This window comes from Rhinopithecus roxellana, chromosome 3, assembly GCF_007565055.1.
Source record: "Rhinopithecus roxellana isolate Shanxi Qingling chromosome 3, ASM756505v1, whole genome shotgun sequence".
NCBI lineage: Eukaryota > Metazoa > Chordata > Mammalia > Primates > Cercopithecidae > Rhinopithecus > Rhinopithecus roxellana.
Window position 1 is genome coordinate 88,795,514 of NC_044551.1, and position 72,089 is coordinate 88,867,602.

The window sequence follows — 72,089 nt, forward strand, 5'->3', positions numbered from 1 at the left end:
AAATGTTCATTTATTTCCGTTCTTCTCCTCAGTGTAGATTTCGCCGGACTCACTCTTCAAAAACAATCAACCCAGTTTGATGATACTCCTCTCAGCTGAAGCCATCATAATTCAGTTGCCCTTGGTTTTGTAGACCTATTCTCCAACCTTCAATTATTTCCATTACTCTCATTTGAGTATTCTCAAATTTCCATCTTGTTACAAACATGATCATCCGTGGTAATGATTATTTTAGAAGCTACATTTGTCATTGTCAGTCTGATCGTTCTTACATGTATGTAAGCTTTTTTTTTTTTTTTTTTCAAATTATCTCAGTTAAATTAAATCATCCTTGGGGAAATAAAAACAAACTATTTTTTTTCCACTGACTCAATACTGTCTACTTGATTCCTTTATTCCTACCATCATCTTTCAAGAAGCTGGTCTCCTCCACCTGAGTTCCCCTGTGAGAAAGGGTTTCGGTAGAATATTGCACTGTCTGTGGGGTGGTTTGTAAGTTGAAAGAAATGTGATTTAGTGCATTTGGAAGTATATTGTCTGTCCCCATGATACTTATATATCTGTTATAAATAATTTCTTTTACTTTTCTTTTCAGAAAATGATTACTTCACCCGAAATGAGTCTGAATGTCCCAGGTCTATTGTTTCAGAACTGGAGCTGCAATCCATAGCCCTGTGAAGGTGGTTATTAACTTATTTTGGAAATGCAATCACAGACCACAGATTATTTCAGTGAAACCATGTCTATCCCATATGTTGCATTCCATTTTGTTAGTGAACTGGGTCTGTTGTTGGTGCCGCCTACTGTTAAGTTTATTGATGAGAACTTAAGCATTTGGTCTCTAAGGTAATACCCTGGGTCAGATACGTGCACCTGGTTTCGGTTGGGAAAAATTTCATCCTCCAACTATGTCTTTGTGGCTGGAAATTTTCAGCCACCACAACACAAAAGGTAAAATATATGTCATCTCATCTCTAGGCACTAACAAAATAGAAACAGAGAAGGTGTATGGTCTAAACAGAACCAGAGAACAGTTCAGGTCTCACGTGCAGAGCGGCATCCTATCATAAAACCTGGCCACATGCTGCTAAAATGGTGCAAAATGCAGGTTTCCCACTTTTCACATAAAAAAATAAATAAAAGTCAATAAAGAAATTTTGGTGTTTGTTTATGTGCATGCATTTTATCTAAGTTCAAGACATTCAGCTGATTCTATCCACTACCCCGTGGCTGTGTTTCCATGGTTCCTAAATAAACTTAACTGACTTCTCCATGGCTAACTCTTGGTTAAGATAATTTTCTTAAGATTCTTTCTGCTGGGCACAGTAGCTCATGCCTATAATTACAGCACTTTGGGAGGCAGAGGCAGGGATAACCTGAGGTCAGGAGTTCGAGACCAGCCTGGCCAAGATGGTAAAACCCCATCTCTACTAAGAATACGAAAACTAACCAGGCATGGTGGCAGGGGCCTGTTATCCCAGCTACTCAAGAGGCCGAGGCAGGAGAATCGCTTGAACCTGGGAGGTTGAGGTTGCAGTGAGCCAAGGTTGCGCCATTGCACTCCAGCCTGGGCAACAAGAGGAAAACTCCATCTGAAAAAGTAAAATAAAAAATAATATTTTAAAAAAGATTCTTTCCATGTCCCTACTTTGCAGAATAATATAAAGTCTCAAAGTGACGGGGATCACACTTTACGCAGGCCAGCAGCTGGTCAAGGAGGAGTCCGATTTCTTCTGTTTCTCCCTGGTCCTTCTGACTTCCCTGCCTGCAGGTGAGACAAGGGGGATAACCTCCTGTGAGTCAGCACCTGCCGTGGAGCCTCCCCACACGTGGGCCTTCTGCCAGGATGTGTCCTGCACAGCATGTGATATGGTTGCCCTGAACAGCCTCCAGCTTCAAAGAAGCTAGAAGATGGTCTAGCAGGAAATGCACTGGATGCTTTTGTCTGAAGTGGGCAGGCCTTATCTTCTCATGAAGTCCCTCCTGATACATTCATTGATGAATAGTCACATGTCCATTGAATGATGATTGAGACCCCTGCTTCAGAGGCCTGAGGCAGTTTCTGGGAACTGGAAGCCATTGATGGTGCAGTTCACAGAGCTTCAGCCCTTAGGGTGGCCTTGCAATGCGTTTGTGGACCACATGTGTGATAAAATTTGCCAGTCTAAGAATGTCACTGCAATTGAGATCAATTACATTCCATCTATCCCTTGCTCACCTTCTCTTCATGGCGGCTGGTATTGAACAGGCTATGAACAAGTTAGGGATCTCAGAAAGTGGAGTTGCTTTAGAGATACATTTAGATTGTAATTAACCTGATACAGTAAATGGATGTAACAGTAACTTACTTGTATAATCAAGTTACTGTTACCTGTCCCTCCTATAAGACACATAGGAAGGGGCTGGACAGAGGTCCTAGGATAGGAGTATGTCCTCAAGGTGTTGGCATGAAAGCCTGTGGGGCTGATGAGAAAAGTCTTCAAATATATGGCACTATGGTAGGGTGCAGTGACTCACGCCTATAATCTCAGCACTTTGGGAGGCCGAGGCAAGCGGATCACCCGAGGTCAGGAGTTCAAGACCAGCCTGGCCAACATGATGAAACCCCGTCTCAACGAAAAATACAAAAAAGTTAGCTGGGTGTGGTGGCATGGGCCTGTAATTCCAGTTACTTTGGGAGGCTAAGGCAGGAGAATCACTTGAACCCAGGAGGCAGAAGTTGCAGTGAGCCGAGATTGTGCCATTGCATTCCAGCCTGGGTGACAAGCACGAAACTCTGTCTCAAATAAATATATAAAATTTTTCATATATATGTATTTCATATATTTTTTTCACATATATATTTTCAGATATATATTTTTCATTATATATGTGTATATATATATGGCACTAGAAGCCAGTCCAATCCCCAGATGTGTAAAACTGTAAACAGATTTCCTCAGCAAAATGGATGCTCTCTCTTGTCAGAAACATATCCAGTTAGGCAGCACTAATATTTAGGAATATATTGATAGTTCTTTTCTTTGACTTTTGATGGAAATCTTATGAAATAGAATTTATCAAGATCCTTGTGTCTGTAAAGCACAAGCCCACATCAGTAGTGCAAATGCAAGAGTTCCTGCATGTCTTATGCTTTTCCATGTTTAATGATAAAAACAAATAAATGTTACACAAGCAACTTAAAGCAAGGACTAAACTATTTTTTCTAGTTTTCTGTAGAAAATATATAAAACTAAATACGTTTTAAACAAGCAAGTTAGAGCAGAGACTAAACTATTTTTTCTAGTTTTACTGTAGGAAATACATAAACATAAATAAATGTTAAACAAGCAAGTTAAAGCAAAGACTAAACAATTTTTCTAGTTTTACTATAAAAATATACTAGGAAATCACTGTCACTTAAAAGACAATCAAAGAATATGCAACAGAAAATTGTAGGCAAATATAATAGTAGACATCTAGCAGTTTATTATTTGTGTGTGTGTGTGTTTCCACTTGTTATAATCTGATGTGATTTATTTTCTCATTCCAGACAAATATTTTTATTTGTACCATGTTTAGCTGAGTGAGACAGGCAGGCTGCCCATAATTCCCTGCTTGGGCACCAAGCCTTCAACACACGGCTCCATCTGGCACCATCTGGCTCTGCTGTTTCTTGCTCCCCCAGTTGTGAAATGCAAGGCTCTGTTTGCCTACCGGGACTTTTTGTGACCTCGACTCTTTTTTCTTGTTTTCAGGACCTCACTGCTCAGGGGCATAACAGAATACCTGCTTCTTCTCCAGTCCCCTGGTTGGGATATCTGAGCCTTGCAAATGACCAGCTTATGCTCTTCTTGGACTTTTATCCAATGCCTTGTCCTTGATCTCTGGCAAGACTCACTTATGCCTTTATCCTCGTTCACTCCCTGCACACCAGTGACATCTTCCATATGCAAATTTGGCAAGCTCATCACCTCATATCATGGCCAAAGCTTCCCGAGGTCTGAAGCCAGTCGTTCCCACATCCCTCCACCCCATCAGGTCTCTGTCCTCTCTTGCAACTCCAAGCATGGCTGGTCCTGCCATCAGCGTATCCCTGGGTCCATCCCCAAGTGAAGTGTCCACGTGAGGTGTGGTTTGGAGACCCTAAAGACAGGGATGGGAAGTTTTCCTCAGCTGTTAGAATAGGTTGAATGAGTACATTTGTGCATGTATGCCAAAAAGTGACTATATGATTTGCAAACTTGATACTAAGACTTTCTTTTCTTGTATAATAATCTGGTAGCAAGGCTGTGGGGAGAGGAGGAGACATGTTCCCCCATGGAACACTGAGTGCTAGAGACTTTGTTTATCCAAAGAACTGACAATTGCTGGGAGGAGAAATTCACTTAGGTCAGTTTTCACGCTGCTTTACACACTTGGCTGGTGCCTCTGGGATCATTCCCCAAACCTCAGTTGTTATTTTTCTGCATACTTAGTTCTGCTCTAGTCTCATATCTCCTTCCAGGCCACTTGGACTCCCCACTTGGGATCCACTCTTCCCGGCTTTTCAATTTCCTGTCTCTGTAAATACAGTTCCTTGTAATTCTACAATGCAAGCCTTAATCATTCCACCTGGCACAGCTAGAATCCAGTCCCCTCACAGTGTACAAGAACCACTCTTCCTTTCCAGGGATTCCCAATTCACATCAGCCTGATAAACCCGATACTCATCCAGACCTCAAAAGTAACAATTGTCTTGCATTGGGACATCTATGTCACTCAATTTGCATTCTCAAATATCAACTGCTAACTCATATCTGGGCTTTATGCTCCACAGTTCCCCAGGGCAAACCTCCAAGAACTTATGAACTGCTCTTTCTTACAGAAAGATACAGTGGCTGGGACTGCACAGAGCAAGAAGATACTCCTGTAATCAAGCATGATTCCAGTGAGCATTTAGACACACGGGATGGAAAGATGTGGACCCTATTTGTCAATCATCAGATAGTGACATGGCAGTGCACAGAATGTAGGTTGTGGAAGATCCATCAGCTCAGGGTTTCAGATGCATCCTGAGAACAATGTGGTCTTGCTGTCTACACAGAATTGGATGAGGTTAGAATCCATTTGGAAGGGGCATTCTCTTCACTGTGGAAGGGAAAGGCACACACTTCTAATAGCTCTTGAATTATTTTCTGTTTTTTCACATAGAACATGAGTTTGAGACCACCCCAGCCAACATGGCGAAATCCTGTCTGTACTAAAAATGCAAAAATTAGCTGGGCATGGGGGCATGTACCTGTAGTCGCAGCTACTTAGAAGGCTGAGGCGGGAGTATTGCTTGAACCTAGGAGGCGGCAGTTGCAGTGAGCCAAGATTGGGACATTGCACTCCAGCCTGGGTGACTCTGTCTCAGAAAAAACAAACAAACAAAAACAAACAAAACCCTGAAAAACATGAGAAGGGGTTGCCTTAACTATTTTACAAAAACGTAAATATAGAGAGGAAAAATGTGGTTTGGCGCACCCTCAATGAGCACTTTGGCCCTTGTGTCAAAATATCACTAGCAGGAGAAATGGGGAAGTACATAAGATGAAAAACTCCAAGGGCAGCCCCAATGCAAGCTTTATGGAGAAAATAGTAGTGTTCTTTTTAATCATGGGAATGTGACAGGAAAACATCCTACTGTGTGTGAACATATTTATTATGATAGAAAACCGATAACCGAGAGATAACTACTTTTCAATTTTAGTTGTGCCATGGCAGACCCTCAGGTCAAATGGGTCTCCCAAGCAGGTAACAAACCAAGGGACAAATGAGTGTTTTGCAGAGTACACAAGGCTTCAGAGCTCAAGGTGGACACAGATGCAGTCTAACAGCAGTGAAATCAGCATTACAAAAAAGACAAATATAGATTTTCTTAAAATAGCATGCACTGAATTTCAAGGGTTTTAAAATTCATACTTATTTTACAAACTGTTCTGCAGGTTCAATGGACTGCACTATAATAAGTGGATAGATTCCTTAAAGCTGTATGCATTCAATTTATTATCCCTCCCAGATAGTAGAAAATCAAAATTGCAAATTAAAATCTTTAGTATGAATTAAAATTAATTGACTCTTTCCTGTGCTCAATACCTGCATACTGATTGCTTATTGTGTAACAAGCCTGGGGCAAATGGTGTGGCCACCTCATCTAATCAATAACTGAGTTTTGATTATTTTACCTCCCTGTCTCTCCCTTCAATGTATCTCCCACGTGGTCTGACAATTCATAGTTTTTGTAGTTTTGACCTTCATGATTTCTCTTCTTTATTGCCACAGTTACTTCCTACCTGCAAGTTCTGTATCATATGCTGGACCATGCCTCCCCAAGACATGCGCATACTCACGTACACACACATGTACCCACCCAGAAACACACACTTCTTCACACATGCACACACTCATTCACACTACATTCTCCCCGTGAAAATAAATGTGAAGCTGCTAAACATCTAAAATCAGAGCATTGTCTGAGCATTGGATTAGATCCCTTCATGGCCCATCTTGGATTCAGGACAGTTTCCTAGCTGGTCAAAGAACGAGCCTGCCTGTCTCTGGTTCTGCTTCCCACCTCTCCTGGCCGACCCCTCCCTGTGTCCTGCACTGTAGCATGTGCCCATGGCTCCTGCCTCACCTGTTCTCACTGCTTCCCCACCTGCATCACTTCCCTCATGGTTTCTCTCTCAGGCCAGGTTAGAACTGGCTGCAAAGACTGAGGCAAACAACAGTGGCTTAGACAATACGGAATCCACTATTCTCTCATCAAAAGGGAGATCTGCACCTTTCCTGTAGCTCTAGTTGGATTTTCAGAGGGAATAACCCTAGCTCCAGTTCACAGTTTTACCTGGAGACTGTCAGAACTTCCTTATTCTCATTCTCCCCCATCAGTCTTGGAAACAGTGAGGGCTGTGCTAGCACCCTAACTGTACTGCAGAGAGGAAGAAGCAGGCAGCCTCCAGATGCTTTCCTGTTTGCTGCCTGTTTCTTCTACTTAGAATTTCAAAAAGGGAAAAGGAAAGGCCCTTGATGAACAAGGCATGGAGAAGAATCCATGTTAGCAAAGAGAGGAGAGAGAAGGCAACGACTTCACGCCCATGTTAGGGTCCCCAGGCTGGGAGCCAGGCAGGAAGACACTAGCTGGGTGGGGTGGCCGGAGGAGGTGGGGTGCGCAGGGTGGCACCGCAGCAGGCAGCCTGTGTGATCACCTGTACGTGGGTATGTGAAAGCACCTTTCACTCTGCAGAGGAACGCAGCACCCCGCGCATGCCGAGTGATGTCCTCGCCCCTCAGAGGCAAGTACATTCCTGTACATCACTCAGCAGAGGATGCTCGCCCACCCGCACTGCCCCTGTGGCCAAAGAAAATGGTCCCAGAAAACCATGAGGGCAGATGTGCTTGTGAAGGTGGCCTTCCCATGGGGTTCCAGGGACCTGGGGTCTTCTCCTCTTGCGGCTGCCACACCTCATGGCCAACAGAGTCCTCTGCAGGAGCCTGCACATCCAGCTGATGGAGGAGAGTGTGCAGATGGCCACTCAGGAAGCTTCCAGGAGTCAGGCCCAGAGGCAGCCCAGGCCTCCACTGACCACACCCCGGTCCCCACCGCCACCGTGAGCTCCCCGGGAGTGGAAAGTGTCGACTAGCTCTGTGCCCTGCAGAAAAAGGAGATGGGCCAGACAACATCTCCCGTTTCTCTGCCATAAGAGAGAAACTCCCTTTCTCCTTCTCTTAGTTTGAACAGACAGGACCCTAGAAAATGAAGACAGCAAATGGAGATGTTCAAAGAAATGTGTAGAATGTAGTCACTGAAAAAACTGTAACCTCTGAATGAAAAGACATTTGGGAGAAAGAGAAGCTAGCAAAATAGCAGAGTAACAAAGAAAAGTGAACATCTTTAAATTAGAATCAAATCCATAGATCTTACTTTATTAAGAAAAATTATATTAAGATCAACAATTTTGCTGACCTATTTAAGTTATGCTTCACTAATTACCTTATTTGATAAAAAATTATTCAGAGCCAAATAAAGGCTCTAGATAGTTGTCAGTGGGTTCTCATGGTTATGGTTAGAACAGATGCATGAAAACATGGACTGGAATGACTCCTTCCTGGAATCGTTGTATTTTCACTTCTCTAGAATGCTGACAGAGCACTTCAGAATTGGGCAATTTAAAATGATACGTGGGTTTTGCCCATTTCTTAATGATGCTTAAAATGATGCAGAAAATAATGCGAAAGCACTGGAAAGGAATACACACGTGAGCCCAGGCTCAGGGAAGCATAAAGCCTCCTGGCAGCCCGCCCTGTGTTAGTCATTGTGACCCTGCCGCCTTTGTCCACGAGGTTGGCTTGGGTGGCTCGCGGCCACCAGGCCATGTGGTTTGAGTTGTCTCCCACTGGGAATGATGGATTTGAACCGGTCCGGCCACAGTCTCCCACCCAGTCCCCCTTGTGGCCAAAGGCATGTGTTTGTGAGAGAGCTGGATATTGTCAGGGGGTGAAAGGGGTGATCACGAAACAGAGCAAAAGAGAAAAACGGTCAGCACAGCAACGACTCCCAAGGCACTGGCCTTGTCTATGGCGTGTGCTAAACAACTGTGCTAGAGCCTCTCTTGCCTGGAGCCTGAGAAAAGAGGCCACCACATGGGCCACTGGCATGGTGACAGCTGCAGCCGCAAAAGCTTGACGTCGCTGTATGGAGACACCGCAAAACATGTTCTTAGGGAAATGAGGATTTCAGCATGATGAGAAAGAAAAGTCAGACTTTACTGTCGCATAACCCTGAAATTAATATTAAGTTAATGTAAACATTACTTTCTGAAATTTATTCAGCTTTTGCTGATTTCTCAGGGCACTAACAGGAAGGCAGAAAAAGATCAATATCTTTGTTTGAAATATATTCTATCCAAACATTTCCATACAAAGAAAATTGTCTTATTCTTGAAATAAAGGTGATATATCAGAAAGTAAATCCATAAAAATTGCCAACCAAGTGGAATCCAGAATCTGCATGAAGTGTATCTTTTTTTTAACTATGTCAAACAAAATTTTAAAACAGCTTAATGTTTCCTAAATATGTTTAAAGAAATCATAATTTCAGGGCAGAAGGGAGCAGATGGCTGCAAACACTGTAGGAACTTAGAGAGAATGAAGGAGGTTTAAAGCCATATTTGATAGAAAACTAAAGGAAGAAATCTTTCCTCCCCTTCTTCATCCTGGACTGTTTTCAAAATAGTGAATTATTTTATGAATATGCATTCCCCATTCAGAGCCATGGAAAAAGGCCAAGGAGGGACCTGCCAAGGCATGAGATTAGCAACACAACCCATGGAGATTTATTGCACATAAAAGATAGGGAAGTAAGACCACATATTCCAAAGGAACAGATATTCTCACATAAATTAAATGCTTTTAACATTTAAGGTGCTCTTTTGCTGATGTGTCCTAACATAATTTGGGCTAATTTAAAGACAAAACAACTTCGTCATCAAAAACAGCCAGAATAAAAAAAAAGTTTTATTGATAAACCATCTGCTGTTTACCAAGGCATGGTAAAACCTTTGTAGACATCTCACCTAGATAATTTTCAATAAACGTTGAGATCACTGTTATGGCTACATATGCTTATACTAGGCCTAATTCAGTATATTAATTGAAGTTATAGTTATCACTTGATAGTGTGTCAGCATCTATTGCTCAGGGACTGTCTGCATGCAAACAGAACTCTTGCTGGAGCCTGGGACCCAAAACCCCAGGAAAAAAAGCACTGAGGAGGGCAAGCTCAAAATATACATGACCATTTTCTTCTCATGTTAGTCTCTGGCAGAGTTCAGAGAAAAATCCTTGCATTTGTGAGGTCCACAAGCAAGGAATGAGTTTTAAAATGTTTTTCTAAAGAATCAAAAGAAAAATAATGTTTTGTGATACATAAATATTGTATGACATTCAAATTTCAGAGTCCATAAATATATTTTCTTGGAACACAGCCATGCCCATTCATTCACACATGGCTGCGGCTGCTTCCCTGCCACCTGCAGAGCTGCAGAGCTGCAGCAGAGACCACGCTGCCCTTGAAGTTGAAAATCTTGATCATCTGGCCCATTACAGGACAGTCCATTGATTGAGGCCTGGTGTCTATTCAAGGAGTGGAAGGCGAGCCGCTTGCAGTTCCTAACGACTGTCTGGTCCCAATGGAAGGCTTGGACTGTTTTGTCCTGCCCTGTCCTTCTGCCTGAGGGAGCACCTCAAGGGAAACTCAGCAGGTGGGTTAGAATGGGGTCCAATTAGAATGGAGAAGAAAGTCATGGTGTGGAGATTGTACTGCCTGTGACGTGTTCATGTTGTATAAACTACAATAGCACTTACCTACCAAAAGTCAAGGAAGGGACCCTTTCCTTATTTCCCCGGCATTTGACACAATTTCCAATAATAATATCAAACTTGCAAACCACAGCATTAGAATCTGTTGAGTCATGGAACCAAAAAAGAAGGTTTCTCATATACATCCTGTTAAGACATAGAATTGTCTTGATGAAGACCTGGGCTCTGAGGCTAAAATTGCAGGTGCCAGGAATCAGAAGATCTGGAGATTCTCAAAGCAATGCATGTTGGCACTGCTTCATGAAAAAAAAGGTACTTCTCCTTCCTAGAAAAGTAAATAGCAAAAATTAGGAGGTAAAAGCACAGGTCACAAATCCTAAACATGAATTAAATACTAAAAATCACAAGGACACTCTTGTAGAGGTTCATGCTGAATGGAAGGCAGGCACTGCATTTGCTCTCAGACGTGGTGGCTGCTTGCACTCCTCTTGGCATGGGAATCTCACTGGAGTCCCAGTGAGGTCTGACTGATGGGGCCCAGCCATAGAAGCCACTGTGAGGGGAGGCACAGTTTCTGGAATGTACCTTCTGCCCTCCCTGTAGGTATGGGTGAGAGAAAGGACTGCTCAGCCTGTCTGCTTCACTGACTCCCAACCCAGGTTGTCTTAAGCAAAGCCAGTAGATTACAGGCTCCAGGAGAGCAGCAGACCCTCCCTCCCTTCCTGCTGGCACATGTACTCCAAACATATCAAAACCGAGAAGCAATAAGACCATGGCAAAGACAGAAAGCACTCAGATCAGGCAGCTTTTGCTCTGGAACTCCTCACTGCACAGTCCCTTCCTGGGCTCAAGCAAGCCTTCTGCCTCAGCTTCCTGAGCAGCTGCAATTACAGGCATGCACAACCATGCCTGGCTATCTTTTTTCTTTTTGTAGAGATGAAGTCTGTTATGTTGCCCAGGCTGGTCTCAAGTTCCTGGCCTTAAGTGATCTTCCCACTTTGGCCTCCCAAAGCATTGGGATTACAGTCATGAGCTACTGTGCCCCACCAGCTTTTACTCATGAATAATTTTCTTTGGAGAGAAATAAGCAAGCGTGGGCCCCAGGTGTGCCATGTCAGTCAGTCTATCACAATGCTGAGTGGAGCTTGAAGAACCTGCTTATCCTACTTCAGGGTTTGGAGGAGCTGAATAGCCCCTCAGTGGAAATGATAAGGAAGCAAATGTAAGCAGATGACCTTATCACACATTGGGGTGAAGGGTCAAAGAACTACTGCTCCATGGAAGGGAGGTCGAGTCAGGAGATTTGTATTAGTTTATTCTCATGCTGCTCTAAAGAACTGCCTGAGACTGGGTAAGTTATACAGGAAGGAGGTTTAATTGACTCATAGTTCCGCAGGACTGGGGTGGCCTCAGGAAACTTATAATCATGGCAGAAGGTACCTCTTCACAGGGCGGCAGGAGAGAGAATGAGCACCAAACAAAGGAGAAAAGCCCCGTATGAAGCCATCAGATCTTGTGAGAACTCACTCACTATCATGAGAACAGCATGGGGGTAACTGCCCTCCTGATTCAATTACCTCCTACTGGGTCCCTCCCACAGCATGTGGGGATTATGGGAACTACAATTCAATATGAGATTTTAATGAGGACACATCCAAACAATATAATTCCACCCCGGCCCCTCCCAAACCTCATGTCCTCACATTTCAAAACACAATTATCCCTTTCCAATAGTCCCCCAAAGTCTTAGCTCATTCCAGCATTGATCCAAAAGTCCAAGTCCGAAGTCTCATCTGAGACAAGGCAAGTCCTTTCCACTTATGAGCCTGTAAAACTGAAAGCAAGTTAGTTACTACCTAGATACAATGAGGAGTACAGGCACTAAGTAAAGACACCCAGTCCACATGGGAGAAATTGGCCAAAACAAAGGGACTACGGGCCCTGTGCAAGTCTGAAATCTAACAGGACAGTCATTAAACCTCCAAGTTGCAAAGTGATCTCCTTTGACTCCATGTCTCACATCCAGGTCATGCTGATGCAAGAGGTGGGCTCCCAAGGCCTTGGGCAGCTCTGCTTCCATGGCTTCACAGGGTACAGCCCCCCTCCCGGCTGCTTTCATGGGCTGGCATTAAGTGTCTGTGGCTTCTCCAGAGGCATGGTGCAAACGATTGATGGATCTACTATTCTGGGGTCTGGAGGACAGTGGCCCTCTTCTCACAGCTCTACCAGGCATTTCCAAGTGGGGACTGTGCATGGGGCCTCCAGCCCCACATTTCCCTTCCATACTGCCCTAGCAGAGGTTCTCCATGACGACTCCACCCCTGCAGCAAACATCAGCCTGAACATCCAGGCATTTCTATACATTCTCTGAAATCTAGGCAGAGGTTCCCAAACCTCAATTCTTGACTTTTGTGTGTCCATAGGCTCAACACCATATGGAAGCCAGCAAAGATTGGGACTTGCATTCTTTTAAGCAATGGCCCAAGCTGTACCTTGACCCCTTTATAGCCACGCCTGGAACTGAAGCAGCTGGGATGCAGGGCACCATGTCCTGAGGCTGCACAGAGCAAGGGAGCCTTGGGCCCAGCCCGGGAAACCATTTTTCTCAACTATGCCTCTGTGATGGGAGGAGGTGCTCTGAAGATCTCTGACATGTGCTGGAAACATTTCCCCATTGTCTTGGCTATTAAAGTTTGGCTTGTGTTTACTTATGCAAATTTCTGCAAGGGCTTGAATTTCTCCCAAGGAAATGGGTTTTTCTTTTCTGTAGCAGCATCAGTCTGCAAACTTTTCAAACCTGTATGCTCTGCTTCTCTTTTAAACATAAGTTTCAGTTTCAGATCATCTCTCTCAAGTTCAAAGTTCCACACATCTTTAGGGCATGCGCCAAATGCTGCAAGTCTCTTTGCTAAAGCACATCAAGAGTCCACTTTTGTTCCAGCTCCCAGTAAGTTCCTCATCTCTGAGACCACTTCAGCCTGATTTTATTGCCCATATCACTATCAGCATTTTGGTCGAAACCACTCAACAAGTCTCTAGGAAGTTCCAAACGTTCCCACATCTTCCTGTCTTCTGAACCCTTTAAGTCTCTAAGAAGTTCCAAGCTTTCCCACATTTTTCTGTCTTCTTCTGAGGCCTCCAAACATTTCCAACCTCTGCTTGTTACCGAGTTCCAAAGTTGCTTCCACATTTTGGGTATCCTTGTAGCAGCACCGTACTTCCTCGGTACCAATTTACTGTATTAGTTCGTTCTCATGCTACTCTGAAGAAATACTCAAGACTGGGTAATTTGCAAAGAAAAGAGGTTTAATTGACTCACAGTTCCACAGGGATAAGGAAGTCTCAGGAAACTTACATTCATGGCAGGAGGCACTTCTTTACAGGGCGGCAGAAGACAGAATGAGTGCCGAATAAAGAGGGGAAAGCCCCTTATAAAACCAGTAGATCTCATGAGAACGCCCTCATTATCATGAGAACAGTATGGGGGTAAGTGCTCTCATGATTCAATTGCCTTTCACTGGGTCCCTCTTACACAACACATAAGAATTACGGTAACTATAAGTCAAGATGAGATTTGGATGGGGACACAGCCAAACCATATAAGTCAAGATGAGATTTGGGTGGGGACACAGCCAAACCATATCAAGGTCCTCATGGTTTTTCATGCAGGGTGAAGAAGGAAAGGGGCCTGTCCTGATTCTGTTCCCTTAGAGCCTGGGAGCTATGGTTCTAGGATTGGAGAAAGAAGTCAGGCATGGACCAGGAGAGAAAATAAGCCAGAGAATGGGCTCAGCCACCTCGGAGGTTCCACTCCCATTGGCTGTGGTGAGGGAGCCCTGGTCAGATTGCAGCCTCCTGACAGACTCCAGAGCATCTACCCTTGAGAAGAGAGCTGGGATCTGATTGCTTTGTGGTGACATTGTGTGCCAAATGTGAGGGAGATTTGGAGCTAAATATTTTATTTATATTTTTTCCTTGATTTAAAACATGTGGGGACAAAGAATGTGACCAGCTTGTATACAACAGAAACACAGGCCAAAAGATGACAGTTTTTATAACCCTGACACTTGTTCTTACCCCAGCAATCAGTATTTGGTGGGGACCAGACACTCTGTGCCTGTCACTTTCAATATCAGTTAGCTACTTAACATTATAAAGTCCCAAACTTAGCATGAGGTCACAATCCCCCGCTGTCAGTTACAGATGCTGAAGACCTGAGAGACATTCCTCTGTGGGGAGTCAGAATCATTGTTGGGCATTTCTCTCTCAATAGAAGATTGCATCTTCGTGATTTGTCATGGAGAAGGAGCACTGGGCTTCTTTGTTCTCCTGTCATCACCCTGACACATCTCCTCTCCAGTCAGCAGCCAGCCCACCCTGGGTTGCCACAGGTTCCAACCTCCTCCATGCCTACCAGCCAGCAGTTGCCGGTGGCACACAATGGGGACTTAGTCCCCTGGGCTCTATGCTGCGGGGCAGTCTCCATGAACCCGGCCCACAGAATTGCAGGCTTTTGCTGGGCACTGGGCCTGGGTCTCAGGTTCAGCCAGAGTTGGTTCATGACAGCTTTGAATTCAGATGCTGAGAGAAGCTGTGAGGATACTGCTGGTCAGCCAAGAGTTCTTCTTTGTTGGAGATTTGTGTTTTGGTCTGGAAGAGCATCCATATTCTGTTCCCTTTCTCCCCTGTGAAAAAAGAGAGAAAGAGAGAGAGTGAGAGAGAGGAAGATAGAAAGAAGAAGGAAAGGAAGGAAGGAAGGAGGAAGGAACAAAGGAAGGAAGGAAGGAAGGAAGGAAGGAAGGAAGGAAGGAAGGAAGGAAGGAAGGAAGGAAGGGAAGGAAGGGAAGGGAAGGGAAGGGAAGGGAAGGGAAGGGAAGGGAAGGGAAGAGAAGGGAAGGCAACATCAGTGTTTATTCTGGGTCCAGTCACTGAGTCGAGGGAGAAGGGAGGTTTGACATGGGGAAGGAAGACTCTGGAGCAAGCTAGTTCCACACCTTTGAATTCTTATTATGTTTGATTGTGATGGCTCCTCCCTTACCATTCCTTCCCAAATTCTTCCTCAGATTTTCTTTTAAAATACAGACAAATGCCATTGAATTTTTCAACTCTCTGCGGTATATCTTTTCCATGTTTTTGCAATACACCAAGGGAGGAGTAGTTCAACAATTAGAACTAATTAACATCCGTGGTTTTGTTAGAGTCATATTAATTTCTTCAGCTAAGTAAACAACCAGAAAGTGCCAAAGCACAAATAATGCTGAAACTACCGAATCTATGCCTTCCAGCCTATAAAGCACGAGGAGAATATGGAGTGAGTTAAGATCAGCATTTCAGCATTTCCTCACACAACTATGCAGCAATGAAAGCAAAATATTTAAGAACCCTGAATGGGACATGGTTATAATGTGTTTTCAATTTTCAAATTCTTAAAACTGAATCCTTTAATATTTCCATATTTAAACTCAATTATCAAGTTGAGTAAACTGATTTCATGATAATATAGACCAGTTTTTCATACTAAAAAACGTGACTTTACATGCAAGTAAGAATTGTGCTCTTGGTTGAGTCTCTTGAAAGCCTAACATAATATTAAGAAAAAAATTGTACTGTCATTAGGGGGACTTTTAATGTTGACAAGCATTTCTGTGTGAATCAGTTAGTAAGCTGTGAGTAGATCTTGACAAAAGGGCATAAACACAAGCTAAATGTATTAATAAAAAGACAAATCTGATTTAATTTAGTCTTGTGATTGATCATTGTACCAGTGTTTCATCCCAAGCTTCTCTCTGGTTCTACAACCCATGAAATTTAAGAAGTAGTTTTTGTAAGTCTTGGGCCCTCCCTGGGATTTTTTAGGCGGACGCCAATAGTCCCCAACACACACACACACACTCCCAACAGATGACTAAACACAGCAAGAAGACCCTCAACAAACCATGATATGTTTCAGCAGAATAGGTTGGGGAAGTGGGGCACAGGCCAGATGAGAGGGACAATTCTCCTGATGTGTTTGATGTAGATGGCACTTTACGGTTTCATGAACATAAATGTAAAATTGTCCCCCTCTGAGTCATTCTCTAAGAAACTGAAAGTTGGAGCACTGGCATGAGATGACATGTCATTCAATACACCCAAGAGGTGTCCTGATGCCAAGGAAATTTGCTATTTTATTTGCTTACTGGTATGTACTATTTTTTATTAGACTATATTTTATATTTTCTTAATAAATTTGCCCTATATTTTAAAGAGCAAATATTTTATTTTATTGCATTTTACCTAGTAAAAATTACATTCTACCAGATGAACAACTCAGAATGTATTATAGTAACATCATTCTCTGAGTTCTAATTTTTCTACAGTTGAATAAATAGATCACCCATATAGCAAAATTTTCTTATAAGTCATATATTTGAGTTAGCTGATAATTTTTTGCACCACAAGAAAGAGAACACAGTTTTTAAGTCTTGTTTATAAGACTCATAGCATAAATAAATATATGAGAAAAATTTCTGCTTTCTGTCAGGAAAGAGACTATTTTTACCCTGCTACCTAAAGCATACAAAAAGAAAAAGATAAAACATGTGAAACCCACATTGTCAAGAATGGACATCAAGAAACAAAGGCTATGAACCCTGAAAGATGAAAAACAAACGATGTGAGCTCTCCAACTGTCCTAGCATGTTGCCTTGAGGGAGTTCCCAGATGGGTAAAGGCAGGGAACCTAGCTGGAGGCCCTCAGACTCTCTGAGTTGAGGAGGAGGCAGAATAATCCAGTTAGGCAAAGGCACACAGAATCCACAGTGCAGAATACCAGAGAGAGACTGAGCGCATGGAGAGCGTTTCACAGGTGTCAAGAAGGTCCCTGTGGAGTATTCAGTTGAGTACTCATGAATGCACACATGTGTGGAAACTTCTTGAGGCTGGGGAAAGAACCACCCGATGGATGAGAGGAAAGAGTGCCAGAAACTCACACAGGGCTGAGGATAGTGCTTGTTCCTGCCAGCCAGATAAGAAAAACTTAGAATTCATTGAGTACTGGGCAAAGTACATACACAGTTCTTGTGTAAGTCATGAAGAACAATTAGTCCTACACCAGTGGTTTTCAATCTCAGCACCACTAATATTTTGCCCTGAATAATTATTTGCTGTGGGAACTTTGTATGCTGCACTATGGATGCTTAGCAGCACCCGTAATATTAGCCCATTAGATGCCAAAACCATAACCCCTATAGATGTTACTAAATGTCTCCTGGGTACAAAATTAACGTTGGTTGGAAGCCACTGACTTAGATTGATCACTGCTCCAGTTCTACAAAAAAATCTTATAAAGCAAGATATGAGAGTTCAAACTATTTTCAGTAAAATTAATGGCATCTCAAGACAAAGCTCACGTATATTCCTAAGAGAACAGAAATACCGAGAACTTAACAAAATCAAATGACAAAATCTTGCATTAGATAAAAATTACTACATTTTCAAATAAAAAGGAAAACATGTCCCATAAAAAAATAAATAATTGAAACTGACCTAGTATTAATGCAGGTTTTAGAATTAGCAGATAATTTTAAAAGCTGTTACAAATGTGCATGTGTTAAAGGTACTAAGTAGAAACATGAAAGGTATTTAAAAGACCCAAACCAATTTTTAGAGATGAAAGGTGTAATATGTGAGATTGTAAAATACACTGGATTGGAATAATGGCAGATAAGAAGAAAACACTAGTGAACTTAAAAACACATTATTGGAAACTGTAAATGAAACACAAGAAAAAAACTATGACTTAAAGTATTATCGAAGCACCAGTGACCTCTGGAAAACATGTAAACAGAATAATATATAAGTAATTCGAGTTCCTGAAAGAATAAGAACAGTAAGGAGGAAGAAGAGGAGAAAAAGGAGAGGGACATTAGGAAGAAAAATCAAAGAAGAAACTGAAATGACCATAATTTTTTCTAATTTCGAAAACTACAAACACATAGATTCAGAAAAACTCAGAAACATGAGAAAGAGAAACATAAAAAAAAACTATGTCAAGACATTTTATAATAAAACTGCTGAAAACCAATGATAAAGAAAAAGGCTTAGAAACAACTGGAGAGAAAAATGATTACATAAAGAAGAACATAGTTATGATGACAGCAGGTTTCTTGTTAGAAACAACACCGCCAGGAAGACAGTGTAACAGCATCTTTAAAGTACTAAAAGAAAAAACTGTCAGCCAACAATCTTATACCTAGAGGAAAGATCTTTCAAAAGTAAAACTTAAATAAAGACTTTCAGACATAAAAAGCTGTAAAGATATATTACCAATAGAATATTGGTACCAGAAATATTTTTAAAGTTCTTCTAGAAGACAGGAAATGACGGGATAGAAATTGAATCTATGGCAAGAGAATAAAGAGTGCTAAAAATTGTGGCTACATGGGTAGATACATGAGACCATTCTGATTATCAAATCCTCTTTTAGAGAGCATTTAATGAAAGCATTAATAAAATATAACAGTGTTAAGTTTTCAACAAATATACATTTAAAATATATGCAAAAACAGCATCAAAATCAGAAGGAACAAAGGAAAGTATACTATTATGTTTCCTATGCTATGTATGAAAAATATATATGAAACATCATTTGAATGTCAACTGCAATAAATTAGAGGTTTATTTTATTAACCAAAATGAAACCACTAAAGTAACAGAACAACGAGTTATAGAGAATAAAAAAGAATTGATATAATATGAAATCATAAATATATTAAATTACTTCAATAGATGACAAAAACAAAAAAGGAAATGAAAAACAAGTGGGAAAAATAAAATATAAATGACAAGTTGGTCGATTTATACCTAATAATATCAATATTCACAGTAACTGTAAATGACCTGAATACATCCATTAGAAAGCAGAATTTACCATATAAGATAAAAAGTCTAAACTCAAATATATATTGACTACCAGAAACACACTTTAATTATAAGTACACAGGTAGGTTAAAAAATTTGTTAGTGCTATATCATGCTAACACGAATCCAAAAATGCTAGAAGTATGTATTAATTTGAGGTAAAGTACATTTCAGTGCGAAGAATATTTCCATGAGTAGAAAAGGTCATTTCATCATGATAAAGTTGTCAATTTATCAAGCAGATGTAGAATCTTAAACATGTGTGAACACAATGAGATCTTCAAAATACACAGAACAAAAATATATAGAACTGCAAAAAGAAAAGGATGAATCAGTAGATATAGCTGGAGATTTCAATACCTTCATTCAACAATTGAGAGAATATATGGACAGAAAATCAATAAAGATACAGATTTGAACAAAATTATCAATCCACTTGAATTAATTAACATTTACAGAACATGCCATCCAACGATAGCAGAATGCACATTCTTTTTAAGTGGCTACAAAAGAATTTACCAAGACAGACCATATTCTGGGCCTCTAAACAAGTCTCAATATATTTGAAAGGACTGAAGTCAGGCTATTCTCAGACTAAATTGTAATAAAGTTAAAAATGAATGACATAAATAGCTCCAGAAAAACAATACTCTGAAACTAAATAATATACTTCTAAATAAACCATAGGTCAAACAAGAAATAAACGTAAAATAAGAAAATATTCTGTACTGAATGTGAATACAAGTACAACCTATGGCCTTTTCCAAATGCCCCTGAAATCTGTGGGAAATTTACGTCATTAAATGCCTACATTAGAAAAGATGAAAGAGCTCAAATTAATAATACCAGTATCTACCTCAAGAAACAGAGGAAGAAGAGGGAATGTAATCCAAATTAAGTAGAAGGAAATAAATATAAAGATGGGAACAGAAATCAATGAAAGAGAAGACAGAAAATAGATAAAATGAAAATCAGAAAATAAAGCCAAAGCTACTTTTTGAGGTCAGTGAAATTGATAAGCCCTTAACCAGGCTGGTTAAGAAAGGAGAATTACAAATTACCAATATCGGGAATGAGAGAGGTGTCATCACCACATATGATATAGATAATGAGAGACAATAAAGAATGGGCAAGGACTTGAATGGATATTTCTTTGAAGATTCCATACAAATGTCCAAGAAGCATGTGAAAAATGCATGTCACTGATTATTAGAGAGGTGCAAATCAAAACCATAATTAGATTTCACCTCACACCCATTAGAACAGCTACTATCAAAAAAAAATAAAATAAAAATAACAGGCATTCGTCAAGATGTGGAGAGACTGAAATGCTTGTGCATTTTTGATGTGAAATGGTGCAGTTGCTATGAAAACCAGTATGGGAGTTTCTCAAAACATTAGAAACAGAATTACCATATGATCCAGCAATTCCACTGGATATATCCAATACAATGAAAGCAGGGTCTCAAAAAAGTATTTGTGTGCCCATGTTCATAGCACCATTATTCACCATAGTCAAGAAGCGGAAGCAACGCAAACGTCTATCAATGAATCAATGGATAAACAAAATACGGTATACGCATCAAATGGATATTAAAGGAAGAAAATTCTGACACATGCTACAACAGGATGAACCTTGAAGATAGCATGCCGAGTGAAACAAACCAGTCAGGAAAGATAAATATTGTATAATGCCAGTTACAGGAAGTATCTGGAGTAGTCAGATTCATAAAGACAGAAAGTAGAATGTTAGCCTCCATGGGCTGTGAAGACGGATAGACAATTATTTTTTAACTAGCAGAGTTTCAGTTTTACAAGATTAAAAGAGGTCTTGGAAGTAGTTGTACAACAATGTGGATATATTTAAAAATGGTTAAAACATACTTTAAGATGGTAAATTTTATGTTATGTGCATTTTACAATTAATTTGTTTAAAGATAATAAGGGAATATTATGAACAACTTTGTGCCAGCAAATTTGACAACACAATGAGATGGATGTCTCTTGACAGACAGGAACTACTAAGCTCAGTCAAGAAGGAGATGACCTGAATGAGCCCTATTACTGGATGGAATGTGTTGACTGTAAGTTGTCCACGTTCTTGGCATGTTGAACAAAGAATTGAACAAAACGTACAAACAAAGCAACAAAAGAATGAAGCAATGAAAGATAAACAAAACAAGAAAATAACAGAGTAACAAAAGCACAGATTTATTGAAGCAAAAGTTCATTCCACAGAGTGGGAACAGGCTCAAGTAAGAGCCTCAAGAACCCCCTGGATGACAATGTTCTTTAGGGTTTTTATTAAGATAAAAGAATTTGGTAACATCCCTAAGTGCCCTTTAGAGGTGTCCAGTTGGTTACACCCTAGGAAGGATTGGCCTGTGACCCATGAGAGGCTGAAGTGAATGAAGACTTGGCGCCCAGTCAATCACAGGCTGAAGTGGAATCCTCTGTCTTGTTATCACAGGAGGGAGGATGTGGCCTGGATGTTGCCCAATCTTGTCTGGAGCTGGCTACACCTGCTGTTCTCCTTCTCCTTAACCCTTGGTTCCCTTATTCCCTATTATCCTGCCTCTTACCTATTAAAGCAAGTGAATTTTTAGCTGATCACCTCCCTTCAATGATTATATCAGAGACAGATGGCTTCACTAGTAAATTCTACTAACATTAATAAAAGAAATTATTCTATTTATATAGAAACTCACTAGAAAACTGAAGAGGCTTCTCATTCTGTGAACTGACATTACCCTGACTTAAAAAAAAAAAAAAGTTAATGACATTACAAGAAGAGAAAACTACAGACTTCGGGAGCACGGAAGAACAAAAAGCTAAGCTAAATCCTAAGCTAAATCTTGCCAATTAAATTCAACATTTAAAAATACATCATGATCAAGTGAGCAAGTGAGGTTTACCCAGGAATACAAGGTGAGTTTCATACACCAAAATAAATGTGACAAACTGAAAGTGGAAAGTTATTTGAACATCTGAGTAAAAGTAGAAAAAGCCCTTCACAAAATCCAGCATCCATTTTCTCATAACAGCTTTCAGCAAACTAGGAATAGAAGGCTTCTTCCTCACCCTGATAATATGTGTTTGTAAACAAAAATATGCAACAGGTAATATCACAGTTATGGTGAAAGACAAAATGCTTTCCCATTGAAATCAGTAGTAAGAGATGGATGTCTGGCACTGTTAATTGAAGTATAAAATTGTGTAACCATTTTGGAAAACAATTTTTCTCTTTTTTAGAAAGTTAAACCTATACCTGCTGTTTGATCTAGTTGTTCTGCTCCTAGACACTCACTCAAGATAAATGAAAGTATACGTGCAATATAAATCCTTGTAAACAAACATTCATGGGTACTTAATTTGTGATAGCCAAAAAGTGGAAACATCCCAAATATCTGTCAATAGGTAAATGGATAAACAAGCTGAGTATAACTATACTGTGCAACACTACTCAGACATGAAAAGGAAGGAACAACTGATACATGCAACAACATTGACAGATCTCAAAATAATTATGCTGAGTGAATGAAGCAAGAAAAAAAAAGAGTACGTAGTGCATTATTCCATTTTTATAAATTCTAAAGAAAATAAACTAATCTATAGCGACAGGCAGAAAGCAGATCAGTGGTTCCCCGGGCTTGGGATGGTGGCTGAAGGATGCCATGGGCAATTCGTAGAGGTCAGATTTTTCAGTTAAAAATCCACCTTAGGTGGAGAAATGCAAAATAGAATTTATAAAAGGAGGTATTTTCTTTAATGTGCAAAGCCCAACTTATTCTTGAAAATGTCTTGGAAGCCATGGTGCCAATTTACATCCTCCTGTTTGGGAACTGAGACAGTTTCTGATAAGGAAATACAGAACAGTGGAGCTGAACAGCAGGTGCTTATTAGTTATATCCTTGGCCAGAAAAGGGGCTTGAGCTTCAAACGTAAGACTCTAAAATGAACAAGCAATTTGAAGCGTGTGACAGAATGGTGGAGTGTGAATTAGTATTTACTTCCCAGAACTAAATTCAGGATCTGGCAGCCCCCATAGAGTGCTCTGGGAAAGAGAACAATAATATTTTCTTGTGCACTTTAAAAGCAATAGACAGTTCTAAAATTGTCAAAGTTAGTGGGGAGGTAAACCTAGCTAGGGCCAATGATTCTCTCTTCAACTGTGAAAAACTGTGATTTGAGAGATCAAAGGGGGTAAAAAAGAAAGTGCACCCCCGGGTTGCAGAGGGTGTAGAATATATCACTATTGTAGCTATTTGCACCACAATAAAATATGAATGCAAATTCCTTAGACACAGTAAATAATGGATCACATATGCAACACTGGAATCAGACTAGCATCTGTAGTTGCTCTAAATATGATAAAATGTCAAAGCCCATTAATGATCACATTTAGGATCTCAGTTACTGCCCAGCTGGGATGATGAGAGCATTCCCCATGGAGGAGTATCATCTTCAGCTCTGCAACAAAGACGCTTTGCCTTTCTCAGAATGTCTGGTCATGTACTGAAACTTCTGGAGACAGGAGACTGAGATAAATTGACCGTGTTATCCGTGATTCGTTTCGATAAAACAGTGCCAGGATCTCAAAGAAACCTCCAAGTTATTAGATAAACTGATGCATCCATCATCGGAAAGATTAACTAAGCTTTGATAATAATGGCTGGACTTGTGTTCGCAGTTTTCTTCTATACAACCAAAAATAATTCTTGAGGCAAGAGTTGCTTTAATGCTTTCATGTGAGAAATATGATTATTTCTGTGTGGTTGGAAAGGGAGCAGCCTCTGCGTTCTCTGTTTCTGCATCTGTGTTTCACTCTGACCTGATCAGTCATTTCTCTCCTGGTGATAGATTCCATGGGGATGAACAGATAGCCCCAAGCTCAATCCCTTGGACAAGACTAAGGGATTTTGTGGCTAGGTACATTTTCTTTCATGGACAAAAGAACTTAAGGAAAAAATAGAATTTCCTTACATACACACACACATACATACACGCAACACACACACAAACACACACACACACACAAAACACACATGCATGCATGCACATGTACAGGTTAGAAATGTTAAGAAATATGAAAACACCCTTCTTGTTCTCTTTTATGCCTAGTGGCTTTGGATTGCTGTTCTATAGGAGGCAATATAATACACCATAATCAATAACCACAACACCTGAAATATTAACACTGGAGTTGCTTTTATTTACCTCTGAAAAATAGATCCCCCTCTCACAGAAGGAAGAACAGTCCAGGGACTCAGCTCTGACCTGCAAGTCCCATGACTGATTGTTTATGGGCTCTTGACAAAGCAGGAACCCTCCCACATCAACAGGCCCAGGACCCTGACCTTCATTCATTTTCTCAGCCTGCTGGTGCTGATTTAATAGAAACCTATACGTGCCAGGCAGGCACTATAGGCACTATATATGAGCAAGACTGATGAGGGTGGTCCCTCCTTGTATAGAATCACATTCTTGCAGGGAGAGAGATAGCAAATAAATAAACATATAAACACCACAGTAATGCAAATATAGACAAGCAGTGTACATTGTGCAGAGACTTTCTAAAGGGTGAGGCTACGTGGAGTGATTCAGCAACTGTCATCCACTGGGTAGTCAGGAGGTGCCAGCGGAGCTTAGATGTGAATGGTGTGATGGTGTCAATGTACAAGCCACAGGTGGACAGAGGAACATTTCTGGTGGGGAACAGGCACACAGCAATCCCCTCCCTTGAGTTTGGGTGGATCTGTGACTTGACTTCAGCCAAGAGAATGTGGCCAAGGTGACAGGATGCCAATTCATGATTATAGAAGAAGCCATCGTCTTAGCAGGCTGAAGCAAGTAGAAGCAAGTCACTCTTTCTGAAGACCTAGAGAGGACCTCATCCAAGAAGCTGTGGGGCTTTTAGATTCTCAGGGCAGCTCCTGGAAAACCACTGTCAGTGAAGCAGGGACCTCGGTTCTGTAACCGCAAAGACTGAGTTCTGCCAATAACCATACAAGCTTGGAAAAGGATCAATGTGAGACCCAGATACAGGCCTTGCCAGGGGATGGGCAGAAAACAGTGTGTGATGCTTGGTTCAACACTCACCGTGAGAGTATAAAACACTGAATCTCAAGCTGGACAGACAGAGGGAATTCCTTCGGGGAAAGTTGTTGGAGAAATATGGCTTTTTCCCTATGCATGCCTTCAACCTCCAGATGCTGGGTTCTTACCCACACCCAGAGTCCTGTAGAAAACACAGAGGTGAAGTCCTCAATGACCTCCTGGCCTTAGAGGAGAGAGAAGGCTGCACATAATACTGATAACTTAAGGTAGAAATGCAAAAGTACCATACAACAGTAACATATTAGGGAGGCTAAAGGACAGGGGTTGCCCTGCAGGAAGGGAGACCCCGCAGACTTGGCAAAGGAGATGCTCACCTGAAATGCATTTGCAAGGCAGGCAGAGAGGGCTCAGAAAACAAGGGCAGAGCACTTCTGAAACTGGGATTGCGGAGAGAAAAGTCACCAGGATGGAAGAATAAGCATAGTTCAGGCCGGGCGCGGTGGCTCAAGCCTGTAATCCCAGCACTTTGGGAGGCCGAGATGGGCGGATCACAAGGTTGGGAGATTGAGACCATCCTGGCTAACACGATGAAAACCTGTCTCTACTAAAAAATACAAAAAACTAGCCGGGCGAGGTGGCGGGCACCTGTAGTCCCAGCAACTCAGGAGGCTGAGGCAGGAGAATGGCATTAACCCGGGAGGTGGAGCTTGCAGTGAGCTGAGATCCAGCCACTGCACTCCAGCCTGGGAGACTGAGCAAGACTCCGTCTCAAAAAAAAAAAAAAAAAAAAAAAAAAAAAAAAAAAAAAATAGTTCAGCAGCGAGGTTCTGTGGTGGTTAATTTCATGTGTCAACTTTACTGGGTTGCGAGATGCCCAGATATTTGGCCAAACATTATTCTAGGTGTGTCTGTGAGGGTGTTTCCGGAGAAGATTGGCATTTGAATCTGTAAACTGAGTAAAGCAAATGTGGACGGGCCTCACCCAATCCACTGAGGGCATGAATAGAGCAAAAAGGCAAAGGAAGGGAGAATTCAGCATCTCTACCTGATTGTGTGAGTTGATTATCTGTCTTCTCCTGTCCTGGGACTCTCAGGCTGGTCCTCACACCATCAGCACTCCTCGACCTCTGTCCTTTGGATTAGGATTGGAATCATGCTATTTGCCTTCATGGATCTTAGCTTGCAGAAAACATATTGTGAGATTTCTGGCCCCTGTTGATTGTGTGTACCACTTTTTATGATCTCTCTCAATCTCTCTCTCTCCCTAAATCGATAGATAGGTAGACAGGTAGACACACACATACACTATTGGTTCTGTTCTGCTTCTCTGGTGATCCCTGGCTAACACAGGGCCCATGGATGGGATGGCAGGAGTGGAGGCTGAATGACAGATGGAGACAAGAGCTCAAGGCGTTGACCTCCAGGCTGAGTTAACTTGTGATCAGGGCAGTGACCTCCAAATCACAGCATGAAAGTGAGGCACAACAAGGACCATCCCTAGACGATGGCTCCGCTTCATTGAGAAGGATGGTTTTGGAATAGTGATGGGAAAGACGCGTAAAGGGAAGAGGGTTGGGGCTCACTCCTGTGCTCTGCACCCTGAACCCTGGTGGCTACAGGTATCCGGGTGGTGATCCACAGCAGCAGGGAGAAACAAAGAGAATCAGAGCTCCAAAGAGAAGCCACAACTGTAGGCACAGATTCCTGAGTCATCTCCACCAGACAGATAATTGGAACCATCCATTATTTAATGCATACCTCAACAGAGATATGATGTAAGCATCATTACTGTGGGAAGTACTGATAACAGTTTCCAGGCCCTTTTTGAGAAAAGCAGGAAAAGGAGCGTTCTGGAGCTCGAGAGCCGTGTGTGCACTGATGTGATGTGGCAACTTGGCTCAGCTCACCGTTTTGTTCTGGGGCAGCTTAGAGTTGAATTCAAGCAATAGGGTATCTTGATAATGATCGCTTGCTAATGGCAACATTTATGCTAAGAATTTCTTCTTCAATTCTAATGTACTTTTTTAAAAAAAAAAATCCAGAGTTTCAGGCCTGCAACAATTCCATCTTCATGATAAATGGTATGAGACTGTGACATCCTAAGTCACAGCCCTGTTCCCTGGGACGAGTATTGTCACTGATTACCCTTTCCCAGTAATTATGAGTGGACAGTGTCAGGTGTTAATTAGACTGCCTTTAGAGGTGAAGCTAGAACATTTGTTCTACTTACCAAGATGGGGTTGTTGTTTGTGTTTGGCACGGCAGACCATGACCATCTGAGCAAAGAAACCCATTGAGATTAACTTGTAACTGTTTAATAGGATATGTGTTTTTAAAGCCAGCCTACAAGAATGATTCGTTGCTCACTGAGGACAAGTGTATGGCCACTACAGCTACATCTGTGCACTTACTGGTCGGGGTCTGTTATTTCCTCATACTCCTCAGGTGATGTGGAAAGCAGAATAAACCCAGTGGTGAAAACCAATGATGCTATTAGGCAGAAAGTTTAAGATAACGTCACACTGCAGGAAAGCACACTGCCCTCTATAACGTGAGAAATCTTGATCAGCCAATCATGTGTCAGTCGCAGAGTCGAATGCTATAGATATGTACCTGGTGTACTGGTGTACACAATCATAAAATTACATTTTCTAAGCAACATTTCTGTTGTTACCATTAAATGTAATTAGTGTGAGAAACTTTCTGAGATATATTACAATAGGAAAGAAGATATTGAATGCTCCAATGACTTTTAGAAACTAATTTTTAGTGCATCTTCTATCAAGAACTGTTGCACTTTTGTTTTCCTGAGGTCTTGGCTTGAGTCAAAGGTTCAGACTTTTTAAGACCACCAAGCATCCTGCTTTTAGACGTTCCCAACAGCAGCCTTATCTGATGGGGAAAAGCTCTCAGCACTGAAAAGCTTTGCCACTCTTATAAGAGGGCTCTAGTGATAAATTCCTGCCCTGGAAGCCTGGACAGGTTGCCAAGAGCAGAGGACCCACACCAGTATGTCCTGGAGAAGGATATACCTTGCTTATGACACCTGCGTGGTGGCAGTCAGTATCTTGGCAAGGAGAAAAGTGTGAAAATGAAGAGAAAGCATGGCTGTGATGCAAGCTGGAAACATAGCTTTGTGCGGCCTCATGCCTTCAGCAGGCCTCCTGCTTTTCTCTCCTCCCTCTGTGATGTCACAGCAGTTGGTGTCTATGTGTCAATTTTACAGGTTGATGGGGTTGGGTTTTAAGATGATGTAACATTCCCCTAGAAAGCTGCCCAGGGACCAGGGTTTCTGTTGTGTTCCACGTTTCCCTTCTACTCCTCTGCTCTACAAGATTGCTTTATATGAGAACCACGTGGGTGCCAATGTGTAGCCATGATGTATTGGTGTGAGCCTTCACTTCTGAGGCAACCTGCTATTAGCTATGGTTTTACCAAGAATAATTCTTTCCAGTGTAATTTTATGGATCTTGCTGCATAAGACTAAGCCACTGGGGACGCAGACACAGTTTAGCAACAGGCTCTGCCTATGGCAATAGCCCAGAGGACCAGTGGCCAATTCTGTCATTTCAAATATCTTTCCAATCATTAACCTTGAGTGGTGAAATCAACTATAATTATGGAAATGATACTGGTGATGTATCTATGAACTTGACAAGCTTTTATTTTAGTGGAAAATCTTAATGCTTTGCTCATGCTCCTATGCATATGCTTTGTCCAACATAGAGTAGTGCCTGGAAAATGTAAGTTTCAAACATGCTCGGTACTGCTCATGGCTCAGAGGCACACATTGGGAAGATTTCGTGGTTATGATCTTTCCTATTGTAATATGTCACAAAAAAGTTTCTGGGAAGAGTCATGTTTTTACCATGGTATAGACGTTTGAGGCCTCTACAGAAAGTGTTTTGCATCCCTTTCTCTTCCCTAATACTCATGTCTCTATTGGACAATGAGGGAAGTCAGGCACGGTGTTAACAGCTGCACTTTTCCAGATTCATTAATAGGTAAGTAAGAAACTCAGAATTCCAGAGTCTCAGAGACCATAAAGAGACTATGTGTCCTCATTTACAGTAGGGATGAAAGAATGTTCCAAAGCCCACACCCTCTGAGACTGTTGGTTTCTCACACAGTTTTCCTTGTCCCTCCCATTACTCTCCATAGAGCAGGGTTTCTCAACCTTGGCACTACAGACATTCTGAATGGAATAATTCTTGGTTGTGGGACTGTTCCGTGTGCTGTAGGTTGTTTAGCAGAACCCTTGACTTGTACCTACTGGATGCCAATAACACCCTCACCCACTGTGACAAGCAAAAGTGTCTTTAGACATTGCCAGATATCCCTGGGAGGGCAAGACTGCCCCCGGTTGAGAACCAGTGCTCCAGGATAATAATGAAATAACTGGATAATAATGAAAAATAGGACCATGATGATAGCTATCATTCATGGGTACTTCAACTGCTTCAAGTACATTATCTTTTTGTAATTATTCAAATAACCCATAATACCTGGTGCCATTATTATTCTTACGTGACGCATGAAGTAACGGAAGTGCGGGGATCCTAAGTAACTTTCTTGAGTGAACCAATGGTGGAATCCAAACTTAGAATCACTGCCCTGGACATACCGTGCTGTGCTGTGATGGATCACAGACGGGCATAGGGACAAACTGAAGAGAGGAGACAGCACTGCCTGCTGCAGAGCACACCATGCTGTGAATAAGGTTGGTGCTTCAAAGATCCTCAAAATAAAACACTGAAATAAAACTATTAGAAGATATGGCTTGTATATTATATTTAAAACTGCACGGAGAGCTTCATTTGCTTTGTAAGCAAGGAAGATAGTGCCTTTCCTAAGGCAGAAGCCTTGTTACTCTAAAGGCTGCTCTCCTGAGCCTGGCTTGGGTGGGCTGTTATCAGCTGTGGGGGGCTCTAGCTCTTCCTACTTCATCAGTTCAGCAGTTAGTTATTTGGAAAACCACTACCCCTCCAAGTCCCAAATGTCCTGTCTCCTGCCCACCCAGTACTCAATAGCTCACAACATTCTCCTAATGGAATGTGTGTGTCTCTTCAGGGCCGAAAGAAACGTAGAACTCCATCAAACATGTCTTGTGCAGATCTGAGGATAAAATCATTGATTTGCATTCATGCGAGGCAGGCTCTACACAAGGAGGCATCTGGGACCTTGGCACACGCCGCTTGCCTGTGGGGGAAAGATCTTCATACAAAAAGTCATTTTTTCCTGTGAGCAGGGATGAGTGCAACACTGAGGAGGGAGAGGTATGAGTGCAAGCAAGAGCATCTGGGAAACATCGGGTCCAATCAAGGGCCAGCCCAGCAGTAAAAGCAAGCAGAGAGCAGAGGGTGAGTCGCTCTCTGACCAGGCTGTAATCCCTGTCTGAAGAGGGGAGTTTTTATTTTAGCCCTAGCAATGGAAATATGCTCTGATCTCACTCAGCCTTCAAGCCAGGAGCAAGCGATGCCCAACTCCAAGCCCAGCCCTCTCTGATGCACAGCTCCAGCTGTCATTAGGAGGCAGCATTCAGAGAGATCTATGGAAAGCAGAGGAGGCCACTCGTGGGTGGGATGACTTCAGAACAGCAGGGTCCAAGAGATGTGTGCTTCTGACTTCCCACCGATGCTCCAGTCCCATAGTTAGTTAGAGATTTATTACTTTAGCTCAAGGCTTTGTGTCTCCCTTTGAGAAACAGACATACAACGAGTCAATTAGTTGCATTAGCTATGTTAGGTAGAATTCTCCAGAGAGAACCAATAGGATATATACATAAATGAGGGAGTATATACTCTCCCTCTCTCTCTCTCTGTGTGTCTCTCTCTGTTGCTCTCTCTCTCTCTCTCTCTCTCTCTCTATATATATATATATATATTTTTTTTTTTTTTCTCATAATGGAATGTGTGTGTCTCTTCAGGACCTAAAGAAACGTAGAACTCCATCAAACATGTCTTGTGCAGATCTGAGGATAAAATCATTGATTTGCATTCATGCGAGGCAGGCTCCTCACAAGGAGGCATCCAGGACCTTGGCACACACCGCTTGCCTGTGGGGGAGAGATCTTCATACAAAAAGTCATTTTTTCCTGTGAGCAGGAATGGGTGCAACACTGAGGAGGGAGAGGTATGAGTGCAAGCAAGAGCATCTGGGAAACATCGGGTCCAATCTCTCTCTCTCTCTCTCTATATATATATCTCCTTATATATCCTTATATATATCCATATACATGGAGATATATATATATGGAGATATGTATCCTTATATATATCCATATACATGGAGATATATATATATGGAGATATGTATAAGGATATATAAGGAGATATATATATATATACACAGAGAGAGAGAGAGAGAGAGAGACAGAGAGAGAGAGAGAGAGAGAGAGAGAGAGAGAGAGAGAGAGAGAGGATCCTCACAAGGAGGCATCCAGGACCTTGACACAGGCCACTTGCATGTGGGGGAAAGATCATATCTATCTATCTATCTATCTATCTATCTATCTATCTATCTATCTATCTATCTATCTATAGAGAGAGGATATATAGAGGATATATAGAGGGATATATATGTGTGTGTGTGTGTGTGAGAGAGAGAGAGTGTGTGTATATGTAGAAAGAGAGAGAGAAAGAAAGAGAGGAATTATTTTAAAGAATAATCTCATGCAATTTCATCAAGTCTGAAATCCCATGGGCAGTCCAACAGCATGGGGATGCAGGTACGATTCGACGTGGACTTCTTGAGTCCAAAATCCTCAGGGCAGCAGGCTGGAAACTCAGGCAGGGTTCCTCTGTTGGAATCTTGAGGCCAAATTCCTTCTTATTTGGGAAACCTCTGTCTTGTAGGACCTTTGATGAATTAAATGAGTCTCACCCACATTATGATGGGTAAACTGCTTTAATGTGTTATAATTTTAATGTTATTCACTTCTGCAAAACATTAGTACCTCCCCAGTCATGTTTAGAATGAGGTTGGACCAATCAGCTGAGCACCACAGCTGAGCCAAGTTCACACATAAAATTACCCATCACACCAGTCACCACACCTGGACAGGTTCTCTCCTGAGAGCAAGTTTAAGGGGAGGAGGGTTCAGATAAGTGAGTACTCTGGCAGCCCCAGGAAAGAAGGGAGATAAGTTGAAAGGCATTGGAGGCTGGAACACTAATTGCATAGGAGGCATAACATCTCCTGCAAAGTAGTCTAGCAAAAGGACAGAAAAAATACGTATATGTCATAATACATGGATGCATACTTGTGTGTATGCATGTGTGTGTATGAGTATGATATGTATGTATGTGTGTATATATGCATGTGTATATGTCAACTGAGATAACAGACAAAAGCTGTCTAGAAGAAAAATGTGTTTATTTGGGAATAAAGCATTACAATGAGAATATGTACACCATAGCAGACTATGTGCCTATTCAGGGAGATAAAGTAAGATAGGGGTTTTTAAAGAGAAAAGATTACATAATTGTTTTGGAATAATTATCCTTGGCTACAAAGATCAATAACAAATGTGGTTCCAGTGCAAGGTTGGACAGGCAGTTGCTGGGCAGATGTTCTTGCAGAAGTATTTTTTTGTAAGGTTGAGATGACCTTTGCGCAAGTGTGTGGTTTTTGTAGTCTTTTTTGTTATCAGGCATACAGTGTGAGAACTCTCTCTCTTCATGGTGTCACTGTCTCTATTGGTCCAGGTTTTCTTAATGTTAGTGACTCAGACTAAATTTTGATCTTGAGAAATTTCACATATCTGTATATTCATATATCTATGTACATATACGTATGTGTGTCACCTAACAAATTTCAGGAAATGCAGAGGGCAGAGGACCATTGAAATTGCACCATAGAAATGCAATTAGCAAACTGGAAGCTATACAAATTCTGCAGGACAAATAACACATTTCTCCAATGACAAACTAGCTAAGAAAAAAGAGTTCAAAAAGAATTTGTAGGGGTATTAAAAGACATACCAATTAATCAAAATGTTGGAACTAAGTTGGATTCTGATACAGATAAACTCTAAAAAACAAGCAAGCACATTAATGAAAATATTGGAAATATGAGCACTGGCTATTCACTGGTATTAAGGAATTATTTATTTTAACGTAATTATGTAGTAATTTTTAAATCCATCTTCACAGACACACTCTGGAATATTTGCTTCAAATTAGTAAAAGAATGGGCAAGTGGAATGAAGGTTGCACAGGACAGGATTGGCCACAGTGTCCAAGTTGTTGTCACAGGACAATGGTATATTGAAGTTTAGTATACCAGTCTGCCTATTGTCATACATGTTTGAAATCTTCCACAACAAAAGTATGTTTATATATATACATACACATATATGTACTGTGTATATATATATATGTACTGTATATATATATATGTGTGCATGTGTGCGTGTATATACACACATACACACATAGTCACACATATAAACCAATCTATATTACATGCATTCTCTGTATATGGTATATTATACTTAATACTACTATATGTGATCTATGTGAACCATTATATAATGTATATGATGAACTAGGCAATACTGTGTGATGCTGTGGTTGTGTAACACCTGCACTGCTTATCTGTACTGATAGAGTAGAAATTCGTACAAAGACTTTGGTTAGCGATTCTTACAACAACCAAAAGGAATTTCACTCATAAAAGTTTGAATAAGAGATGCTAGACACAAGAGGACATGTTGTATCATCTAATTTATAAGAAATCCAAAAAGAGACCAAATGGGTAATGCAGATTGATGTAAGGAAGTTTCCAGGATGCTGCTGCTGATTTTTCTGACCCAGGTAGAAGTCACCAGGATATGCTCATTCTGTGAAACAGGAACATTGCATGTTGATCCTCATGTTATGCTTGAATAAATTACTTAAATATTATTTTCTTATTGATATACAAAGGAGAAACATTCAGAGGATACTATTATGTCTAACTAGAATTGCTCAAGTCCTCCGATTTGTAATTATGTAATTCAAAATGCTGACTCGTACCAATCTATGTTCCCATCAATAGTATACAAGCCTTGCACAGCTTTGCCAACACTTGCTATCCGTTGTCTTTTTGACAACCACCATCCTAACAGGTGTGAAGTGGTATTTTGCTGTGGGTTTGATTTGTATTTGTATTTCTTTATTAGTGATTTTGAGCATCTTTCCATATACCTGTTGGGCATTTGCATGTCTTCTTTGGAGACTGTTTTTAATCCAGTTATTATTCTTTTTGCTATTGAGTTGTGTGAGTTGCTTATATATTTTGGATATCAATCCTTCTTCAGATATATGATTTGCAAATATTTTCTCCAGTTTGTAAGCTGTCTTTTGATTATTGATTGTTTCTTTTGTAGTGCAGCAGCTTTTCAGCTTGATATAGTTCCACTTTATTTTTATGTTTGTTGCCTGAGCTTTTGGTGTAATTTTTAAAAATCATTATTGATGACTGCCAATGTCAAGGAGCTTCTCTCCTATGCTTTCTTTTAGGAGTTTTAGAGTTTCAGGCCTTAAAAGTAAGGTCTTTAATCCGTTTAGAGTTGATTTTGTCTGTAATGTAGAATAAAGGCCCAATTTATTTATTTATTTATTTATTTATTTTTGTAAGTGGACATTGTTTTCCCAGCATCATTTTTTGAAGAGACTATTATTTTCCCATTTGTCTTCTTGGTGGCATTGTCAAAAATTGGCTGGCCATATGGTTTATTTCTGGGCTTTCTATTCTGTTTCATTGGTCTATGTGTTTAAAACATTACCATACTCTTAGTACCACACTGTTTTGATTACTATAGCTTTGTAATATAATTTGAAATCAGCATGTGTAATGCATCCAACATTTTTTTCCCTCAAAATTGCCTTGGCTATTTGGGAATTTTTGGTTCCATATAAGTTTTAAGTATTTTTGTATTTCTGTGAAAAACACTATGGGAATTACCATAGGGATTGGTGCAGCCATTATGGAAAACAGTATGGAGATTCTTCAAAAAACTGAAAACAGAACTACCGTATGCCACAATGATTTATCTGCTGGGTATATACACAAAGGAAATTAAACCAACATCTTGGAGAGCTGTCTGCATTCTCATATTCCTTCCCCCATTATTCACAATAGCCAAGATACAGAAACAACCTAAGCATCTGTCAACAGATGAAGGGATAGAGAAATGGTGGTGTATGAATGAACACAATGGAATACTATGCAGCCTTACTAAAGAAGCAGATCCTGCCATTTGTGACAACATAGATTAACTTGGATGACATTATGCTAAGTGAAATAACCCAGATATAGAAAGAAAAGTGCCACATAACCTCACTTATATGAGACTCTTAAAAAAAAAAAAAGTTGAATACGTTAAACAGAGAATAGAACAGTGATAACCAGGGGCAGGGAGGAGGAGGAAACAGAGAGATGTAGGTCAGAAGGTACAGCACTTTTAGGCTCACACCTGTAATCCCAGCATTTTGGGAGGCTGAGGTGGGTGGATCACGAGGTCAGGAGTTCAAGACCAGCCTGGCCAAGATGATGAAACCCCATCTCTACTAAAAATACAAAAATTATCCGGACATGGTGGCCGGCACCTGTAGTCCCAGCTACTCGGGAGGCTGAGGCAGAGAATTGCTTGAACCCAGGAGGCGGAGGCTGCAGTGAGCCGAGATCGCACCACTACACTCTAGCCTGGGTGGCAGAGTGAGATTCTGTCAAAAAAAAAAAAAAAAAGGTACACTGCTTTCGCTTGTGGAGGATGAATAAATCTGAGATCTAATGCACAGCCTGAGGACTATGGTAAATAATGTGCTGTGTATTGGAAACTCGATAAGAGTATGATTTCAGGTGCTCGTACCACAAAAACAGGGATAATGCTGAAAGGTGACATATAGGTTAATTTGCTTAACTGTAGCAACCATTTCACTGTGGATCTTTAGACCTCAACAGCATGTTCTACTTAAATACATACCATTTTAAAATGCTTACTTGTAAATGAGTCACAAAGACTTTTCATAATATCGACGGAGTTAATATTTGTGTAGTTGTTTCTAAAATCATAAATTGCTGTACAAATTTAGGCTATTACTGTCATATTTATTAATTCAAAGTTTCTATAAATAATGTATTTATAAACGACTTCATTTCAGTTTCTTAAAAATGAACAAATCTCAATTTAGAAAAAGCAAATGGAATTAAAAGTTTCATGGAGAAGTTTTGCAGCATCTTGGTTTTGATGGCTTCCTCTTCAATGAATTAGTCTTTTCACCCCAGGGTGAAATCTTTTCACATCTAGATGCTTGCACTTTTAAATTGGTAATGTAAGAGCCATGGATTTATTCTAAGAATTAAATAAGATCATGGATGAGAAATCATCTGAATTCTGCTTGGCACAGCAATGGAAAACTATACATATTTTAAGACAAAACAAAAGTTTAGCTCACTCCCCCAAGGATGGTTTATGGGGAAGATGAAGCCGGGATGTATACAAGGGGTCTTTGGTCATTTTTATGACACTGGTCCACTTCAGAAGAAGCAGGACAGTGTTGACAAAACTCTAATGCATACCCTGTTGGTTTCAACATTATATCGTTCATGTCACTGTGCAATTTTGAAAGTCATTTTTTTTTGAGACAGAGTCTTGTCCTGTTGTCCAGGCTGGAGTGCAGTGGCTGATTATAGCTCACTGTTACCTTGAACTCCTGGGCTCAAATGATCCTCCCGCCTCAGCATCCCAAGAAAGTAATTTTTTTTAATACTATTTTTGATTGACAAATAAATAATTGCATGCATTCATGGGGGACAATGTGATATTCTGATATGTGTAAATAATGTAAATGATTAAATCAAGTGAAGTGACATATTCCTCACCTTGCTGACTTATTTTTTTTTTGTGGTGAGACCTTTGAAATTTACTCTCTCATTTATTCGAAATAACAAGACGTTATTGTTGACTATAGTCAACTTTCTGTGCAACAGATCTTAAAACTTACTTCTCTTGTCTAGCTAAAACTTTGTACCCTGTGACCTACATCTCCCAGTCTTTCTCCTTTCCCCCATCCCCACAGGATCTTCACTCTACTAGGAGTTCAACTGTTTTACATTCCACATGTAAGTGTGATTATGTGGTACTGTATTTGTCTTTCTGTGCTTGAGCTCAGAAAATAAAAAAATAGAACTACCATATTATCCGGCAAGCCCACGTCTGGGTATATATTCAAAGGAATTGAAATCAATCAGTCAAAGGAATACCTAAACTCCCATGCTCATTGCAACACCAGCCAAGTTCTTGGTCACTCGGCAAGATACGGATCAACCTAAGTGTGCATCATGAGAAAATGAGTAAAGAAAATGTGGTACATATACACAATGTTATACGACTCTGCCTTGAAAACAAAGAACATTCTGTCATTTGCAATAAGGTCAATGAACCTGGAGGAACTTATGCCAACTAGAAAGTCATTTCTGAGAAACAATAGTGTTTTGTTGTCGTTTCGACTTTGTCCTTGCAGGAAGGGGTCAGCTACTGGAAACAAGAGCGAGGAAAAAGAGGAGTGTGCACTGTGGACATTCTCTCCACATGGCTCAGCTCTTCCTCCAGGCGGGGCGTTAGGGTTGATGACCAGGAAAGGCTTGCATGCTCATAGAACCCCATGACCTCCATCAGCAGCTCTGGGGCTGGGAAGTGCTCCAGGAAGCTTTTGTGTCCTCGGATGAACATGGACTGCCCCAGGAACACCTTCCAGGGTTTTGTGGGACTCAGGGGAGAAGATGAAGCCCTCCCAGAAGGCCCTGTCACTACAACCTGAGGACCTCCTTGGGCAAAGACCAACCCTGACTCCAGCTCTGAATTCCACTGCAGCCAAATGGATTTTTCCCGTCCCTCGGCCCTTGGTTGTTCTTCTTAATTTTTTTTTTTTTATTTCCAACCTACCCCTAGGTTTCCAGTGGCTTCCTTCAAATTGGAAAGCACCCCTGCCAGTGCAGAGCACGTGCCTTTGCTTCTGCCCCAGTGCCTTCCTAACAGTCCAGACACAGCCATGCCCCACCAAGCCAAAGCCAGGACACCCTCTGGCTCCCTCATGCTCTGCCCAAGAAGAACACTGTGCCACAGCGAGTGCCAGCCTCACCAATTTCTCCATGTAAAGAGGCACTCCTAAAATTATTGGAAAATTGTACCTCTCACTTTTTATATTTTCAGTAAAAATGTAATAGAAAAATGTGTGGCTTTCATGCTGTATCCAAGGAAAAGACATATGACTTCCTTATTTTCCTTAACAGGTGCCTGAATTTTCTAACAACGCATATTTCAGGCAGGGGGTTGGTTGGCAGTCAAAATAGAACCCTGGCTAAAAGCAATTAACTACCTTGTAGACATTTTTCTTTAAGTAGGAAATTCAGAGAACAGATCTTCAAATTTTTATGAATATATGTAATAGTCTCACGTCATCTTATTTATTTTTATATGTTGATATTGTCAAAATAGTCCTCTATTTTTGTGATCTGTATGTAAAGGCCATGCATGGCAAGCCTGGTTCAGCAATGTCCTTGTGCAATAGAGGGCATGTCCCCAAACCAGCCCATAGCTGTGGGCAGCTCCCTGCAGCCGAGCCCCAGTCAGTGGGTGGTCAATGCTCTTCACCAATGGTGGGACTAATGAAAATCTCCCACAAGGTTCTTTGGACATTGTCCCTTTCTGTAATGACCTTGAAGGTTCTTTCCCTCTGATGATGGTGGACCCTCAAGACAGCTCCTGTCCATGAGTCACTGCAGAAAGGATGAGGCCTGTCCACCTGCATCCTTGTGAATAAAAAAGAAACTCTGATTCTTTAGAAGCCAGGGAGGTCTTAGGGTTTCTTAATTTATGTTTACCAGTACTGTGGGACTAAAATGCATTCTATTTCCAAATAAGTTCAGATTTTGTTTTGAAAACCTTCAGACAGGAACACCCAAAGAGTGGGAACCTCTCCAGATGTTGGCATGAGGTATGTGTGTGTGTGTTTGAATCCAGACAGGATGCCAACACAGAGCCAGACACTGTCCTGGGGAAGTGATTTGGCTCTGCGCTTCAGAACAGCCGTGACCACAGTGATTGTCATTGAGATGCGTCATGAGAACTCAGTGAGATGACGCCCATCACGTTTTTCTATAACCCTCTAGTTCAGTAGGTACAACATTAATCTTCTTTTCACTCTGTTATCTTTCACTTTCCCTGCCAGAAAAACAGTCCATTTCCTGAAACAGAGATCAAGGACGTCATCAGTGCAGCTTCTCTCTTTTAATTATTTGTCAGTATTTTAGAAACACGGAGAAGACATAGTACATCTATATGAGATCTTCTCCCTGGTGACTCGCTTTCTTGTCCTCTTTTCCAGCATAAGTACCACTTTCTTCAAATCTTAGTTTGGACGTCATCCTTCTTGGTCCGGGGCCTCGGTTAGCCATGCTCCACCTACTCCTTCAGCAGCCTCCGCCTCCTCTGGCTTTTACTCACTATCCTGCATCGAGGTCCTCCACAGCTTTGAGAATCCCTGCACTGAGCTTCAGCCCCAGAGGAGTGCCCTTTTTGTCAACATCATCGCTTCATCCAAGTGCCTGCCTCCTGGACAGGGTTTAAGACAAGATGAGTACAGGAGGGAATGAAAAAAGCAGCATCTGGTACAAATACACTATTCTTGAACACATGTGTCTGCAGTGTCATCTTCTAACATGCAAGTCACTGACACACTGTCTTCCAGTGTTGTTTAAATCATGATTCTGGGCTATTTTCTGCAACACTAAAGGATGCATTTGTTAAAACTGCTTAAGAGTAGCAGAAGGCTTTACTGGCTTTCTTTGTAAGCATAAAGCATGCTATTTCCATTTTAACCCATGTTACGAGTTGTCTGTGATGTTGTTGTTCCTGAAAGTCCAAACAGAACCCTCTAACTGGTTTCTTGTTCCTACTTTGTTCAAGCTGCAACTGCTTATTCACATATGTGCTAGTGATAGTCAGTGAAGTCATTGCTTTCAGAAGAATATACACAAATGCACAGATCAACGGCCAAATCCCTTATATCTGAGCACGTAACTTCCTGCAAAAAGAAGTTTCAGGATGGAATTTCAGAACACAATAAAGGAGAATCTCTCAATGCCTCTCTTTGAGAGTCATCTTCAAATTAAAAGATTTAAAGAGGTCTAAGTCACCTCCTAGGGAAGTGTTTCAAGCAATTGGTGCCACCCCAAGGCATAAAAGCATAAAGAAGAAGTTGCCTTTGTCATTGAGAACATTGTGCCGTCTGCTGGCATGTGCCACATTATATGCAAAGCGGTCTAGTCATGTGAGGCCACACTGGATCTTGCAAGACAAAGTTTTTCTCTGTATTATGGCAAGCTGCTAATGTAACAGCAATGAAAATCCGACAGGTTTCAGGACCTTCATTTGGGGACGTCACCACTATTGTGAAGTGTAGCATAAACATCTTGGAGAGGCACTTTGTCTACTTCAGCAAAGACAAAAGAACTCAGTGGTGACAGCACACACCTGAAGCTGACTCTTTCCAGAGCACTCAGCCCAACTCTGCTCCTTCCTCCTGACGGTCTAACGTAGGATTTCCTACTGTTGGGGAAAGTCAACTCAGTCAAATGACTCAGGTCCTAGATGTTGGATGGCCAGGATGTGGCATAATCCCTCCAGAGCTGGTGTTGCCCAGGGACGGTAGCCAGGGGACTGTGAGGTGATGCCACCAGTTGGGGCCAAAAATACTACGGGCATGCGTGCACGGGCACTCTCCAAGTGTTGCACACCAAACTTGTAAATGCCCCAAGGATAGATGCAGCCAGATGTCCGAACAGCTGACACACAGATGGATTTCTGTATTATATTCTCAGCCTGCAACTTGAACATGAGAAGGGCCGGAGACACAGAGCTCGTGTGCTTGCCTGTCAGGCCGCCATCACGAATCTCTGTCATCTCCAGCCTTGGATTCATTTACACACACATTCAAAAGTCCTAGCCAATGAGTTCTTCATGCCCATGACTCTGAGGCATTACACGTAGATACAGGGAGACCAGACCATTCTCCATCTGTCTCTTATGCTTCTGCACATCTTGCCAGGAGAGGCACTGACTTCTTTTTGTTCCAGACCATCTTTTCAAGGCTATCTGCGTAGCAAACCACCTTATAGCGTACAGAAATTGTCTCCCTGCCAAGCAGAGGGCGGGCCTACTTCCTGCCAGGATAATAAAGATAATGTTTTCCTTCCACGTGACACGGCAGGTGAATTGCATTTTTCGATATCTAAAAATTTTATGTAAATGAAATCTATTAACCACAAGCAGTAATCCCTGGTAAAAGTTTCTTAAGGGTAAAGATAACCAATTTTTTTCTCTTTTTTTGAGGTGGAGTCTCACTCTGTCACTCAGGCTGGAGTGCAGTGGCACTATCTCAGCTCACTGCAACTTCCGCTTCTTGGGTTAAAGCAATTCTTCTGCCTCAGCCTACTGAGTAGCTGGGACCACAGGTATGCCCACCATGCCTGGCTAATTTTTGTATTTTTAGTAGAGATGGGGTTTCACCACATTGGCCAGGCTGGTCTTGAACTCCTGACCTCAGGCAATCTGCCTGCCTCGGCCTCCCAAAGTGCTGGGATTACAGGTGTGAGCCACTGCGCCCAGCTACCAATTATTTTTTTTTACATCACTCCAGTCATGTTGGTGAGGCAAGACACCTAGGCAAGCCTTAGTGTTTATCAAACACGTCTAAATCAATGTGCTATGATTATGCAAATTGTAGTGTTGTAGACACAGTCAGTATATCCACTGAGTTCCTTGATTCCTTGAACAGGTCGTCACAAGCACTGTGTCATGACTTTTTACGTTTCTAAGTTTTATGTCATTGCTTCTGCCCTGCTTTCTAATTTGTATGTACAATCTTTATGGACAAAATGTGCTTAAACATCTTAGGGCAACAAAAGAATGAAAGCATTTATAATATAAAACAATATTTCTTCTCTTTCTTTCTTTCTTTATTTCTTTCTTTCTCTTTTTTTTTTTTTTTTGGAGATAGAGTCTCACTCTGTCACCCAGGCTGGAGTGCAGTGGCACAACCTTGGCTCACTGAAACCTCTGCCTCCTCGGTTCAAGCGATTCTCCTGCCTCAGCCTCCCAAGTAGCTGGGACTACAAGCATGCACCACCATGCCCAGCTAACTTTTGTATTTTTAGTAGAGACAGGGTTTCACCCTGTTGGCCAGGATGGTCTGGATCTCCTGACCTCGTGATCCGCCCACCTCGGCCTCCCAAAGTGCTGGGATTACAGGCATGAACCACCACGACCAGCCTAAAACAATCTTTTCATCAATAAAAAGCTCAATTATTTTTCAAATACCCACTGCAACAATTAATCCAAAGCCTCACTGCTGAGCTCTGCTCACTGGTCCCAGCTCTGGGCACAGCTGGGAAGCAGGGAAATCCTTCTAAGGGTATGGAATTAAATGGGAGCTGGACTGAGTTTGGGAAGGACAGGAATTTTCCACAGGAGCATAGTCATTACCCAGTGTGGTGAATCGGCAAGGCCATGGGGCACAGAAAACGTGGTTTTTGTGTCAGAACTGTTTTGCACAGTTCAGGGGTGCTGCCTAGAACTAAGCAGTTATTTTCCTCATCTCTTTTGTGCATCTCTTGAGTTCGGGGATGAAGGGTGTAATTTGAGTAAGAAACAATGTAGTTATAAGTAAGTCTCAGACTAGAGACACACCCCATTTGGGGTAGAAGCTTGAACAGAATATAATGGGGAAACTGAGACAGGCCTCATTAACAGAAGAGCTGACACATAAAACACGTTTTCTGTGCCTCACGGCTTTGCCACTTCACCTTACCGGTAACAATCATGCTGGTGTGGAAAATTCCTGTCCTTCCCAAACTCACTCCAGCTCCTGTTTAATTCCACAGCATCAGGATTTCCCTGCTTGCTAGCTGCACACAGAGCTGGGACCAGTGAGCAGAGCTCAGCAGTGCGGCTTTGGATTAATTGTTGCAGTGGGTATTTGAAAAGTAATTGATTTCCGTACTCAATTTGAACTCAATTGAAGAATCTTTTATAGACTTCACTTTAGGGGTCAGATGCAGAGCCAAGTACAATGGGTTCCAGGCCACAACAGCTGAACGGAGGAGGAAGCGGGGCCCCTGCCCAATTGCTAACTATGTCAAATAATAATAATAATAATAAGTATTTTTCTCTGAGTCGTATTACTAACAAAACAAATGCCACAGTGCCTTATTGAGTTGGCACACGATAGCAATAATACGTTTTCTCTCACTTCTCTGTAAAAATCAGTCCCTGTTTTTGTAAGATCCTTAAAAGTAATGCTAACCGGCACTCACATCTCAGTGCTAGGCTGAGATTTCTAACAGTTTTCTTAAAACGGATCACTGAGTAGAACCGATGAGCTATTTGGGAACACATCGCTGCAACCTCACAGTCCCCCTGCAAAGGCAGAGGCGCGCCTCCGATGAGGCAGGGCGCGGGGTGCGGAGAACCCGAGTCTTCAGCGAGTCCTCGCTCTTTCTCTGCGCTAAGTTCTACGAGCCGTGGCGGCCGGTGCGTCTCCGGAGATTCCCCTGCCATGGACCAGCCGTCCAGTGACCACAGCGGACGCCCCGGCCTCTCCCTGCCTCTCCCAAGCCAGTGGCCTCTCCCTGACTTGGCTTCCCCATGGAGATGCTCTGACCTCCGGCCTGCGGCAGCTTCTTCTTCTCCATCTTCAGTTGCTGGTGCTCCTGGGTGGACTCTTCCAAGGGCTCGTTGAAGGCCACCCAGGAGAACCTTTCTCTCGCCCACCAGGCATCCCTGAGTCCCATCGCAGCACCCCCTTCCTTGGCTGGGAATCCTTCTCAGGAAAAGCTCGGTGTTTCTTTTGTTTGTTTTTCCAGCTTCGGTCCACTCCTGAGGCGTTGGGTCCCCTCCCCTCTGGAGACAGCGCCCGCACAGCTGCCCAGGCTGCAGGGCCTGGGGACACTGGGGGACCCTCCTGCTCTGAGGACCCTGGACCCAGGAGAGCCGCCACTTGTACCCTCCAGGCGACCGGTGCTGTGCTGCCACCTAGGGGCTGCTGTATGCACTGCAGGTCAGCCGGGCCCACAGTCCTCAGGTGCTAACAATCTGAGCACCTGAGTGGTGCCTCTTCTTACAGCCATTTGTAAATGCTGGCCTTGAGCCACACCAAGCATCCAGGTCGAGCTGGGAGCATCACCCATGGGCTGGGAGCACCGTGATGGGGACCTGCAGTCCAGGACAGCCACGGTGGTGCAGGGAGGCCCCGCACTGCAGGAGGAGCTGGTCATGACTCAGGGCCAGCACTGGAGTGGCTGCCCAGGGTGCCAGGCACCCATAGGACTGGGAATGCCAGGAGAGGCCAGAGAGGGGACGGGAATTGGCAACTTCTAAAAGAAATGCGAGAAAGAGCCTGGGAAGTACCAGAAGGAAGAAGGTCTTACCTTGGGCTTGAGGCATAGAGAGAACTATGCCTCAAGTAAGCCAAAGGCATTTTCATGGTACCTGGAATTTTTTAAGTTAGGGATGATGGGACTCACAGACACAGAAAAGACGTCATGAAGAAAGAAGTTTATCCTCGCAGATCCCTGGACAGAGGAGTCACGCCTGGCCACACAGAGACGCACAGCCAACCAGGTGGCCAAGGGAGAGAAGGGAGCGCGGGCCAGAGCAGGCTCAGATCAGCTAATCTGAACTATCTTTGCAGGCTCAGGGCCGGGGGGCTGCCCCTTCTTGTCTGGTTCCTGGCCTGGGGTGATTTGGGCAGGTGCATGGTGGCCTGGAGTGTTAGGGCCACAGAGAAGGTGGCTGGAGCACGGACTCCAGGTGGTAGGTTTAATTTGGAAAGCACGGCCCTGGATTCCAAGAACCAGCTCATTCTGGCAAGGGCAGTCCCTCCAGGGTCAGCAAGACCCCAAATGTCCAAGCACCAGAATTCAGAAAATAAAATAATTCATTAATACAAAAGACAACATGCAGGGATTGGTTAGGAGCCCTGCCTGGGGCCCAGGCTGCCGGCCACTTGTCGCCCAGGTCTCTGTGCTCATTGTTCAGCAGCAGGCACTTGTGGAATCAGCTTTTGGGAAGCAAGGGGCTGGGCTTAGAGCACTGAAGAATGAATGCCAAAGGGTGAATCCCAAGGCAAGACATACTGCCCCCCAGACAGGAGGAGATGCCCGCATCCTCTCAGAAGTTCACACCTAAGGAGGGTTTCAAGCCTTCCAAGATAACAAAAAGTGCTCCCCAAAATAAGACTTACCATAAATAACAGATGAGCAAAATAATCAGTCAAACAGTCTGTCCCATGTCCAACAGTCGTCCGGGCTCTGGGGTAGGGAATCCAAAAGAAGGGGGAGGATGGCACTGCCTGCCACCTGCATTCAACTGCTCAGGTTAGAGGTAAGTTAACACAAACACAGAAATGTAAGAGTAACAGAGACTGAATCCGGAATATTTGTGTCTCTTTTTCCACATGGCAACTCAAACCATTTTATACAATAATATTTATGTATAGATCCAAACCTTCATGGCAGCATGTGCAGGCTGGACCCTGGAAATAGTTTTACAAGGAGTCAAAATTCCCAGCCATTGTCCAAGGTCCAAGATCCCTGCATTTTCCTCATTCTAGTGTTTCAGAGAGTGGACAAAGAGACCAACGTTTACTTAACCTTCCCCTTTTATTTGGCATTGGATTATTTCCTGTTTTCATGATTACAAAAACTTCTGCATACATTGTGTCCTTATGTATATTTTGTACTCAAATATATACACAAACATACAAGTATTACATAGGTACTACAGGTATTATGTATTCTAACAGTATTTACAATCATGAATGTGTGTATATATTAGAGATATTAGCTTATGGGAATGAGCATCTATGAGAAAATTTTCCTGAAATGAAATTGTTCTCTCCAGCAGCAGTTACTCATGAATCCTTCCTCCTTGCAGAGTCCTCTCCAGCACTGGGTACTCACGGGTCCATCCTCCCTCCAGAGTCCTCTCCAGCACTGGGTACTCATGAGTCCATCCTCTCTCCAGAGTCCTCTCCAGCACTGGGTACTCACGGGTCCATCCCCTCTCCAGAGTCCTCTCCAGCACTGGGTACTCATGGGTCCATCCTCTCTCCAGAGTCCTCTCCAGCACTGGGTACTCACGAGTCCATCCTCTCTCCAGAGTCCTCTCCAGCACTGGGTACTCATGAGTCCATCCTCTCTCCAGAGTCCTCTCCAGCACTGGGTACTCATGAGTCCATCCTCTCTCCAGAGTCCTCTCCAGCACTGGGTACTCACGAGTCCATCCTCTCTCCAGAGTCCTCTCCAGCACTGGGTACTCATGAGTCCATCCTCTCTCCAGAGTCCTCTCCAGCACTGGGTACTCACGGGTCCATCCTCCCTCCAGAGTCCTCTCCAGCACTGGGTACTCATGAGTCCATCCTCTCTCCAGAGTCCTCTCCAGCACTGGGTACTCACGGGTCCATCCCCTCTCCAGAGTCCTCTCCAGCACTGGGTACTCATGAGTCCATCCTCTCTCCAGAGTCCTCTCCAGCACTGGGTACTCACGGGTCCATCCCCTCTCCAGAGTCCTCTCCAGCACTGGGTACTCATGAGTCCATCCTCTCTCCAGAGTCCTCTCCAGCACTGGGTACTCATGGGTCCATCTTTCCTGCAGAATCCTCTCCGGTACTGGTTATTCATGAGTCCATCCTCCCTCCAGACTCCTCTCCAGCACTTGTTACTCACGAGTCCATCTTCTCTCCGGAGTCGTCTCCAGCACTGGATACTCATGAGTCCATTCTCCCTGCAGAATCCTCTCCAGCACTGGATACTCATGAGTTCGTCCTTCCTGTAGAGTCCCCTCCATCACTTGTTACTCACAAGTCCATCCTCTCTCCAGAGCCTTCTCCAGCACTGGTTACTTGCTAGTCCATCCTTCCTGCAGAGTCCTCTCTAGCACTGCTTACTCACAAGCCCATCCTTGCTGTACAGTCTTCTTCAGCATTGGTTACTCACGAGTCCATCCTTCCTGCAGAGTCCTTCCCAGCACTGGTGGTTACTCAAGAGACCATCTTTCCTGTGGAGTCCAACTCCAGCACTGGTTACTCAAGAGTCCATTCTTCCTCCAAAGTCTTCTCCAGCACTGGTTACTCAGAATTCCTTCCTCCCTCCAGAGTCCTCCCCAGCACTAGGTACTCAGGCGTCCACCCTCCACCCAGAGTCCTCTCCAGCACTGAGTACTCAGGAGTCCACATTTCCTGCAGAGTCCTCTCCAGCACTAGATACTCAGGAGTCCATCCTCCCTCCAGAGTCCTCCCCAGCACTAGGTACTCATGAGTGCACCCTCCATCCAGAGTCCTCCCCAACACTAGATACTCACAAGTCCACGCTCCATCCAGAGTCCTCTCCAGCACTGAGTACTCATGAGTCCACTTTTCCTGCTGAGTCCTCTCCAGCACTAGGTACTCGGGAGTCCATCTGTCCATCCTCCCTCCAGAGTCTTTGCCAGCACTGGTTATTCAGGAGTCTCTCCTTCCTACATTTTCCTAGATCACCACCTGGCCCTGTCCTAGCTGTCAGGACACATGCAGGCCTCTGAGAGGATCCTGTCACGTTGATTATTTGCTATTTTATAAAATTACTAGACTTATTAATTACTATTTCTAAAAGTATGTGCCTGTTATTTTTATAATGTTAAGTGTTCAATCTGTGAGTGTGCAGTACTTGGCATATAATATTTGCTGTGCTGTCTGTGCTGGTGAGTACTGGTCCAAGTGGTTGTAATTTGTTAACTCTTTTCTTCTCCTCAGAAATCCATGTGATGGGTTCTCTTGTCTTGTTTTACAAATAAGAGAGAAAGCAGAAGCACAGAGTAATCAGGTAGTTTGCCCAAGGCCTGCCGTTAGCATTGGGCCACCTGCTGCCAAGCCCGCATGCTTTACCACTGACCTGTGCTTTATAAATTCCTGGTAAGACACACTGCAGCCCTCAGTTACTGGGGAGGTTTTGATTCACTGAAATGTGTGGAGATGTTCCTAAGTTAATTGGCTTATAAAAGTTATTTAACAGAAAGATAAAGCTGTTGGCACCCCTACAGAAAATAGTTCTAGAATTTGTTATCCTATTAAATGGATGCGACTCCATTTTTTGTTGATGAGCTGAGGATCTTAGCTCTTTTACATATTGAGTTACTTCAGGAAAGTTACTTTACTTCTCTGTGCCTAATTTTCCTCTTCTCTAAAACAGAAAAAACAAAGAAAGAAAAAAACAAAACAAAATAAAATGTTGAGGCAGGAGAATCGCTTGAACCCACTGAATCCAGGAGGCGGAAATTGCAGTGAGCCAAGATTGCACCACTACACTCCAGCCTGGGTGACAGAGCTAGATTCCATCTAAAAATAAAAAATAAATACATAAAATAAAAGAACCTACTCCATGAGTTTTTTGTGAAAATTAAATGAGTAAGTACCTTTAAAAGTTTAGCAAAATACATGGCATATAGTAAATGCTCATTAAGCATTAGTGTGTTTAATGGACTTCAGATTCCACTGTACAGTATCACAGTCATGATAATTAGCTGTATAGCTCACACATGACCTTTAATATCCATGTGAACCATCATTTTTTCCAATCAGCTGTGAAGGAAATTGGCTCAAGGGAGTTAATAGTCCAGCTAATATCACAAACCTATTATTATCCAAAGGGAATAGAAAGCACGTATAGACTTTTTCCCTCTAGTTTTGTGGCCTAAGAGATTGGGCGTGCAGAAAGTTTTACCTGTGACTTTTTCAGGGACATGTTTAGGTGTTCACTAGAGAGATGAAAACCAGTCTCTTTTTGTGTATTCATTTGGTTGGTTTCCATTTTTTGGGGGGGGGGTGGGGGGAATTGGCGTTCCCGTCTTACTGAATGTTTACGGTCTAGCTGCCCTTACGGATTTCCATAACCAGCCCTCAGGCCTGAAATACAGCGACCCCGCTGTCAGCAGCGAGCCCAGAGCAAGATCCGGGCATGGAGCCTGGTGTTTCTTCAGCCGGGCAGCCCAAGCATAGCCTCTCCCTGGAGCAGGAAGGAGAAGCTCCTTCTGTACCTTTACCAGGAGCACATCCATGCTGTTCTGAAAGCAAACCTGTGCGGGACACCTGCAGGTTCCAGAAGGTACAGCGTCCCAGGCTTCCTGCCCTTCTGGGATCAGGCCTCATGGCTCAGACCTTTGCAAGGTTGTCCTGTGAGGCTCCCAGATCTTTGTGGAGCAGTGCACATGGCTGAGCTCTCCATTCCTGTTTCTTGTTCCTCTTCATCAATATCTTCCTTCCTAGGCCTTTTCCAGATTTCCTGTCTCTGCCCCTACCATTTCTTCTTTCGAAGCTACTGAGATATAGCTTGGAACCTCTTCTGCAATGTGAGTGCAGAACCTCTTCTGCAATGTGAATGTCCCAGACCCCACCCCAGCTGCCAATGCCAGGGAGGAATTTTCTGTGGCAGGTGGAGGCTTGGTGTGTGTGACGGTCTCAGAGGCGGCTGGCCAAGGCCTGGGAGAAAGGAGAGGGTAGGCCAGAAAGGAAGCTGGGGTGGGTGGACAGGGACCCTCCCTTCCACAGTGCAGCTTTTTATCTCATACAATATCTACAATAAAGCCCATCCCTTCTCAAGAATTCCCTTTTGAGTGTGTAGAAAACATGAGCGGTTCATCTTCTCTTTAAAGGTGACCACATTGACCCAATGCTCTGCCTTTGTTATGCTGAAGACACTCCCACACCGTCCACCATGACAGAAGTCACAGCACAAGCATCGTCATGACTCAGCCAAGGGACCAAGGTGGTTCCCTGTATTGCCCAAGCAGCATAAAACCTCAGTGAGGCCCCTCCCTCAATAACAGCTTGAGTCCCCAAACTTCTAGAACACTACTGTACTAACAAGAGTATTTCTTATTATCAACAGGACTAACTTATTTTAGCTCTCCATAATCTGATTTAAAATATACTTTTTCCCCTCTTTTCCAAGGAACGAATCGATTCTATTTCACTGTCTTTCCTCTGACTTCTGAAAGGCCAGGAGCCAAAATAGAACGTTCAATATCATATGTCCAGGTCTGCAACTGCACACTCATCGCAGTGAACTCCCTGAAGAGGAATAACACTGTTTAATTCCAAAACACATTGTATTTTTATATTTTTCATCTACTAATGAAGAAATGACAAGTGCATTTAGCATCATGAGCTCCAACATGATGAGATGAACTGGAATGCCCAGAATGGTCAGCACCTTACCTCTGTCCATGGGGACACCAGGCTCTTCTGCTCTGGAAAACACACAACGTTTGGCAATGAGAGTAATGTGTTTGGCATAAAGAGGTGCTGCTTTGTAAAACATTTTAATTTGCCAGGAATGAGTCAAAGATTTCATTTAGTCACTTGTCACGAATTCAACACAGACTCGTGATAAAATGCTGAGCCGTCTTTCCCGCATTACTCAGAGGCCTCTGCTGTGTGAGTCTTCTGGGGCAGTCACGATTGGTTTCTCAACCCCACCTGCATGTGGTTCACGCCCCCTCCAGCCTCCTCTTAGTGAATGTTTTGGGAATCCCAGGTGGGTGGCTCAATTAGAGGCCGGGAGAGGAAACTCCCCACGGGAGAAATAAATAGCCTTAATGAATGAAATCAAAGTTCCCTTGACACAGAATCCATAGGCCTGGATAGTCTCTCAATAAGTTAAACAATTATATAGTAACTGTGTTATCAAGATCCTGAATGATGCTTGGATTATTACCTCCACCGGCTCACACATGTCCAGAAATGATGGTGATGTCATCCTTAAATTGTGTTAGTATAAAGGAAGTAGCAATAGTATCTCAGTGTTCTGTAACTCCACTACAAATTTTTGCTTCTTATAAAAGAGTAGAAATCGGTGCAGTTGGCAGTTGGTCTGTCTGTTGGGCAGGGTGGACTGTGAGATTTTATATTAATTATTTGCTTATTTGTTAGGTGTAGGTTGCAAGTAATGTAAGTCCAACTCAAACAGCTTTTGGTCAAAAGTTAAGAGAATCTCTGCACCATTGTACACCCAGACCCTGGGAGGGGCAGAGGCATGAGTGGGCATCCCGGCCGGTCTGGGACTTGGCTTTGAATTTTACAGAACACGGCTGCCCAGAGTGCTTACCAACTGATAGAGTGATCTGGCATCCTTTTTCCGCCATATCCAAACATCCCAGAGAAACTCATCCTTGGAAGTGAAGCCTGGATGGATGGAACAGGCCGAGGAGGGACTGAAGGGCAGAGAAGCAGGGTATGACAGCTGACTTAGGTGAGCCCACTTAACTCATTCCTGGGCCAGGCCACAGCGGCCAGGTGGGGTTGGAGCAGGCAAAAACTGGGCAGGTTCTGTAGCACTTCCTAAGACAGAAATTCTGGAGAAAAAATTACCAAGATGCACAACAGAAAAAAGGTTTCGGGCAACGTCTTATGGATCCTGCAGTTTATAAAGCTCTCTCTCATACTTTTCCATTGGATTGCCACTCTGTAAAATGCAGGATTTACACTGTCCTCCTCTTAGAAATGGAAAGACGAAGTCTTCGTTAAAAATCTAGCTCTTTGGATTTCACATTTCAGAAAATTTTAGTTTATTAAATAGGGCAAGAAGTGAAATCATGATTCGTAATGTAAAAAATGCAGAGGAGGAGGGAGTGTTTTCCAATGTGTCTGAGCCCACTAGAGTAAGGGTTATGAGAGTTCGCAGGGCAAGGACCACACGCTATGAACACATAATGGGTCTTTCAGAGAGTAACAGCTTCCCTGAGACGCAGCGTAACATTCTTTTTTTTTTTTTTTTTTTTTTTGAGACGGAGTCTCGCTCTGCCCCCCAGGCTGGAGTGCAGTGGCCGGATCTCGGCTCACTGTAAGCTCCGCCTCCCGGGTTCACGCCATTCTCCTGCCTCAGCCTCCCGAGGAGCTGGGACTACAGGCGCCCGCCACCTCGCCCGGCTAGTTTTTTTGTATTTTTTAGTAGAGACGGGGGTTTCACTGTGTTAGCCAGGATGGTCTCGATCTCCTGACCTCGTGATCCGCCCGTCTCGGCCTCCCAAAGTGCTGGGATTACAGGCTTGAGCCACCGCGCCCGGCCCTCAGCGTAATATTCTTGATGAGGCCAGGCCAGTGTAAAGTAAGCCATATCATCTTGCATAGCATGGTACACATTTTATGAAAGAAGTCAAGCGTCTTGTTTACCGGATAACAATGTGAAGCATACTGTCATGGCTAAATAAAGAAAATGCACCCAACAATGGAAGGGCGGCACCATCTGTGAGGCTAATTGTTTTACAACGTGGAAGGTGGACTAGGTGCCAGCTGGCTCAGCAGGAACTGAAATGCGGTCCACTTTAGAGGCATCACCTGAAAGTACGGGTGCAAGTCTCCTGTGTGCCGCCAGGAGGCAGCATCCACAGGCGCAGCACTTTTCCAGTGCATGTCCAATGCTGGAAGGAAAGGTTCCATCTTCACCACTCCTTCCCGGCTGTAGGAACATGAGAAGGTTAATTCTAACCCCATCATGCCAGAACTGCAGCAAGGACCACAGAGACTGGGAATGTCCAAGTTTACAAAAGAACTCAAATTGAAAGCTGGGTGAAAGAAGCCTCACTCAATGATCCCATGCTAAGGGTTCACACATGTTTTTGTGGTTGTTCTAGGAACAGAGGACTAGAAAGGCATTCAAAGATTCTAAAACAATACATACACTAAATTATCTCAAGTCAGGTCATTAATATCTATTGTTGGGTATGATTTTAAGCTCCTTGGAGGCAAACATTGTCATCTTTTTCTTTCTATATAGTGCTTAACATGCAAACAGCTGGAAGAGGTTGATAGATGCCCCTGGGGTCCAAAACATCTTTGCAAACATCCTATAGCTGACTAGCAGGCTGGGACGAGTGCTTAAGCCAGAGATTAGGTTCTTCATCAGATGGATGATGAACCATTCTGGGGCATTTTCTCTGAGGAAGCATGGTGCAGCTCCAAATCTAGGTAAGAAGAGATCACAAGATTAGCACTCATGCATCATCAAAAATGTTTAAAAGAGAAGGAGTACATTTGTCCACTAGGGCTGCCATAACATTTCATGAACTCAAAGGCTTAAACAGCAGGTGTTTATTTCTCACAGTTCTGGAGTCTGGGAATCCAAGATGAAGTTGTCAGCAACTTGCTTTCCCCAAGGCCTCTCTTCTCGGCTTGCAGATGGCTGCCTTCTTCTGTGTCCTTTCTTCCGTGCCTGTACATCCTTGGTGTCTCTCTTTCTTTTTAGGAGAACACCAGTCCTACTGGATTAGCACCCCACTGCTACGAGCTCATTAACATCAGTTACTTTTTCAAAAGCTATCTACAAAATCCAGTTGCATTGAAGGTTAGAGTTTCAACCACATGAAGATGAATTTCGAGGGGACATCATTCAGTTCAACCTGAACCTGGCCATGCTGGCACCCTGGTCTCAGACTTCTAGCCTCCAAAAGTAGAATAAATAAATTTCCGTTGCTTCACCCATAGTCTACGGCAGACTAAGACACATAGTTCTAGTGTTTCCTCTTCTAGGGCTCATTTTTCCTGAATGTACAAAACAGGAAAACAAACTCTTTGTAGCTAGAATTACTTTGTTATCACCAATTTATGTATTAAGAAATGTCACCCACAATACCTCCAGAGATGTTAAGTAAATCAACAGTGACATTCTTGACAGGGATGAGATCACCACCAGCTTCCAGTTCAAGAATTTCTGAAAGATCTTTGGCACAAGGAGCTAATGAGATGAAATGATCCCGGAACTCTTGCTGATCCCAGAAACGTGCTGCTGTTTTGCCTCATCTGGGATAAAATTGAAACAGCTTTTAGACATAAAGCTCTTCTTTCAAATAGCTAGGTGGTTTCATGCAAATCAAAAACATTGAGGGTGAAAGTCTTCTAAATAATGCAAAGGCTGAAATTAACAGTTACATGGATTTATAATTTTTTAAATCTCTAATTAGAATGCATCTGACTTTGTATTCTGTGTTTAAGAACTATTAAAGATTTTTTGAAATTTGAAAGCTTATTATTAAGATGACAAAGTTCTCCTTTGTTTTTGTAATCCTTTTCTCACAACGATTCTGGTGACAGTGTCAGACCATTTAACCACAGTAATTCATTCATAAAATTCTTAAACTCAGTGCAAAATGTATCACTTTCTAAAATGTTGTAAAACTAACACAGTTTTACTTGAAGTTAACAAGTATGAAAAAAAAGATCAACACTTTTGCATGGATCCTTTGGCCAAAAATGTTTGGAAACCCCTAACTTAAATAAGTCTCTGCTTCTCACTCCCCACCCTCCTTTATTTCAAGTTCAGTTTCTAGAGCCCTTTAGTATAGGAATATCCCTTGCACGCCTCCAGGGGAATAGAGCATCCGATATTTTCCAAACTTTCTCTCGACCAAAGATTAAGACATTAATTATAATCAAAGGCTGCAGGTGATTTTTCCTGGCTCTGGACTTCAATATCAATGACAGAAGTGTGGGACGCTGGTCCATATGTCAAAATTTACTTAGAAGGAAAGATTTAAAATGGTGCCCCAAGTGGGAAATAGAAATAGGTGGAGAAAAGAAAAACAAGATTATTTAGGTTTAGTTAAAAATAATAAGCATATTGGGAATAAGCCAAGGTAAACACTTTGACTTAGGGGGGAAAAAAAATTCAACACTGAGTTCTATGCCTGAATCGTGGGCAGAGAACATCCCACTACCACCATGGCAGCAATGGCCACTGGACTTAGGAAGAAAAATTAGGCAACTTGAAAATTTGGTGATTCCGGCCAGGCTCAGTGGCTCACGCCTGTAATCCCAGCACTTTGGGAGGCCGAGGTGGGTGGATCACCTGAGGTCAGGAGTTGGAGACCAGCCTGGCCAACATGGTGAAACCCCATCTCTACTAAAAATACAAAAATTAGCCAGGCATGGTGACGGGCACCTGTAATCCCAACTTCTCAGGAGGCTGAGGCAGGAGACTCGCTTGAACCCGGGAGGAGGAGGTTGCAGTGAGCCGAGATCACGCCACTGTACTCCATCCTGGGGAATAAGAGCGAGACTTCGTCTCAAAAAAAAAAAAAAAAAAAAAAAAAAAAGGAAATTGGATGATTCACAAGGAGCAGAGTCAACAAAGAAGGCTAATTGGCACACACAGGGGTCACTGACTATAGTAATATTGGTACCAATTTTAAAAACTTCCACTTAAGCTATTTTATGTACCAATTGTGTAATTCCAAGTGAATTTTTACATTTAAAAGTTCAGAAAACAAGGAAGGAAAACTCAATGCAGGATTCATGAGAATTTCTGGAAAACTCTCCTATTTTGTTGTATTCCAGTTGATATTGTTATTGAATATGCACATGTATAAATATTTTTAGTATTTACCTAAAAGGCTTTATAATTTTATTTTATTAGAATAAAATAATTGTGTTTCCACATTATTTTGTCCATATATCTCATTACAACTAATGGAATCATAAAACAAATACATTTCTTTTTTTTTTTTTTTTGGACAGGGTCTCACTTTGTTGCCTAGGCTAGAATACAGTCTTGTGATCCTGGCTGCTCACTGCAGCCTCAACCTCCTGAGCAGGTGATCCTCCTACCTCAGCCTCCAAAGTAGCTAGGACTACAGGCATGTGCCACCATGCCTGGCTTTTTTTTTTTTTTTTTTTTTTTGTATTTTTTTTTTTTAGAGACCGGGCTTCACCATGTTGCCCAGTTGACTCCTGGGTTGAAGCAATCTACCTGGTTTGGCCTCTCAAAGTGCTAGGCTTACAGGTGAGAGCCCCTGCACCTGGCCACAGATACATTTCTAATACTCTGCAATGCCCACTTGATTGCAACACAATAATTAAAAAGGCATTCTTGTGAGTGTTGTTTTCTGATTTCAGCTGAGTTATAGACACCATCTATAGGCTGTGTACTAACAACCCGCACAGACCAACATCCTTCCCAATGTGTAGCTGCCAAAAACAGATTAAACACAGGCACAAGAAATTCTTCTAAACCTTTTGTTTAGTTGCTGTTATTTTTGTGTGTTGGATTTAAATTTTTCTCAATAGATGAATATTCTGTTGAGGGCAAGCTATACAATAATTCTGTTCGTGCCACCTGGATGGAGTTAATGAAGTTAGCCATGCATCATTGCCTCCTAATAGGATACTCGATCATCTCCCTCCCATTCTTCAGTGATACATTTTGAACCCTCCACGCTGTCTATGTGTGCAAATGGGAATGTGTCCAGATATATAATCGTGAAGACCAAGATCCATTTTGTTCTGCATCAGAAATAAATTCACACAACACACACACCTACCACTCAATTTCAGATGTCATTTTTTACTGGCAATCACATTTTTGTTAAAATGCCTTTGTTGATCTGAACTTAAAGAATAGAATGTACAAAACGGGTCCAAAAAGTGTGGCCTGTCTGAAACTGAAAAGAAAGTCAGGTAAAAAAGGCAAATGGAAGCAGTAATCAGAATTAAAAATGTTTTAGATATGGACTTTTTTTTCTTTTGAAGGCTAATGAACTTTTATTTTTTTTTTCAGGGAAAACAAAAAGCGGGGGGTTGGGGAAGAGAGAGAGAGAGAGAGAGAGAGAGAGAGAGAGAGAGAGAGAAAGAGATGGCCTGGTTTGTATGCTAACCTGAATATGTACATTACTATGGGTGGGGAAGCTTTCCCAGAGCAATCTGCTGCCCCTTCAGATGGAGGCACTTGCTTTTAGTGTTTAAAACTGATCCCAACAGTCATCTGAAATACTGTGCTACTTTAAGCATAAATCACTGATAACACTAATGGCCCTGATGGATCCATTTTGTTCGATGAATCAAGCTGCTTGATGTAGTTCCAATTGCTCAGATTCACCAGGGACATTCGATTGTATGATGCACACTTTTTCACGCTGATTCTTCTAATTACCAAAGTCTAATACAGTTGCTAGTCAAAAATCACAAATGTATTTGATTTACCAAATGCTCCTTTCACCACGAACAAAGCCCTTGAGGTACGCCTTTCGAGGTGGGGATGCTTTTCTTCCTAGGCATGACCTAATCTGATAAAGCACAGACAGATGATTCCAAGGGAAAATCCAGATGCAGAAAAATACTTCAAAAATTTTGGAGTACTTTTAAAAATTCTTCCTGGCTACCCAATCATGCTGTGTCATGGCAAGTTGCCATATGCAATTTAACATCAGTTAGTGGTGGAGATAAACAGCTAGCTATAGTTTGCAAGGATGCAAGTTATATTTACTGAAAATCTAGGATATTTGATGTCAGAATTTGCTCTAGAGGAGTCCGTGAAACACAGGTTTAATCTAGCTGAGTAGAACACGCGTTACAGAGACAGGTCGTTTGGAAGTCAGGTGGAAGGAGGTACACAAGAAAAGCTCTAAAGTAGCTCTTTTTGGTGGAGAACATGAAAAGAGAACACACTGGTAGTTAAAGAAGGACAGTCAGCAGTGTCCATCATTTACATGGGTGCCCATGAGTGGCACAAGTAACCACATGGACCCTGTATCCGTCAAGGTTCCCTAGAGGGACAGAGCTAATAGGGTAGATGTATATAAAAAATGGAGTTTATTAAGGAGTATTGACTCACACGATCACAAGGTGAAGTCCCACAATAGTCTGTCTGCAAACTGAGGATCAAGGAAGCCAGCCCCAACACCTCAAAAGTAGGGAAGCTGACAGTGCATCCTTCAGTCTGTGGCTAAAGGCCCACAAACCCCTTGCAAATCACTGATGTGAGTCCAAGAGACCAAAAGCTCAAGAACATGGAGTCTGATGTTTGAGGGCAGGAAGCATCAGGCACAGGAGAAGGATGAAGGTTGGAAGACTCAGCCAGTCTAGTCTTTCCATGTTCCTTCCTCTGCCTGCTTTTATCCTAGTCGCGCTGGCAGCTGATCAGATGGTGCCCACCCAGATTGAGGGTGGGTCTGCCTCTCCCAGCCCACTCACTCAAATGTCAATCTTTGGCAACACTCCCACACCCAGGAACAATCCTTTGCACCCTTCGATCCAATCAAGTTGACACTCAGTATTAACCATCACAGAATGTGAGTTCCCAAGGGAAACAGAAAGGTCTCTTCCTTGGGGGCAAACAAGAGATGCTTGTTATACTTGCCCAGAGTACAGAGAGGCATCTTCTCCAAGGAGAAGGACTCTGCCATGGGAGTGAGGGGTAGAGAAAGTCTGTACGAACTCCAGTGCCCTGAGCAACATGGGCATCTGGACACAGAAGGGAGTGAACCCCAAGTCCTCTTACGTCAGTTGAGAACAGAAGAAAACTTCACAGCGGACTCGTGTTTTTGAGTGTTGCTGTGCATTTTCATTGTTTCCATGAAGCCTGCATAGTTAACAGTGGGGTGTGCTTGGACTCCATCATTTTCTGTTAATCAGATTGTCTCCTGTAATTTTATGGGGACGTTATTGACCTGATGTAGCTGGAAAGAGAATGCCACTTAGTTCAAATAATCTATCAAAGCAAAAGCTGTACCAGACAAGATTAAACAGTCAAGGAAGAATTCATTCAACACGATTGCAATAAGGAGAGAGATCATAACTCAGTCACAACTCATCAGGCACAGAAAAATAATTTTTAAAGAAAATGCTCAAAGGAAAGGGAGGTCAGCTGGGAACTTGAGTCCGGAAGAAGCCTGTCTGAAGTTAGCCAAGCTGAGGGCAATGTGAAGGCCATCTTGGGCAAGCCCACAAAATTTGGTAAATTAGTTAAAATTTCATGAAGGAAAGAGCTGTATTTAAAAGGGTTACACAGGAGAAAACAAAAGCGCAATCACAAGATAAGAGAATAGAATTCAAGATCCTACCTAAGGGCACTTCCCTGAAGAGTCTGACACAGCGGTGTACGTTCACCACAAACTACAGAAGAGCGCCAGGGCTTAGCAAGCTGCATCAAAGCTTATAACTGACCTCGTTTAGTCCTTTTCCCAGTCTATCAAAATTCGCAAGTGGAACTCTTCAGTAAATTTCAACAGGTAAGCTTCCAATCCCGTGAGGGATTGTCAGCTGGATAGGGTTAGGTTTCAGGCATGGCACAGAGCAAAGCGGTCCACCCGTCACAGGAGAAGCCCCTGACCTGTGGCGACACACATGCAGAGGTTGTTGAGTCAGCTTTGTGAGCTCTACAGTGAGGGTATCTTCAAAGGTGGCAACCGCGGCTTACCAAGCAGCTGCAAGGACATTGGCCCCACCACCTGCGGCAGAGTGGGCTGTGTAAAGAAGGACACGGAGAAGCAGAATGCAAGTGCTACTCTGGGAGTCTGATGACCCACACACACAGCCTTTTCTCTCCAAAAGGAAACATAGCAGACAGCAGTGCCCTGTCCACAAAAGGTCCATCATGTCATGTAAAAGGGTGTGTTCAATCAGTGCCCAGCCTGAAGATATCCTGGCAGACATGCCTAGTAGCTAATTAGGTACATACATTTAGAGATTGGAAGACTGAATACAGACAAAGAAAAATAAAATAAAGCAGAATTGAGGGAGATGAGACTAGATGGGGCAGATTGAGCAACACAGGTTAAATTGTCCCAGGAGAGGGTGAGACATGAGAAGAGCATTTAGGAAAGGGACTGAAACGCCAACATTTAAGACATAAGGTGGTTAAGAGAAATTTGGGAATAGAATTGAGAAGATAGTAGAGAAGTAGCTTAAACCTAGAGAGAAACACATGTGCGCACACACACACATATAAGAGGTTGACTCTTCTATCTTTGGTCGTTGGCTCACTGTACTCACTGTGGACCTTGTTGGGTGGTGTCTCGGTAGAGTGTGTGGTATAAAACAGTCAGCTACTGGTGAGTTGAACCAAAGTCAAGGACTCATGGACAACTAATATAGCCCTGTAGTTCTGAAAAAGCAACTATGAAAAGAGGGAGAACTCTCAAATCATATCTGAAAAATAGCTATCACCCAAGAGACGGTTTGGGGTGTTTTTGTAAGTTAGTTACTTTGAATAGAGATGTGTGTTTCCATTGGGAAGAAAGCAATGGAGAAGAACTATTTGAAGAAATGAGAAAGAAGCAAATTCATGAACAGGAAGGGCAGGGCTCCGCGGGACTGCTAGAGTAAATGGGGGGAAGGCAGCGGGGCAAGTCCAAAGGACAGTCAGTCACAGGAAGGCCCAGCACCCCAAAAGCTTTTTGCCTGGGCACCCCTGCATTTTCCATGGAATAAGATGGGTCACTTCTGAAGGTCAGCAGGGGCTAACAGACTTGCAATTCTTGGGAACAGTTGCTGGACTGATAGGAGAGGGCAGTGATAAAGGAGGTACAATGAAGAAGCCGTTTTGAAGATGTAACAGACTAAATCCAGAATTACACACTGGCCCAAGGGTGTGGCTGTATGTGATTTCTCAGCAATGCTCACCCACTCTGATGTCGATGTGTGGAGAAGCAAAATAGCCAAAACTGTTAAAATAGCCAAAACAGCAGGCGTGTGGGAAGGACTGCACGTCAGGCAGCTGAAGCTGCACTACCAGGGGCCTGTGGAGCTGTTGAATCCTGAGGTCAAAGCTAGAGCATGAGAGACGGATAGGGCTGAGTGATAAAATGGGATGTTGGCATCCACAAAAGAACAGTCAGCATCCGTTCCCTACTCCTCTGGTGGGGAGCCTTCCTCTACATGCCCCAGTCCCACTAGACTGTTTCTATCTCCTCTCACCTCTTCTTCCTCACTGGCTCTTTCCTAGGAGAAAGAGAAAGTATTCTAACTTGAGTTTGGGGTGAAAGTCACCATGATGAAGCTGGATATGGACTCCTTTGCTTTTCTGGGGTCTCTCTCAGATCGTCCAGTCCTCAAGGAAGACTTTTTCCTCCCTGCCTCATCCTTCAAGTTGTCAGCTGGGTAGAGCAGGGCTTTTCCTGGCACCCAGGAGCGCTTCATGAGGGACAGACATGGTGCTCTGCCTGGCAGCCTTTCACATGCTGGGGAAGTTGGTTCAGAATGGAAAAAATGGCCAGGCGCGGTGGCTCAAGCCTGTAATCCCAGCACTTTGGGAGGCCGAGACGGGTGGATCACGAGGTCAGGAGATTGAGACCATCCAGGCTAACACCGTGAAACCCCGTCTCTACTAAAAAATACAAAAAGAACTAGCCGGGCGAGGTGGTGGGCGCCTGTAGTCCCAGCTACTCGGGAGGCTGAGGCAGGAGAATGGCGTAAACCCTGGAGGTGGAGCTTGCAGTGAGCTGAGATCCGGCCACTGCACTCCAGCCTAGGCGATAGAGTGAGACTCCGTCTCAAAAAAAAAAAAAAAAAAAGAATGGAAAAAATAAGAATCTGCTTTTTGGTCTCAGGTCCAGACGTCCTTCTAATGTAGTTATTATTAAACAGCTGATATTTTAACCCTCCTTTATGCTCATCAAGGCATTTCATACTACTCCATTGCCTATAATCCTGTCGGCGAAAGATGAAATAGGGCATTGATGCCAAAGCCTGCCAGCACTTTCCAAACTGGCTGATCCCCAGAACTTCCAGGTTAACTAGAGCTGAAGATGAACCTGGTGATCTTCACTGGCCAGTGTTGCTCTGATCACTGCTATAGTGAGAAAAGGGCAAGTGGCTTGTCCTGCTCACACGTTATCAAGTCCAAGCAAACATAAGAACGCAGGAAATTTGAGGACAGTATTTGTGGGTTCTTCCTGGGCCTGTACCATAGGAGGTCATTCCTATAGGAGTGCCCACCATAACATCAGAAACAACTCCATTCTAGAGTATCCAGTGACTTCCTGGCAAAGCGTTAGTCAGACCTTCAATACAGAAGACAATGCTATTTCAACTTTTGTTTCAAGAATCAACTTTTAAACTATCTACATTTATACAATTAGCATTTCAACTCTTGTTTTGGTCTTTGTAAATGCAGCTTGCTGTCTGAAATATTAGATGTAGCCCAGTGCTTTTGCTTGGATTATTTCATTTATGTGAGCACTGATGCTTTCAGTGTCTGCACTTTGTGGTGAAAGTTGCGTGAACAGGAGGCAGTCGTTGTGCGATAGGTCCAATCACAGAGGCAGAGAGTGTGAACATGGCCACAGGCAGCCTCCAGTCACTCCAAGCTCACCCTACAGCCTCCAAGCCTGGAATATGTAAGTGAGGTGAAACAATGTCAAAGCCAGTGCCCTGTCAAATGGGGAGGGGAACCAAAGGGAAGCATCATCTCACATTTTCTACCATCTGACTGGTGACGAGCAAGTGATTCTGGGATCAAACTCTCACTGGCACCTTCCCACCCAGGCCCCCAGGTCTGTGAAATGGAAGGGAGAAGGGAGAAACAGCTTCCTTTCTATTCTCGATTACAACAGGCTGCCTGTTTCCTCCTGCAGAGATGCTTCTATTGAGTCCAGTATTCATGTTGAATCTGAATTCTTCCCACCCACTTGACAACTCACTCAGGCAAGCAAAGTCACAGGGTGACCCTGGGTGGGAATACCAGCCTGCAGGGATCAACGGAATGAGACCACAGACACCCTCTGCTTCTCCAGGGAGCCGGGCTCACAGACGCTGGCTCAGGCACTGAGAGGAGGCTTATTGCCTGGGAATTGGAGCATTTCCACGCTCCTACAAAACCACTTCTAGGAAGGAGTGTAAATGCTATCAGTATAGGCAGTGTTCCTCATTGAGCTCCTGTGCCATGCTGTTCTTTTAGTAATGGACAGGCGCAGACACAGGAGAAAATTAGACCTAATGGAATCTCCTGGATTAACAATCTGCCCACATAACCTCTGGACTCCTTGACTTGCCTCTGTCCACCCTCCTTCCCTGCTCCAGCCACCCTTGAAGTCTTCTGCCTCCTTGAGCACACTAGACTCTGCCTTTTCTCAGTCTTTGCTCATCCTTACTCCTGCTTATTGCACAGAGGCTCCCTCTTGCCTTCCAGGGCTCAGAAACGTCCCCTTGACCACTCCTATTCAGGTCCTGCCATTCTCATCTATTGCAAACTCTCCCGGCTTTTCTTTGTAGTATTTGCCACAATTGCAATGACTTAGCTTCTGTTTTTTGGAAGAGCCGGGAGCTGATTTTTCTGCCCTAGGTCTCAGAAGACAGAGCTCCTGGTGTTGAACTGACTGTGTTATTTTCTGGAGGCTCTGGAGAAGAATCAGTTTATAAGCTGACTCAGGTTGTTGGTGGAATTCAGTTCTGCTAAAGGAAAACAATCGTGACATTGTTAAAGATGATAAAGCAGACATTATCTAAGGGGAGCCATGGAGATGGGTATAGGGACCACTGCAACAGGGTCTTGAAGTAAAAGAGAGCGATTGGAGCCAACTTCCACAAGGACTAGTTGGGAGTTATGGCCAAGGAACAGGGTGAGCTCAGTAAATGGAAAATTACTAAGAGAAGCTGGATGCTTCTCTTATGCTTCCAGCCTAAGGGGGTCTTGGCTAAACTGACTTGGTAGGATTATTGCTGAAGGCAATGTTGTAAGATAGATAGGGAGGGTGGTCAGATACCAAGGGTTGGGGGTGTCCTTGAAGGATTCTTATTCAAACTGCATTCTACAAGGACAGAGAAAGAAGCTCAAGTTTGGACCTCTTCAACAAAGACTTACGAGATTGAGTAAAGTTTTGATCAAAGGAGAGAGTCTTTGTCAGTTCCATGTTGCAGGAACCCTTCCCTTGTTAGCGGTCAGAGGAGATTGTTCTTGCCATCCAGGGGCAGCCCACATTCATGCTCATGGCACCTGTTACATAAGAGCTAGCATGGGTCCATCAAAAACGTGTGCTGGAATCTCTCCAACGGCCACTTCTGCCACATTTCTCTTCTGCTTCCAGCCAGAGAAAGTTCTCTGCATTTTAGGACTCAAGTGTTAAGCTTAGGCGTGCTGGAAAATTTATGATAATCTTTCTATTTTAAAGGATGTAACCCCAATTACATCTGCAAAGATCTGTCTCATGGTACCTAGATGAATGTTTGACTAAATAACCAGGAGTGAGAATCTTGCAGGGAAATCTTTAGAATTCCTGCCATACCCAGAATGTTGTCCTCCCTAAAGAATATATTAACACAACAACTCTAAATGACTATGCACCTAACCTGAAGTGCAAAAATACTTGAGGCAAAACCTGATGGTACGGGTAGGAGAAATCAACAAATAAATGATCATGGTTTGAGACGCCAACCATCTGTTAGAAATTGAGAGCTCTAGCAGGCTTAGGGAGACTGTTGGCCTGAACATAATAGACAGTTATAGACTACTTCAGACAACAATGGCAGAAAACATTCTTCTTCTTCTTCTTCTTTTTTTTGAGACAGGGTCTCACTCTGTCACCCAGGGAGTCTGGAGCGCAATGGTGCAATCTCGGCTCACTACAACCTCTGCCTTCCGGTTTCAAGTGATTCTCATGCCTCAGCCGCCTGAGTAGCTGGGACTACAGGCATGTGCCACCATGCCTGGCTACTTTTTTGTATTTTCAGTAGAGATGTGGGTTTCACCATATTGGTCAGGCTGGTCTCGAACTTCTGACCGCAGGAGATCCACTCGCTTTGGCCTCCCAAAGTGTTGGGATTACAGGCATGAACCACCACACCCAGCCCGAAAATATTCTTCTTAAGCTCACATGTAATATTCACCAAGATAGGGCATATTTGGGGTCCTAAAACGTATCTTGACAATTTAAAAAGTAGAAATCATACAAAGTATGTTCTCAGGCAACAATGGGGTTAAACCACAAATCGATGACAGAGAGATAGCTAGGAAGTTCTCTAATATTTTGAAATTTAAAAACATTCCTGTAATAGCATATGGGTCAAAATGAAGTCTCTTGGTAAATTAAAAATTATTTTGAACCAAGTTCAAATGACAGTAGAACTAAACCATAATTGTAGATATAGCAAAATTACTGCTAAGGAAGCAATTTATAGCATCAAATATACATGTTAGTAAAGAAAAAAGACATAAAATAAAATTGACAATATAAACCTCCACCATAGGAAAAGAGATAAGAAAGATTCAGTCTAGAGTAAGCAAAAGACATAAATAATGGAAATTAGAAAAAAAAAAAAATGATGGTGGGACTGTAAACTAGTCCAACCATTGTGGAAGACAGTGTGGCAATTCCTCAAGGATCTAGAACTAGAAATACTATTTGACCCAGCCATCCCATTACTGGATATATACTCAAAGGATTATAAATCATGCTGCTATAAAGACACATGCTTTATTGCGGCACTATTCACAATAGCAAAGACTTGGAACCAACCCAAATGTCCATCAATGGTAGACTGGATTAAGAAAATGTGACACATATACACCATGGAATACTATGCAGCCATAAAAAAGGATTAGCTCATGTCCTTTGTAGGGACATGGATGAAGATGGAAACCATCATTCTTAGCAAACTATCACAAGGACAAAAAATCAAACACTGCATGTTCTCACTCATAGGTGGGAATTGAACAATGAGAACACTTGAACACAGGAAGGGGAACATCACACGCTGGGGCCTGTTGTGGGGTGGGGGGAGGGGGGAGGGATAGCATTTGGAGATATACATAATGTAAATGATGAGTTAATAGGTACAGCACACCAACATAGTGCATGTGTACATACGTAACAAACTTGCACATTGTACACATGTACCCTAGAACTTAAAGTGTAAAAAAGAAAGAATAAAGGAAATCAAATTTGCAGGAAAATAAAAAAAAAAAAGAAAAACTAAATAAAAATGAACAAGGAAACAATAGAGAAAAATCGATGAGACCAAATTTGCTTCTTTAAAAATGTCAATAAATTCATAAACTATAGACAGACTAACAAAGAAGTAAAGAGAGAAGACACAACAAATTGCCAGTATCAGTAGTGAAAGAGACATTATCACTACTGGGGTTACAGACATTAAGAAGGCAATTAAAGCTAACTATGACGAATTCAATGCCCACAAATTTGATAACCAAGATTAAACAGACCAATGACTTGAAGGACAAAAATATCAAATCTTACACAAAGAGAAGCAGATGTTAGGTTGCACCTAAAGAAAGCACCCAAATGTTTTATAGGCAAATTCTACCAAAAATTTAGGGAAAAACTAGAACTACTTTTCCACAATTTCTTCTAGAAAATGGAAGCCGATGGAATACTTTCCAACATCATTCTCTGAGGCCAAGATAATCCTAACAAACCAAATAAGTGTTACAGGAAAGAAGAACTACAGACAATATCTTTCCTGAACATAGGCATTAAAATTCTCAACAAAGACTAGCAAATCAAATCCAACATTGTATTAAAAAATCATACAACACAGTGGGATTTGTTCTAGTTACGCAAGGCTAATTTAACATTAAAATACTAATCAATTTAATCAACCACAGAAACAAACAAAAAAAGTGTTCTAACCATATTAGTTGTAAAGAAAAATCACTGGACGAAAGACAACACTCATTTATGATAAATACTCTCCATAAAGCAGGAATAAAGTGGAATTTGCCTAAGGTGATAAAGAATTTCTGGCCGGGCGCGGTGGCTCAAGCCTGTAATCCCAGCACTTTGGGAGGCCGAGACGGGCGGATCACGAGGTCAGGAGATCGAGTCCATTCTGGCTAACACGGTGAAACCCCGTCTCTACTAAAAAATACAAAAAACTAGCCGGGCGAGGTGGCGGGCGCCTGTAGTCCCAGCTACTCCGGAGGCTGAGGCAGGAGAATGGCGTGAACCCAGGAGGCGGAGCTTGCAGTGAGCTGAGATCCGGCCACTGCACTCCAGCCTGGGTGACAGAGTGAGACTCCGTCTCAAAAAAAAAACAAACAAACAAAAAAAGAATTTCTACAGACAACCTATAGCTAACATCATATTTTGTGAGAAACTGGATGCTGTCTCCATAAGATTGTAAATAAGGCACAGATGCAATCTCTCATTCCTCCTCTACAGCTCACTGGAAGTCCTGACTAATGCATTAAAACAAGAAAAGAAAATCAGGCATAGAAATTGGAAAGAAAAAAGTAAATTTGCCATTATTTTCAGATTATGTGATTTTTTTCTGCATGGAAAATCTCAAATAATTGGTGAAGAAAACCTTTTGGAACTAATAAGTGAACAAATAGCAAGATTTCAGGATAAACAGCTAATATATAAAACTCAATTGTTCATTTCCAAAAAACAATTGGAATTTAAATTTTTTAGAAATAGTAGCATTTTCCATAACACCAAAAAATTTAAAAAACTATACATTTTACAAAGCATATATAGGATCTTTAGGTGAAATACAAAATCTCTGATGAGAGAAATCAAAGATGTCAAGAAATGGGAAGATATTCTATGTTCATGAGTTGGAGACTTAATATTATCAAATTTTTAATTCTTCTCAACTTATTCCACAGTTTCAGCATAATTCCAGCCAAAATTCCGGGAAGGCAATTTGTAGACAATGACAAATAGATTCTCAATTTGCATGGAAAGGCAAAAGACCTAGAATAGTTAACACAATACCAAAAAAGAAGAAGAAAGTTGGAAGGCTCGCATGACCTGATTTCAACTCTGACTATAAAATTAGTCAATGAGATAGTGTAGCAATGGTGAAAATAGACACATAGATCAAGGGAACAGAATAAAGAAGCATGAAATAGGCTTATATAAATATGGTAAACTGATTTATGTAAAGAAACACAATTAATATCATGAAAAAGAGTAGTCTTTTCAACAAAAGGCACTGGGATAGTTGGAGATATATATTTTTTAAAAATGAGCCTAGACAAAGATCTCTCATTTTTCCCCAGAATTAACTAAAATGCATTTTTGCCCTAAATGTATATCAAAATTCTAACACTTGTAGACAGAAACATAGAAGAAATTTTACATTATTTTTGGTTTGGTGATGGGCTTTCAGATAAAATGCTAAAAGCATAATCCATGAAAGGTAAACATTAAAGTGGAAAACATTCAAAGGAAAAATGTGTACTCTGTGAACGACAGTGATAAGATAATGAAAATTAAAGCCACAGAGTGGAAAAAGTATTCATAAATCACAGAAGTTTTGGGACTCAATGATAAGACAAATAATCCAACTAAAAATGTGCAAATGACCTAAACAGACACCTCATCAAAAACATACGCACATGGCAAACAAGCAAAGGAAAAGATGTTCAACATCATTTGTCATTAGGGAAGTAGATACTATTCACAACTATTAGAATGGTCAAAACAAAACAAAACTGTCAATACTAATTGCTGGTGAGGATGCACAGAAGAGAATTCTCCTTTCCTATTATGGGGAATGGTAATGACACAACCACTTTGGAAAACAGTATAGCAATTTCTTACAAAGCTGAATATAGTCTTAACATGCAAACTAGCAATCTTACTCTTAGGTATTGATCCAGCTGACTTTAAAATTTATGCACACAAAAACGTACACATGGATGCAGTAGCTTTATTCAAAATCACTAAAAACTAGAAGCAGCAAAACTGTCCTTCCATAGATAAATGGATAACAAACTAGTACATCCATATGATGGAATATTATTCATCAATAAAAGAAAGAGAAGACAAAGATGAGTCTTGCCAACTGAACAAGAAACACACTGTACGAATCTAGTTACATGACATTCTAGAAAAAGCCAAATTAGAGAAAGTGAAGAGATCAGTGGTTGCCAGGTGCTTGAAGGAATAAGAGAAAAGTTGAAAAAATTATGTACAGGGTATATTTTAGGGTGTGGAACTATTGTGTATGATGCAATAATGGTGGATAAAAGATATTACTCCTTTGTCAAAACCCACAGAAATTTACAGCACAAACAATGAAGCTCAATGCTTGCAAATTATTTTTAAAAACTTTAGGCAGTCAAAAAAAAAAAAAATCCTTGGATGGACTGCATGATGTGTTAAAGCAATTTAACTGTATTATGAATGTATGAGACAATCTCCCTGAAACAGATAAGGAAAAAATTTCCATCCTAAGCATCTTTGGATATTAGAGTTTGTAAGAAAAAGGCACAATAAATTGGACATAGCTCCACACTGCACAGTTGATAAAATTATTTTACAGGAGGCCACAGGTTAACAAACCTGTTATTGCCATACACAAATACTGGAATTGAAAAATTAGGTAAGTGGATGGCAGGGGTTGGCAGTTAGGTTTCTCATGATTGGAGTGGAAAATTGCAGATGAGCAAGGGGAGGATATGGGAATTATTCATGAGATAATGGGGTAGAGTTGAAGATACCAGTACAAACATTCAGTATAAATAGAAGCAGATGGCTATGTCTAAAAATACCTACAAATACTTGATGTTTCATGTGGGGGTTAAAATACACTATAGTTTTTACTATGTCAACTGAGAGGGCCAAGAAGCAACGATACCCCAAATCTTGGTTTCTAAGTTAAGTCTCTATAAAGGAAACTTTGGAGAAAGGGCTAATTCTATGACTGGAACTAGAGTTATGCAAGATGTGCTTAGAGTATCCTATAGAGTCAGAAAAAAAAAAAAGAATTTCTCAAAAACAAGCAAGCAAATGAGCAAACAAACAAAAAACACAATGATAGGATATGTCAGAGAGGTATAGAAACCAACCAAAAGAACTCCCTGTGCACTAACCTGGAAGAAGCTAAGCAACAAACATAGTACTATCAGATTCTAATCCAGAGTATAAAGTAAGCATCAGTGAGTCCATACCAGTGACTGATGAATAAGTAAATGGGGCAGAGTGGAGAAGTCTTCCATGCAGAGGAATTCCAAATAATCTATGTAAATGCTCCACCTCTAAGGTATGACACCTCACTCTGTAAGTGTGGGCTTTATGTAGTGACTTCCTTCTAGAGAGTGCAGTAAGAAAAAAGGGGGAAAAGAGTAACTTCACAGTGGAGAAACCTAAGAAACATTTCCTCAGCCAGAAGATCAAGGTCAACACCAGCAGTGACAGGTCACATGGGTAGTATGGCCCCTGCATGAGATATGATAAAAATAGAACTTTATCTCCATGGCCTTTCTTCCAAAGTTCCATAACCTCGATCTAATTGTGAAAAAAAAAAAAAAAATCAAATACATTTCACTTGTAAAGGAAATTCAACCAAATACCAGACTAAAACTTCTCAAAACTCATCAGGTTATTGAAAACAAGATATGCCTGAGAAACTGCCACAGCCAAGAGGCAACTAAAGAGACAAGATTATTAGATGTAATGTATTCAAGACACAATACTGGAATATAAAAAGGAAATTAAGCAAACAACAAAGGCATTCTTGATAAGGTATGCACTGTACTTAATAATGATGTATCAGTAGTGGTTCATTAATTTTAATGTAAGATGTTAATAATAGAGAACACTGGTTTGGGAACTCTGTGTACTACCATCACAATTTTTCTGTAAATCTGAAACATGCCTTATTTTTGAATGAAGAGGAAGTCACTGAAGGATGGATGCTTACCCTAAAAATATAGAGGTAACATGGAAGAGATAAGCAAGACAAAAGCAATTCTACTTTAAATATTTAATCCCCTGAGTAGAAAAAGATTCATGGGGCTGGGCACGGTGGCTCACGCCGGTAATGCCAGCACTTTCGGAGGCTGAGGTGGGGGATCACCTGAGGTCAGGAGTTCGAGACCAGTCTGGTCAACATGGAAAAACCCTGTCTCTACTAAAAATGCAAAAATTAGCTGGGCATGGTAGTGGGCGCCTGTAATCCCAGCTACTTGGGAGGCTGAGGCAGGAGAATCGCTTGAACCCAGGAGGCGAACGTTGCAGTGAGCAGAGATCGCACAATTGCACTCCAGCCTGGGCAACAGGGCAAGACTCAGTGTCAAAAACAAACAAACAAACAAAAGAAAAAACTTTATCACTTTGTGTTCGCTGGGCTAGAACAATCATTAATGTATCTCTAATTTTTCTTTGTCTTAAGGGTTCCTACATAATCCGATTATCGCTATCATGAGGGCCATCATGAGGGTCACCTTTGTTATGAGGGTGTTGATGATGGCCCTCCTATAATGCTGATGTGGGTCAGGCACTAGTCTCAAGGATTTATCCAATTGATTCCAGGTATCCCTTCAAACACCCTAAGAGGTATATTCCATGATGAAATTGAGACACAGAAAGACTAAGTTACTTTCCATAGATTACAGTCAGGTAGTGATGGAACCAGGCTTCAACTGTCTAGTTCTAGAAGGCAAGCATATATCCACCATGCAATTCTGCTTTTGATGGGCAGCCTGACCCCAAAATAACAATATTCTGACCTTTAGGGAAGCAACGGATCTGCCAGTTGTTGAGTATATTATGGGACTGTCTGGGAAAGCTGTATTTCATTTTTGTGCTGTAGCAATGAACAAACAATAATTTTTTGAACTGGATCGATTACTAGAACACAAGAGGGCTTTTGTTACACATGGACCACTTCTAAACGTCATCTCATCTACTTAGCACTAAAGCATTGGGCATGGAAATGGTAGAGAATCGTGCTGGGCCTACTCCTTACAATGACTCTGTCACCCGAAAAACATATGTTTGGCAGCTGAGGGAATACATTAGTTCAAAGGAAATAGTAAAAGGCAAAGGAAAAAAAGGCAAACGTGTGTTCTCCAATTATTTACTTGTAACACATGTTAAATGATTGTAATATGTTTGTTTGCATGTTTCGTTACTAGGAACTTTTACCTTATCTCCAAAGAAGAGAAGACAGCCAAGTCACAACATGTCTTGACTCTTTCTAAGTAAGTCATTTATGAGCAGTGGGTGTAATGCTGACTCTGACTCTATTAGCAGCAAATCCTGGCTACTTAAT